Genomic DNA, 61,092 nt, shown 5'->3' on the forward strand with positions numbered 1-61,092 from the left:
TTTAACTGTAACTTGTACCTGCAAATAGGCAGCCAACAGTGTGTGTGCGTGTGTGTGTGTGTGTGTGTGTGTGTGTGTGTGTGTGTGTGTGTGTGTGTGTGTGTGTGTGTGTGTATGTACAACATGTAGGCCACCTACCTCTGCTAGGGACCAAAAGGTCAGTGTTATAACCAGAACATCTGAAACCCAAACTTTGGCCTCTATTAGTCACCAGCACATGTGAGTGCACATTAATGAATATTCACATGAAGTTGTCTCTGCGGCAGCACATTCAATGTAACTAGTGTAACCTAGTATGCACCCAGAGCAAGGTGTATTACACAACCACCGTAACATACTTCTCCATTAGACTCCCAGTTGCACATATACATGCACATGAAGCGCCACACGTCCAGTGTTTTTATTGTTTATCGGTTAATAGTATCACCCATTGTTACCCAGCATTAAAAACTCACAGTGTTCCCTGTGATGTTTTGAGAACAGTGTGGTTTAGTCGGGCCCTGGGGAGCTCCTGCCTCTCTCCAGCCACGCTAGCTCTTAATGAGACATCCACATGCACAGGACACACTCTGCTCCTTCTAATCGAACGACTTGCATGGAGGGCCACAACTGCCCCCCCTTTTCCCCCACCCCTTTTCCTTCTTTCTTCTCCTGGCCTGTTGGTTTGCATCTCCCCATCCTTGTTTCTTTTCTTGCAGATGGAACAGCATGGGTGTCTGGGCCAGTCTGCACAGCCTGGACTGTCCACCTCCCTTCCTCTCCTCTCCTCTCTTCTTCTTCTTCACCCTAGGTTGACTCTGCAGAACACATAACTCAAATCACTCCTTGTTATGGTCCACTGTGTCATCATAAAAATGAGAAATTAATTTCTAACTGAAGACCTTGTCTGGTGAAGCTGACCAACAGAATTGCAAAATAGTCTTAATATCACTGAAAGGTCACCAGTCAGTTCATGTTGGACTCATGCATTAAAGGGATTGGGACTATCACAAAAGATCATAACTGAACTAGCAAAGTCACAACATGCAGAGTGCCTCTCTTGGCCTCTTATGTTTCGAGTATTGGGATTTTTCTTTCTGTAGACCTGAAACATTTTGTTGATTAAAGTTAGTTGACTGAGAGAAAATTAATTCACAGCAATTTAGATAATCAATGAATTATTTGGATACAATAAAACATTTGAAGATCCCTATTAGGATGTGCTACTTTTCTGTGTTTTACGTCATTGTAAATGTGTTATCTTTGAAGAAATCATTGACCTATCTATCGACAGATTATATATGTAAAAGACTTGTCACGTAAGAGATTAGAAATCAGGTTTATGCTTTAAGTTTCAGGAGTGGTTCTGACAGTCAACCTGGCCTTTGACCCCTCACTCTGTGCTGTAGTGAATAACGCTGCGCCCCCGTTTACAACTCTGCTTTGTTGAGAGCAGAGAAAGATCTCGCCCCTCGTTCATGGTTCTGTTTGGACGTTGTTCTCTCCTTGACAGGATGTCTAGTTATTTCTGCCAGAAGAATCACACGATCCCTCGTGTGTGCGTCAGTGAGTGAGTGTGCACATCTGTGTCTGTCCACGGCTAATCTCGCATTCTGCTGCAGAAAACGTCATAAATACTTTCGGGTGGCCAGTTATGGCTGCATGCTCAAGGACTTCTCAAGGTTACTCGCAACTTCTCAAAACACCTTTTATTGCCTAGGAGAGAGGTTGCTCTGTGTATTCAACCGTAGATCTAAATATGTCAGGTGCTTTTGAAAAAAAAAAATCTGCATAAACAGGAAGGCAATCCAAAAAAGACCAAAGAGGAAGGAAATATCAAAAAGCCTTTATTATGGTGGCCAAATCATTAAAAGCACCAACATGTTTCAACCAATGCTCTGTGTCGAGGGACACAATAACGGAACAGCTTAGTGAGTTCAATTTCTTTTTTGCAAAATCGTATGAAGTGTCTTAGCCGATACGACAACTTTGAGCCGCTTGCTTGCATGCATTGCTGCTTGTTTTTTGAGACACCTTACAGGCCATTGGTGTCTAGAAGGTGGGTTGGTCATTTGTGGGTTGTATTAATTCAATCACACATTACAGCAGTGGTCATTGCAGACACACCTGGCAGGGATCTGCACTCTATTGAGTGCACCTTCCTAGTTTAAATCTGTCCTGGCTGTGCTTCCTCTTTTCTTCAACAGTTCCCTGTGTGTTTCTTGTCTCTCAATGTCAGTGTGATTCCCAGTCCATTCATGACCTAGAAAGAACTTTGGATGAACAACTGAAAGTAGGTGTCAAAACCACCCGGGGTCATATGTCTCGCTTACAGTAAGCATTCACAATCTGTGTCTAAGCATCGCCAGCCGCCTGTCTTGATGTGGACTCGGTAAATCAAGACCTCTCATGACCAAAATCTATTTAATTGTGATAAATATCATGGACTCCATATCTGAGGAGGAGAGTTTTATTCATTATCGTGAATTCCATAGTTGAGGAGATAACAATCAAGTAGCATAACCTTGGATTCTATAGCCTAATCGTGATTACATGCTCTTGTTTGAGGAAAAAATGACCTCCCTGTTCTTTGCTCACAACCTTATTTGACTCCTAAAGGGGCCCTCAGAAAGGGACTTAACTTTTGAAACTCAAAGCTATAAAGGGCTTTGCACTAACGTTGGTGGTTGAAGGCTATAGCAGAACATAAATGACTATCTATAGGTCCTTCCAGTGAAGGCCTACGGAGACACGTTTTGACAGATTCCTCAGCAGAGAGATTCAACAGGGAAAGGGGCGTTCACAGGCAAGTGTCAAACTAGCAGCTGCGTCAAGCTACCACACATATACACAAGGTGGCAGAAAGTAGAGCTATTTCTGCTTTACAATAAAAGCAAAACAATGTTCGTCTTAAAAAACAGAACTGAATAAAAAAAAACTAAATCATGCCGTGCATTATGCCCAAACTGGCCTTTATGGTAAAAAAAAAATCGACTTTAAAATGGCTTCGGACGTAATTTTTTTTCATATATTCTAACCATGTAACTTTAATCGAAGATGGCAACAACAAAGGCTTTTATTCTGAAAGGACAAGGCAGAAGCGATCAACTTTGTTTCATTGAGCTTGACGCCGTTTCACTAACTGTCCGCCCTGCCCTGCCTGAGTTTTCAGTTGAGTACGCCAGGGCAGCACGGCTGTATTATATAACTTTCATGTACTCACGGGTTTAATGGCGCAAGAGCAGAATATCGCGGCGCCTATCTGTGGAATCACTGCGGAATTACCCTGAAATCGCGAGCGAGTAGGCGATCAATCACTTTTCTTTTTTTTTTCCTCATACTGGCGACGTACGTCAAAAGTTATCGACAGATCGGGCAAGCAGGCGCGCACACACGGTGGATCTCGACTGCGCCAACCAGGTCAGCGACGCTGTTGACTTTAGTTCTGAAATAGTTGATATTGCGGACGATGTTTTCCTGCCGCACGGGGAGAGAGGCGGCGACAAACCCAGCTGACATTTCACCGCGCAACATTGCTGCAAGGACCGGGTTTTAATCGAGACCTTTGACTGTGTGTGTGTGTGTGGACGTCGCGTTATTTCGCATATGTTTTCCAACTTGGACTGACGGGAGATGACCTAACTGGAAGAGCGCATCATCTCACTACAGGTACGATCTGCTTATACTGCAACAACCACTTGTTTGTATCGCTGGAGAATTATCGAGGGAGGCAAACGCTTGGTTGTCTCTCCCCCCCCCCTCACCGGAGGTAGGCCGACGAGGAGCGTCCCCGGCGCTGCGTGGTGTGCGCACTGACAACCCTGCGCCGTGCGCCCCGCTGACGGATCCCCTAACCCGCGCTCGGCGCAACAGTCTTATTTCTGTATAAGAAAAGGAAGAAAAAGAAAACCGGTTGCACAAACCTCAGCTTATCTCCGGCCGTGGGCATGTGATCGGTGCAATTTCCCATCGCAGCCAACAGGTTGCACTAATGCTGTAATGATGTGTTGTGCTGTTTGGTGGGAAAAGTACCTATGACTGACTTGCCTATGGCAAGTCAGGAAACTCCAAACTTCAGGGGACTTTGATACACCAACGATCTTCATTAACTTCTCTACAAAAAAGAAAAGAAAAGCATCACACCAGCAATCTCAATTAGGAAGACTGTGTCCCAGCCTGACAACAGTCCTGACATTAAAATACAAGTTCAGAATGATCTGACCGATGCGGGCCCTGTTTTGGCCCTGACACTGACATTGAAACAGAGGATTTGACGCAGGTGACAGCTTCTGTTACTATTGGGATTCAAATTAGTGAGCCGCAGTTTAAACAGCATAGAGCTTCTTCTTTGCACAGGTTGTTGCCACATGGTTTTGCTTGCATTCATTTGATTGTCTTATAGTTTTATTTAAATTTCTTATTTTGTAAATGGAGTTTTGACTTGAGTTGTTAATTTGCGCTCTGTTGCAAATGGAGATGGACAGTTATTGGTGACTGCTGCAAATGCCCAGAGACCCTTAGTGCGTTAATCTCCTTCGACAGATGTGTGTGCTCGGCTGTATCTGGGATCGTCAGTGGCACTGGCTGTTACACAATTTATGCATTGCTTGCGCTTCTTGACGCTCGAGTTGAGTGGAGGGCACAGTTCAAAGAAATAACATGAGCATTATGGTCAGTCATGTTATGTAATGGCTGTGGTCTCCTTTTTTTTTTTTTTTTCCTGGACGGATTTTTCTTAGCCTAGTTTGTGCCTCTGCCATATTTCTCCAGTGTGGGTGTGAGAGGAGGATATGGCCGGTTAAATACGACTTCCGTCATTTCTTGAAAATAATAAATGAATAATAGAATAGTGTAGGCAGAGGCATACTATTATATATATGGACCTTGCACCATTAGTGCTTTTAAACTGCACCATAACACAATTTTATTGCAGATGTTTCAAGACAGCCATCACTGTGAATGATCTATGAGAGATTTATTTATGTATGTGTGTGTATATATCTATCTATATCTATCCACTGTGTATGTATCATCTTATTCAGCATCAACTCATTTTTTTATAACTTAACCTTGTCTATTTTCTCTCTCTCTCTCTCTCTGTGTGTGTGTGCACTCTTTGACTCGCCCTCACTGTCCTGTCGGGATAAAGAAATGGATCAGGGTGGACTGAAGCGCAACGGTAATCGAGACGACAGCCTGACATTTGGAGAGACGGGAGACGGAGAATGCAGAGATACAGGTGACACAGCTGGTTCACTGCTCCAGTCTGCAAAGCACCCGCCTGGCCAGGGGTCTCTGCCCCAGCCCACAGTGGCCCGAAATGGAGGGTGTGGAACCAAAGACCAGGGGGAGCTAGGAGGCCTCTTTGACTCCCCTCAGCATCATGTCCTGTTTGAGGGGTCAGACATGAAGGAGGGTAAAATCATTAGAATGCCGAAACAACACCAGGATATTGGCAGATTCAACATGGAGGGCGACTTGCCGTTGCTGAAACACGGTATTTCCGATCTGGACCGGAGGGCCACCTCTGTCATAAGCGCCTCAGTCTCCTCCATCCTGGGCAACCTCCCTCTGCCAGACCTTTTCCCCCAGCACATCAAGCTGGAGGCCAATTTGTCTCCGGATAAAGACCCGGAAACTTACAGCGGACACACAGGCGCGGGTCCCTGTGATTTGGATGGCAACAGCAGTCGCCAAATCGAGGATATCGAAATTTGGCAAGACCTGGACCTTCCTAATTCCCTGCCAGAAATCAGCGATTTTGATTTTGATTCGGAAGTGGCACACTTGGATAACATCCTACATGACAGCAGGGGTGGAGGTGGCGGGGGTGCTGTCAGCGGCTTGCTAAAGGAAACAAAGCCCGTCATGGGTAACGGAGTGAACTGTACCAGTGTGAATGGCTCGGATCAGCAGCACCAGCCCATACACCAGCAGCACCACCTTCTCCAGCAGCAGCAGCTTCACCATCAACAGCAGCCCACATCAATTCTCTCCAGCGTTATGATCAAGGAAGAGAAGGATCCGGACGACTCTTTCATCCACATCCGTACTCCTGGTGTTGTCAAACAGGAGAAGCAGGAGAGCGCTGGTTTCTGCCAGGCGCAGTGTCTCCAGAGCAGCAGGAGCTCTCTCCATGGAGGTGGTGGCACCATGCCCTCATCTATGAGCGTAGGAGCAGGATCTAGCTACCACTACAGAGCCAACCCGTCCTCCACAGTGGGCCTACAAGACCAGGATCTTTTTGGCTTGTACCCAAACCTGCCTCTGGTGGGGGAGAGCTGGGCCAGGGGGAACCGTTTTGGAGAGTCAGCCGGGCTACAGAGGGGCGACGATGGGCTCCCCTCTGCTGCAGCCCTGTCAGCGTTTTCTGTCGGCTTCTCCAGGTAGGTCTCATGGAATTACTTTGCTTTCTTTCACGCTATGCTTGACTTTGTATTTGTGTGGTCGGAGGGTATTTGCTGTGCTTTTGTAAATGTTAAAATATGTGTAAATTTTAGTTGACGGTTATTCTACGGCAGTCTTAGCTGTGATACTTTTCTCAGAATAGAAACTGTGATCTAGGACTCGGTGACCCTTTTCTTTTTTTTTTTGACATTGTTGACAACTTTTCTAATCTCAAACACTGTGTCAGGAAAAATAAACATTGTCCTTAAGCTGTTAGCAGTCTGACCCCAGAGGCCAAACACACTGGATTGGACATTTAATGACATTCTTTGGTTTGACTTGTTTGTTGATCACTGCAACCTTTGGAGTAAATTTCAGCAGGAAATCAATTCGATGAACAGGCATTCAATTTACAAATATGGGTTATTCCCAATTTTTGCTTTCTTTCTTGCAAACTACTCGTGAAATACAACAAATCAATATAAAGTGTTTGTAATTGCTTTTCATTTCATCAGTCCTTACTGAACCAGTGATTTATATGGGGTTTTACCATTGTGGCTATTTATGTTTACAATCCACTGCAGACAGAATTCCCTGGGCACAACAGGGCTGTGCTTTGGTCTCCCGCAGCCACAGAAAACATCTGGTCTCTGTTGACGCTCCTGAAATCAAATAAAGCTCAGAGTGATGTATCGGGGCACTTCAGTTCCCTGTGGGACACCTTGCATTTGGTAAATGAAAGCAGTCGGTGTGTTTCACAGCGGTCATGCCCAAGTCTGTGTGATTCAAGCACAAAAGAAACATCCCCTCAATAAGACCCCCAAAAAGAGTACTTCCGTGGCATTTTTTCTTTTGTGAGGGAAGTGCTAGCACCCCTGGGTTGGAAAGCATCTGGCGCTTATCGCCTCCAATAGGCAGACACAGCAGGACACACATTTCCCCAATTTATCCACATCACATTTTAGGAATGCCATGACAAACGTAATATAGGAATAAATTCTCCTGTATTTACACAAATATTGTCAGAGAAGGCAGATGAGGTGATACATTAGTTGCTAGGTTGGAAAGAGACAGCGGTGGAAAGAAATACAGGTAAATAATGAAGGGAATATAACTAGTTGAGTTGGTGATAGTCACCCTGATGACAGTGTATACATATTTCTAATCTTGTGTCTTTGGTTATTGAAGTAACCTAGAGCACTTTGTCTTTTGTGGTTGCTCGCAATCAGATGTTGAAAATCAATATTATTTCAGGCACAGTTGTGAAGTTGTTCTCATACACGGTATCTAGTCATAATTTGTCCAAGCTCCGCCCTCTGGTATTTTTTCCAAAAATTGTGTTGTAACACGGTGCTCGCTATAAAGATATCACAGTTACGTAACACTGTGTTATTCCTACAGGAAATGATTCATTGAGAAAGCATGATGTGTGCATTTCTGAGGCTGCAGGAGTATGGGTCATGTTTTAATGTGTGAGAAAGTCATGGACATGCGGCACAGTGAGAATGACAAGTGTCATGGTGGGCACGCCTCGCTTCAGCTCTGATCTGATAACTGAAATGGCTGTGTGAGTAGAACTCTGAACGAGAGATATGTGTTTTCTGTGTTATGAGCGTCTTTGTGACCATGGCTTGAATGGGCAGATCACAAGATGTGTTTTGATTAATGAAGACAAAGCTTTGTAGAAACACAAAGATGGCATCCTAATGAGCTGCTGTTTTAATCACTTTATGGAGTGTTCTTTTCTGGGTGTTTTTTGTAACTTCATAATTCATTCAAACAACAAAGTGTTGTTTTTAAAAACAAACTTCGGTTGCACCAGGAATCTATGCCACAGTGCTGCCTTTTCAGGGGAACTGCTTGCTGGTATGTTCATGCTTGTTGCGCCAGCATGGTGTGTGTTTCCATGCTGTGCCTGTATATTACGGTATAAATAAATGGCAAAAACAAACTACCAAACAACTTACCAATGCGACAAGCATAGTTTGGCAATAATTAATTATTCTCTTTTGTCAAATTATCATGTTCTCTGAAATTATCATGCTGCACAAATTATCACAATGATCCAACATACCCCACAAAATAACACGTTGAGTAATTTAGATTGTATTTAATTTGTAAGTGAAATAAGACTAGTGAATTTGATTGGGGGGCGACTGTGGCTAAGTGGCGACTGTGGCTAAGTGGATAGCAGGGCCGTCCTTCAATCAGAGGGACGGCGGTTCGATCCCCGGCTCCTGCTCTGCTAGTCGCATGTCGATGTGTCCTTGAGCAAGACACTTAACCCCAAAATTGCTCCCGTAGCTGTGCCTACAGTGTAGAAATGTGATAGACTCTGAATTGTAAGTCGCTTTGGATAAAAAGCGTCTGCTAAATGACTGTAATGTAATGTAATGTAATGATTGATCTTCTTACTTTGAATAATTAACTGAAAGACTAATTGTTTCAGCTCTGCATGAAAGCGAGTGTGTTGGTATATTAAATGCAGACTCTGAGGTTTACTGTAGACACAGCACTGTTGAGTGACGGTGCCTCGAAGCACATTGTGTGATATTGTTCTGCATATGTGACGCACAGGAGCTGTTGATAACATAACGCGACTCAACACAACATAACTGTTGCACTATTTGATGTATACTGTATCTCACAGTAGGAATGAAAACAGGACAATGAACAACTCCCTGGTATCCACATGTGTTGGCATAGCAGCTGACTCCATGTACTGTATATCATGGAGCCCACCTTGCTGCTCTGTGGGAATTTTCAGCCCAGTTGGAACACAATTTGGCTCATTCTTGTTGCTTGGCTCAAGCCTCTCGTTATGTAACCAATAATCGGATGATAAACAAATGTTTTTGCTTCATGCCCAGGGTGAAATACGGCCTTGAAACATTGTTTGAGACCAATTGTTTAAGATGCATTTAAGGAGCATGATACTTCTTCCATTAAGTATATTATATATGTTTTACTTGTGCTTAATTTACTTTCTTTACATGCAGCAGCTAACGTTTACCTGTACAGTACATAGATTTCTGTACTTCACGCCTATTCATCTTTTTCATCTTAAAATATGTGAGTCATACTGACGCATACTAAGGGTTAAAAAGTGAATTCAAACTCCTCCATGTTGCTGTGCTGCATGCGTCAGTGTGTGTGTGTGTGTGTGTGTGTGTGTGTGTGTGTACACACAGGGATGCTGGAAGGCCACGTGTACATATCTGCTCTGGTGTGCTGCTCCCTCTCTCTGCTTGAACGGTCACTCGGTCGTGTTTTTATTCTCACCTACTCACCCCTGATGGCCCCTCAGACCTCTTCCTATTTCACACAGGCATAAAAAACCTGTAATCAAGAAGATGTCATGCAAACACACACACACACACACACACACACACACACACACACACTTGTATGTTAGAAGTGTGATGCAGATTCTGGATGTCAAAGGAGGCACTCACCCACACATGTAAGCATCTTTTTAAAACTGTGCTTTCGTTTGAAGTTTTGAGTGTTAAAATTAGTATTGAATGCCAAATGAATAATTTTTGCTAATCCATCATTGCTTCGGCTCGTTCAGATGCTCCCCACATTGCTTTTATGTTCACACGGAGCAAAAACATTTAGGCGGTGTGCCTTACCCGTATAGTGGCAGGGAAATCCCTGAAACCGACATAAATATCTGCAGCCAAGAGCTCGCACAGACGGATCACAGCCTGAGACATATGTGGCCTTCGTGGATAGAAGCCTCAGAACAAAGCGGACGGTCTATTCACAGTTTTGGGGACAGATCCAAGTGGCCAATAGACGGGAGACATCATGCAACAAAAACATAAACACGAGTTGTAGTGAGGGATTTCAGTAGTAGTTGGGCGAGTACCATGAATATGAATAAACGAGATAATGATGCTGGTGATTGTGATGATTCATTGGGTGACGATTACTATTATAATTGCCCCTTAGCCACACTCAAAGTTTGGTTTCAGTGTTTGAGGTTGTATGCCCGGCTTCAATCATTACAGTTGTCTTTTCTTTTACATGTTGCTGCTTGTTGAAACTGTTGGTAACAGAGATATTGTTTAACTTTTTACTGGCGGCGGGCCTTTCGACTACATTGTAGGGTTTTTGTAGCCGTGGGTGCTAATTTACTATAGTGCAAGATTAGGTAACGGAATCGAATGGAATCAACATCTGTCACTTACTGGGCGTCAACGTTTGTGAACACGTTTCTAGAAACCACATGTGAGGTCTGGCAGGTAATTCGATATCATCATTAATTGCATCGTCGTCATTTCACAAAGCTCTGTTGTCCAAACGAATAATTCCAAACTAAATTGCAATTTAAAAACTTTTAAATGGATTTTTTGCATTTTGTGAAGACTTTTGTCTGATGTGATTATTAACAGAGGAACATAGTTTATTCCTCTGAACATCAATTTGATTATTTACATGTGATATTGCATGTATGTAATATGTTGTGATACAAAGTCGGTCCTTTTTATGTTCATTGTTTTACATAAAATTCCACAATTATTTTTTAACAAGCCATATGCTCGATTAAAAACTGCAAACAGGGAATTTCAAATCTTACCTTTAAGTGTCCTCGATAGCCATTTCATAACCGCCAGATAAAACAACCTACAGCCAAACTAGGTCAGACTCATGTCTGTTGACTCAGTTTCCTGGATTTGTAATCTCTTAAGATTATGCCAACCTCAATTCACATTGTTTGTTTGAGTTCCTGTTGCTTAATAGACTTACTGATAACCTTTGCTGTATGCAAAACATGTCACTCTTCTTTGCCTTTCACTCAATCTTACTGTTTAATTACCACTTCCTATTTCCCCCCCACCGGACTTCATCACATCCAAACACTTTTTGCTCCAAGCATTAGCTAGACGGGCCTAACATGTTTATGTGGGGAAACATGTTTCATCCATGCTACATGTTGTTGAGTGAGTGGAAATGTGCTGTGATGCCTTGCAATACTGTGTGGAGTGGTACCTCCCTCCGAAGCCTGCTTTTGGACTCGTATGATGGCCCCCAGAGGCTTGTGTAAAGTCAGATTTTCAAAAGCAGGTCCAACTTTTCGTTATTGTGGAGCTGAAAGATCAAGCGGATTCCATATCGCTACTTTAAAGAGGCTTAATACATGCGGCCTGAACTTACAGCGGACATGTCAGATCTGATCAACGGCCAAGACGCATTTCCCAACAATATCTCTTTCATTCACTCTATCTCTTTCATTCCTCTTCCCTCTGTCTGCCTTGCTCGCTCTCGCCTCTTCAGAGCTCTATTGTACTGAGTCTTTGATGTAGGCTTCGGTTGGGGGGGTCACTGTAGTTCAGAGAGCCAAAGGAGGTCTAGGCCTCTTAGCAGCCAAGCTGGTTCTTTTTTTAAGGCTGTTTTGGTGTCTGCTGGCATGTTTACGCTGGTGTTGGGTGTCGTGAGCACATCTAAGGCCTATGTATCAGGTCACATGATGGATTTTAACCTCTTTTTGCAGGACAAAGCTCGTCTTTTTATTCACTGTAAAATGTGGAAAGAAGTACAAAATTAAACAAAGTAAAAGAGACACTTGCCATAATGCATGTGTGTGTTATGAAGAAACAGTCCTACTGCGTACAGGACATCAGTCATGTAGTAGTTAAATTGTGATGTATGTTTAATGCAAAAAATAATGAGTGAACTTAGAGAGTAGTTTCTTTTTTTTCTGGAGCTTTCAACACTCTTCTTTATCCTTTTAATGTTTCTTTTGTTGTTGTCTAGGGATGTGTGTCCCTTGCGGTGGGCAGAGAGTGCCCAAGATCCTAAGCAGATGGAATTTGCTCAGTTGTCATAATGATCGTTCATCAAGTATGACACTTTCCCATCACATAACAGGTTGTCATATATGTCATATATATGCACAGTTCTACTTATTACAGAGCTAACGTTAACAGAGGTTGCATTGACTTGCATTATGGTGCGTTCAAGCTCTACTCAGTAAAAATGATATTGGGAGAAGGTAAATATAATACATAATTAAAACTACTAAAGCCACGTTTTTTTTAATTAAAGCAAATATACAATCGTTTATCGTTTAAATTCGTGAAAGTGTTTCTATGCAAATAACCACAATAGATTACAATAACGTGAAATCATTTTTGACAGTTTACACTGACTTAGGAATGATTGAAATTATTTTTTGGGACAGTGGTGAAAAAAAGTTAGTCTAGGACCTCGCTGTCAATTATAGTTCTTAAAAAATAAATCGGAATCGGCAGGTCGGACTTTGAAAAAAATCGAATATCGCAATTGGCCAAGAAAACTGCAGCCGATGCATCTCTACACATTACACCCAGATACTGTGCACTATGAGCAGACAAACATATGCACTCACTAATGCCTCATTGCACATCATGTGACGGCTGTGGATGCTTGGCAAAGCTAGCTGAGATGCATTTCTTGGTGTAGATTACTAATACTCAGAATAGAATACAAGGTCTTTGGTGGAGGTTTTTTTTTTTTTCTAAACCCATCCTAATAAGCATGTGATGGCCGCCGGCACTATGCTTTAATGTTCCTGTCCCTGCATATCTCTCCCTATGTCATACGTTTAATGGCTTGTGTACCAGTGTAACCTAGCTCAGCTTGAGACGTTTAGACCATAAATAGATCGCGTTAATTCAATAATCCTATCTGTTTATTGACATTTAATCGGTAGTGTTAATAGTAAATGCAGGTATCAACAATTGCTTTTTTACTTAGCTTGGAATTCTAACAAATCCATAATGTCATTTTGACGAGGAGCAATTCTAATTAAAGATATCCACAGTTAATTTCTCATTAGTCAAAATGTTAATTCTTTATATCAAATATTAATTTCTTACCAGTGGAAATGTTAATTGTAGATATCTATGACTAGTCAACTTTACCATTGACAGATATTTATAATACAATTTTGATCTGTTTTAATTCCAAGTTGACATACTTATTGTCATTTTGATTCATTGCAATTAGAAAATGTTAATTATTGATATCTTCAATTCATACGTATGGTCATTATAGATATTTACACTTGTTCTTAAATTATATATCTTAAATGACATTTTAGATATTGATAATTTAACTCTGAATAGTCAAATTTAAATGATCGATAAGTCGGCTCGGAATTGTAAATCTAAATTTGCATTTCAGATATCTGAAATACATTTGTAATCAGTGGTAATTATATTTGAGATATCTAAAGTGACATTCTGACATGTTAAAATATAATTCCCACCACTAAGTAGTTACTAGTTAGCCCTGCTGATTAAATGTTAGTATGGCTTGCCATAGTCTGTTTGTGAGGGCAGCAGTCTGTTTCTTTGCCACAAATGCTTCCTCTGCTCCAGTCACATGAAAGCCGTTGCTCTGATAGGTCAGGAGTGAGCATAAATATAGCCCCGACTGATCTGACTAACTGTACTTCATAAACAAAGGATTGTGCTTGTTATGTTTAGCAACAACTCCAACAGGAAGTGAGGTGTCTAGCAGCTAGAATGGCTCAGGCCGCTGCCCTTTTTCCCTCTTGGGGCAAAGTGGCATTCCGGGTAAAAAAAAAGAAAGTAAAACTTATTTTTTCAGATATTGTTGTTGTTATTATTTAGGTATTTGTTCTGAGAAATTGTGTCTGATTTGTGTGTTTCTCAGAAGTTCTCAGAATTTCTAATGTAACACCTAATTAGCATACAGCGAACCATGTTTGTCTTTTGCATTGTGGTGAGTGTGTTTGAAAATGAGCACTAACTGGCTTTTTTTGTTTTTGGAAATGTGGTAATTGGCAGATATAAAACAAAAAAACAAATAATATTTGCATAAACTAGAAACTGCTAACCATCTCGGGGTTTCCCCAGGAAACTGGTTGGTGGAAGTGGTTAGGTAGTCCGCCCACCAAAAAAAGAAAGCAAACAAAATGCATGCACGTTGGACACACGTTTGGCCAATAAATGTAATTATTGCTGGTGATGATGATGATTCAACTTGTCACCAATCTGTTCACCCTTGAGTATAATCAATAGAGACCAACTACAAAATAATAATATCATGAGATCTAATTTCCTTTTTTTTTTTTATTCATAAGCTGAATCAGGCAGATCCCAACGTATCTCTGTAGATGAATTCAGTAATTGATCGCAGCATAAACGATTACCTCGCTCACTCATGAACATATGGCTTGGCTATGTGAGGGTTTGAGTCATCTTTTATGGAAGCTTATCTGGAGTCGTGTGTTGTAAGCCTACTCAGTAATACCCTGCAAGTATCTCTACATCTGTCAATGGTTTATTCAGTTTTTAGTTGAATCTGGTCCTATCAGTGTAATATACCAGGAATGAATATATCAATGCTAGTTCTGTGATTTTGCAATCGTAATATGCATATATATATATATATATATATATATATATATATACACATTGTTTCTTGACAATCAAAATTCAGGAAGACTTTATATGTTTTTTTTGTCAAAATAATTATATTGAATATCATCCCACCCTCCTCCTGCTCGTAGTCCAACTAGCTTCACCGCTTCACCATCTTTCTACATTCCTCGTTTTGCATGATGAATGTGTTTCATCATCTGTGGCCTTTGAGTGCATTTAGAAACGAGTGCAAATCTTTGAGGAGACAAATGGAATATACCAGGACTTTCTTAGTGCCGAGTTTCACTGCAAGTTCTGTAAAGTCTGATGTGTCACGACTTGTTTTCTGATCAATGAATCAAGTTGGAGGAATTTGCTGCCTCTGCGGCTTTCCCGTGATAGCCTGTTACTGTAAAAACCCTCAGAGCAGTTGGGCACTGAACCATCCTGTGGTTTTCTGTACTCTTTCTTGTCAGTCAGATTTCTTTCTTTTTTTGAGTGCTTGCTAGAATGTGATCTATATATATATATATATATATTGTTGCTCCGTTTGTGTTGAGCAGCCTGTCTGCCTTAAAGTGGGTTTGCCAAGTCGTCTTCTCTCGCCTAACATAGATGCGATCATCTTTAATCCCTCCTTTCCTAGTCAGCAAGGAGAGGAATGCCCTTCATCTGTCGAAGGAGTACACTCGTCTTTCTGTCCACGCGTCCCTTGCTTGTGGGAGATTGCTGATTGGACTCAAGGAAAAGTTGTCCCGATGTGCGTGGGTTTGATTGCCAAGGTTCAGTGATCACTGTTAGCTCATCTCTTTATCTTCCCCACAAACAGAAGTAAGATACTCTTAAAGGGATTGTGGAATCTCAGTTCGTGAACATGTTGTTTTTGTCTGCTGTTTACAATTTTGCATAAAATCCAGTCCAAATTCCAAACCATATTTTAGGATCTCTGATAAAGGCTGTCAATCTCATGACATTTTATTGACTGCGTGAAGTATAAAATGGAGTCTGTAAATACGGCTTTGAAGTGCCGTGAATATGCACAGTTTGCTCTTCTAATGGGTTATTTTTCAAGAGACAAGGGTTCGGAGTTTTCCCTCCACCTGATCGGTGTCAGCAGGGTGGCAGAGTAACCAGGGTTACTCAGCAGGAGACCGCCGGTTCAGACCCCTCTGGCAGCGAGCCTCCAACCTGATGAAGTGTGAGCAACTTGATGAATCCCTACAGTACCAGAGCTGCAGTTCTTTTGATTTGCTGAGGGTCATGGCTAATGTGCAATATCAATGCCAGCTTTTGAAGCTTGGGGATCAGTGTGAAATGCAAGAAATAATCGTCAGTGCAATTAGTTTCAACGTTGGGCTGGTAAAAGCTAATGTTTTGTCTCTACAGAGTGACATTGAAAGTGATCTTCAGTGCTTCTAAGGAGGAAGAGTTGAAGACACTTTGAATCCATGTCAACTTTGAGTTTAGACACATCAGTAACATAAGTCTTTACTACTCTAGAGCACCCGATAAAGCCCAAACACTCATTTCATATGGCAAAGCCTCAACAAGTTCTCACCTGATGATTACCAGGAGTTATTTATTTATTCATTTAATATCTTTTATTGAGCTTGAACATTTTTGTCAGCCTCTGTAAGATGGCACTTGTCCTTGAAGACTCATGGTGTGGAGGCAAAAAATTGCTTGTGTATTTAATGTATTGTATATATTTGCATAATGTTACATGGAAGTGCATGTTATTTCATTAAATCAGATTTGCATCAGATTTTATATATATATATTTTTTTTGCTTAAGCATGTGTAGATATGCACCCACGTCCACGCACATAAATAAAACCCTCTGTATGCATTTGCAGCCCTGATTGCTGCATGTGTACAGCTGGCAATGTCATAGGTTGTCACCAGACAACGCAGGGAACCTTGTGCCATAGACCGGTCAATGATTAACCTGACCAAGGTTACTGTATATGTGGAGGCAAACATCCAACCCCCCAAAGCTGTCATTCAGACTTACACCTCACGTAATCTTATAATCTCTGCCTGCTGGTTTGAGGGAAAACTTGATATTGGCCTCATTTGGCCTTGATCAAAACACCATTAATGATATTCAGTGCTGGCCCAGCCTGTATAGTCCCTGGTGACCCACTTCTTTTTGTATGCTTGGCAAGCTACTGCTGCACACTTAAATCAAGCTCAGAAAATGAAATACACTTCAATTTCAAGCTGATGGCAGGGTCTGTTCAGCTTTGTGGATCGCAAACTGTCAGAGTTGTCAACAATGTTGCAAGTAGTTACATAATACACAATGACTTTACCAGGCATTTCAGTTAAACTCAGTCTACCAATTGTTTAAAGAAACATTCAGCATGTTAGGGCGACCTCCTCTTAGTCAACCGGCAGGGAAAAAATGTACAATAATGTTTTTGCCAATTGTTTAGTTCAAAAGGAAAATTACAATCATGTCTCTGGCGTAAGGACAGCTTGAATTAGTCATCGCTGAGGACGTGATTCATTCAACAAAGTGGGCTTGACCAGCCCTTTGCTGCACACCCAGAGAGTTTGCTCAGAGTCTAACACTGGCTGTGATGGACATTTTGGTTTTCCAAAGTCAACATTGGGAAGCCCTTGAGATGTTGTGTCCACTTGATTCCGCAGCTACTGTATATAAATAGCAACAAATGAAAGAACTGTCTGGATTGGTGACGTTGTGCTGGTCCAGCATGCATTAGTATCAATACTGCCTTAGGTAGAATAGGCGTAGACTGTGTTTATCATCCTGACTAAGCAAGCAGCTGGCTGACAATCTGATTGGTGGCTGTGTTTATCACAGACTGGTGTCTGTGCAGGACACATGGGGTGTGCTGCAGGGGCAATCCGGTGGTAGATCTGTCTTTCTTCAACCTTTTCTCCGTCTGTCTGTTTTCTCTCATTCTCTTTATCTTGCAACCCCAGTTTGGATCAGTTCAATTTCATCTGTATCCTATAAAAAATGCGTTCCTTTTATGACATAGAGCTCCTTCAATCAGAAGATCGGCGTTTGGATCCCCGGCTCCTTCAGTCCATGTTGATGTCGATGTGTTCTTGGGCAAGACACTTAACCCCAATTTGCTTCTGTAAGCTGCGCCTACGGTGTGTGAATGTTAGTTAGTAATAGCACCTTGCATGGTAGCCCCTGCTATCAGTATATGAATAGGTGCAAATGGGTGAATGACATGTAGTGTTAAAGCGCTTTGACTGGTGGCAAGACTAGAAAGGTGCTATGCAAGTACACTCCATTTATCATCTCTTATTCTGGGTAATCTGATTTATTTCTATAATAATTGCAGAAAGATTTTTTTCAGTCCCTACTTGCTACTTAGTCATTGTCTGGGAATATTGACCCACCTCTCAGCCACCGTGTGGTTATTCTCTAAAATAGAAGCCCCTGTGTGTCTGGAGCGTGTCTATTTTCAGTGCAGCTAGCGCAAAGGCCAAACTACTATTTTTGAAGCTGCTTTAGCTTGTGATGATTATGCGTTGCTGTGAGTTACAGTGTGCCAATTTTTGCCTTGCCAAAGCAATGTTAGAAATAGACCTGAGTGGTGGAAGAAGCAACGGGTCAGCCAGATTATATTTATTGCTTTTTTATTGACACGAGTTGGCCATTATTCAAATATGAGGATAACGGTTGTGGCATTTAAAGTGTGTGCCGCTTTTAAGTTGTTGTTGGGGTTAGGGCTGCCCCTGATACGGCAGTGTAGCTGAGGTCAGAGCTGGTCTTTCTAAGTAATAAGCTGCCATTGTGAAGCTTTGAAATGTTACTATTAAAGCTTCTGGTTTTTTTCCCTCAATTTTGCTCCAGCTTTGTTGAATTTAAATCACTCAGGACCTCCGTGGCCTACGCAGATCCATGTTGTCTTATAGCATTGTTGTGGCTGGAAGATAGGGCTGGGCGGTATGACCAAAAATACATATCACGGTATTTTGTACGATTCTGGCGGTTTCACGGTATATCGCGGTATTTTTTTTTTCTGCGTTAAAGCATTAATTAATTAACGCCGAAAAGAACCTGCCGGTCAACCGGCCAGCGAGCGGTGAACAGCGGTTTGTGTTGGTGTCTTCCGTTCCGTCACTTCCTGTTTCCTTCACCTACATTCCCCTGGGTCCTAAGTCCCTCCATGTACCTCCTATCACCCTGTATGTACCAACGCACATTTATAACAAATGCCACACATATTACACGGTAACCAGTGTTGCATATGTGTCTGACCTAAATACCTTTTGTTGTTCAGTCTTTGTTCATCCTGCATCGCTCTTTTCTGTTCTTTAATGTAATTTTACTGCCAGCTGTTAGCAGACTGTTGTTAGCGAGCTGTACCCAGCATGCAGTTCGGCGGGGACATTTTATAAATGTACAATTATTAGTGTTACAAATTGTTTGTGTCACAAACTGTTGTGTCGTGGTGTTTTGCCCTGTTAAAGAGCGTTAGTTGTGGTTTGTTAATTGTTATTATGAAGTTATGACCATGACTAGGGTTCCCTCTCAATACAGTTAAGACAACTAGCTCCGACCGCAGCGAACAATATATTTTGCTGCCTGTTGAAGAGCGACAGAAGTTGCCTCGGCTGTGTATGAAGGTATATGAAAAATTCATATCGTACGGGAAATTAACCGGTATACCGCTCAGCCCTACTGGAAGAGCAGTATATTGCCAGCTGCGGAAGTGATGCTGGTGTTGATTTGACTTTGTAAGTCTGTGTGTGTCGTCATAGCAGAATGTGGTCCCGGAGACACCTACTGTAGCAGAAACTACCACAGAAGCGGTTTTGAGTACTTAACCGGTTCATATTTTGTCTGTCTGTTGACAGATTTTATAAGCAGGACATGCATTTCCCCTTAAAGCTGCAGTGCAATAACCAATAGTTTGGTTTATGACCAAATATCTGACTTTCCCATTAGCTTCATCTCTACTTCTTGCTTAGTGCTAATTAGGAAAAGTAAGAATGCCAACTCACTAAACTAAGATATAGCTGCTAAACATCAGGACTGTGGACATGTTGACTTTCACGTTTGGCTTTAAGCACCACTGTTCCTATAACTGTCACTGAGACGCTAGCATTGCTGTAGACTCCTAGTCTTGTTTAATGGTTGTCTCAAACTGACTGCTCTAAATGTCACCAACATTCTGCTCCAAGTTGTAAGCAAATTATTTTACGATTAGGGCCCTTAATCGTAAAATAACTGAAGAATGTTATAGTTCTGCGCTCGTAAGAAACCGATAGTGATAAGCAAGAGTGTAGGGCTGTGTAGCCGACACCCACCCACACACCTTACCCTCTTCCTTTTCCTCCAGACTATCTCTTCTGTCTTTGATGTCTGCTTTCTACATGTCACTTTCTCTTCAAGTATCTCTGCTTCATTGCCTTCATTCCCTCTGTCTCTCGCTGCTCAGTCCAGATGTTGCACCATAAATCCTCCATTGCTCTCAACAGAAAAGAAGAGTACTCATTAATTTCGCCTATAGCAGTCTACTTGAGTTCAGTGATGCAGTGGTAAAATGAATGGTGGGCCACATGTGGTCAAAACAGATTTGGAAACGAGTTTGATGCTCTGCAGGAGGCAGTGAGAACAGTAGGGACTACTTCATTCACCACTCATACTTCATTACTGTCAAACATGCTCAACGGGTTTACTGATTGCCGGCAATAAATCAGCCTCTGCAACAGTAAGGTGCGGACAATTTACCCTCACCGCCCTCTTTGTTTTCTTCCCTTAATTTCCTGTGACAGAGAGGTCAGGCCTATGTGAGAGAAAGTCGTACTGGAGAGGACTTTTAAGTAGGACACAACTGAAAATGGGAATTGTGGGTCAGATACCGACAGTGAATCGGCCTAATTTCCTTGTCAATGTGTTTTTATATGTTATTCAATAGAATCACATCATAGCTTCCTAAGCACAGTGATTCAACTTGTTCAATTACAACACAGCAGCAGTGCATCAACTCTTTTTCTATCGCTCTCTTCTTTGCTCTCTTACTTCCTCTCTTTTGAGAAGGGTATCCTGGTTTGGACCGCAGCCCAGCACTGACTTGTGTTGTGAAACCCTGGCAAATTTCAGGCACCCAGCAGCTAAGCTTGCTCTGGCTACCTGGATAGCCCATAGCTGGTGACTCCAAAGGACCTCATTCTTCCCAAGCTAAACAATAGGAATCATGTGAACATGAAACTGATCATGTGATATAGGCGAGACGAATCAGGGAAGAACACATCGTGACTGATAAGACCTAATCAAAAAGCGAACGTGGGTGTCTGCGTCATCGTTTTCAAAGGTCTTTGTCGGCCCGTACAGGTAAAAACGCAACCCCTGAGTTCTCAAACTATAACGGCTTCAGCAGCGTTTTCAGACATCTCCATCTTAGGGCTTTTAAAACGCCAGATTAATGTGGACCCGAAGCATATACATACCAAAAGTTATGCGTTTTAAAACTAAAAAGGTAGTTTTTACTCCAACTCAGCAGGCCTCTCGGTTGTCTCTTTTTACATGTGACCTTTGTTCCTGCCGTTGCAGATGTACAAAGCGAACCAGTTAGCCGAGACTTGAACAGAAGTCTCCCCATATAAACTCCTTTTAAATTCCTCCCCACATCAGTACGACAGACTAAATATACGTTCGTGTGACTACGTCCATATAGCTATGTGGCCCAGCAATGTCGCGCTTATAACCACTGAGCTGATGGTATGTAGGCTGTAATTCTACAGAGGCACAGTGAGGACAGAGCGGGACAGACGAATCTCCACACTCATTTGCAAATTGCCGCATGCATTTACAGATCTTTGCCAGGGCAGAAGTGTAGCAAAAGTCACGTATAGAAAGAGAGAAAAAGAGGAGTTGTAGCCAATAATATCTATATACACATTTACAGATTAGTCTACACATTTACAAATACACTTGCAAATATTTTTTTACATATAGAAATTTTATTATGCCCACAGGGATACTGAATACATGTTCACAAGAGGCCTGTACACATTCACATATGTCAGCATGCATTTAGAGATCTCTTTACATACCATTGTGATACACACGGATAGAGAAACAGTTACTCAACTCTCCACGCACATTTGCAAATACTTTTGCTACAATAATGGCCCCATACATGTCTGCTTACAGTGGGACCTTGGCTAACTGTTTCAGCAGCTTCCTGAACTTATAGGCTTAGGCCTGATCTCCTCTCGTCCTATACTGCCACCATTGTCCCTGTGGACCGTTGTAACAGAAAGACACAACTGGAGGAAATGCTTTTGGAAATGGGTACATGTTCAGATTTCAAAGTACCGGTATGCGAAATCTGTATTCATTCATCTGTCGGGACTGAAACACATTTACAGGAAGCCCCTGTCACTGTGGGCTCTTTGATTCGGGATACTGAGTAATGGCACCCTGCCTCACTTACACACTGGCTGGATCTGTTTGCTAAGATTTTGGTCACGGGCAATTTACTGCTCCCGCCCCATATCTGTTTTTTCATGTCCTTTTGCTCAGGCTTCGATGCTAGCCAGCAGAGGTATGTAACAGCTGTACTCGAGCAGACTGCGGCAGCAAAACCTTTGGAGGTGTGGTGTTGGCCTGTCAAGAATATGTTGAATGCACCACACGCTGCCGTTATGAAGCTGCTCGGGGTCATGGATCATAAATGAACTTTAGCAGTATTAGTTTGATTCTGTATCTTGACTCTGAGGCTTGCAGTGAGTTATAAGCTATAATCACAGTAACTGCAGTAGTCGGTGATTAGATGAGTTTGCCTCCTAATGCTGTGTGGCACTATGAGCGACACAGCAACATTCCTAAAGTCCTTTTCAAAGGAAGCCGGTGATGTGAAGCCACAATCGGACTCCTCCGACACTAGTCGCGGTGTGTCGGGTGTGGCACTGTACTAATTAAAGTTGAGCTGGCCTCAACTCTATCTCAGCGCTGCAATGACGTGGTGAAGCGTCAACCAATCCAATGTTATTGTTTCACCCTTGTTCCGTTGCGTCTAAAAAAATATAGCCAGTTTCCAGTGCTCGTTCACGACGTAATCACGTGAACGAGCTCGTGAGCAATACTTTTTTTAAGTTAAAGTCCAGCGCAGAGCCATCAGAGGTTTATCTGGCTGAGATTGTGCCGTCAGCAGCGGGACAAGTAATAACTCTGTTGCTGTGTCACTAAACGGTGCGACTGAAACATGTGCTGAACTTAACTTTTATAGTACTTCATTATACCCGAAATATCTATAATAAAAACACATTTTGTTCTATAAGATATAATAACATATTTTTGTTCATTTATGATTCTCTTTACTTTTCCATCAATTCTACGTTTGAATTATTGTAACCAAAGCATGCAGTTTTCATTTCCTCTCTGGGTCTCAAACAATGTTTAAGTACACTTAAGTCAGCTGTCTGAAGCTCTTCTATGGTAAACAAAACAATGTTGGGCTACTTAATTTGCTTCCTATCGCATGCATACTGAGACACCGCTTTAAGGCCGAGAATATATAATACCATAGTATGAATTATTGTAATTAGAAATATAGTTTGAGTGTGCGTGTACTTACCACTTAATAACGGTTCAGAAAAACGAATCAATAACACTCAAGAAAGCACATTTTCCCATTGTGTATATAGATCACGTGGATTCAGCTTTGTCTGAGAGGTGCATCATGGGACTCATGTGGGAAATCGCAGGTCTTGAGATTGACGGTCACAAACATCTTCACAGCGATGGTTATATCAAGTTGCGACGATGCGAAACAAAGACTATAAAGTATTTGTAGACAACCAAGCTGAGGAAAGTTAGCGGTGTGGTGGGGGCTTTATTTAGACCAACGGTCTTTAAAGTGCAGCAGATGGAAGTAGCGTCAGGAAACCAGTTACCTTAGACGGCGACTGTTATGTAGGTAGCTCTGTCTGAATACAAATACACTCATCTCAGGGCTGAGATCCACATGTAAGAGAAGAACTGAAAAGTGGCATGACTGTGACTATCATACAATCATATACATATACATATATCATTATCCTCTCTAGGGCTGGAACTAATAGTTGTTGTTGTTATTATTATTGCTGTTTTTATTATTATTAGATAAAATGGTGATCCTCAAGTTTTTCCCCAGTGGTGTTTCACGTTTACAAGTTGGACATTGCTGTTTTATGTCTTTACATGATTAAGACTGCACTTGCTCAGCTGCAGCATGCTCTGCTCGCCTCTGCCTCGGCACATTAGACGAGTTAAACTGCCTCTGTGGCCGTCAAAGGCCTGGATCTAATGCCTGCTGTTCCCTCTCCTCCACATTTCCCTCCCCACTGGTAGATCAGCCTTCTATCCAATAATTACAGCTGACACTCTTTCCCTTTTTCCTCAATCTACTCTCTGTTGTGTTCTCTCCTCCTTTTCTCTCTTCTTCTGTGGTCTTTCACCGCTTATTTGTCACTTTTTCCTCCCTCTTGCACCAAACTGGTAAATGGTGTTTGTCAGGATATATTATTAGCCTTCAGTCAGCTCTATTCTGTGTGGTTTTAGACAATTACTTGTCATTACTGAGTAAAAAGTGTTTATTTTACTATCTGAAAATCAGAAACATGTTGTTTTAAAAGCTCTTATAAGGTTTGCAGCTTTTATAGTGGTGGATGTTACAGTTGAACATACATTTTGACATTTCTGCTTTTATTGATTTTACATTTTGCATCACTTGTACATACATAAGTTAAACCTAACTCCTCAATATCTGTCGTCAATAGTCATTCATCGCGTTGCGTACAGACTGCTGCGTGTCTTCAGGCTGATGCTGGTGTAAAACATAACGGAGAGAGTGAGCAGCTTCACTGCACTTAGTCATGCTGTACTCTCAGGGTAGTTGCTATGGAGCTGAACTCCAGGGTCAAGCATAAATCCAATACATTTTGAGCTGAATAAAGCAGTAAACCGTCCAAAAATGGAAGATTGATTATTGAATATTTCTTATCTCGGAGGAGGAATTCAGGGTTACTGGCGCAGGCCAGAGAGCTACATGAATGTGGACCTGTTGAGGCCCACTCGTTAGCCTTCAGTATCCTTCAGTGCTCCGGTGTGGCTCGACTTTATCTGCACTGATGTAAGCTAACACGTGTTTGACAAAATGTTAAAGGTCACCAAGGGATTGCAATTTTTTTCTTTTATTGATATCCCAGTGTTCCTCAGCATGCTATAGGTTTATGTTATGGCCAACATGTTTAACTATTTCAGTGTGAATGGTGGATGACTCTAAATACCATAATACTCATTACGGCTTTCACTAAAAGAGAAAGATTGAATGAATAAAAACTAACTAACTAACTAACTAACTAGACCTTTGAGTTGTTAGAGTTGAAGTTCTTTCTTTAAAGCCCTAATACCCATGAGCCTCGGCTGCCATTGGCTCAAATTACAATAGCAGCAAAACATAACCCAGTATCCGATTCAATTTAAACTGCAAATTGTGTTTTCAGTCTTTTAAAATGCGTAATCTTTAGCTTCCATTCATCGTTGTAACACAACAGAAAGTTAGTTAGTTTCTCTACTCAGCTTTTCCTTCTACAAAACCCATATTTTCTTCACAGTCGCCCATCTTTTGTACAGATGATTCAGGAGAATTTTATATCCCTCCAAGCTTTAGAAGTCCTCCAAGATGGTTGTTTTAGAAGATGGTCTTTTTTTTTTTTTGAAAGGCAGTATGTTGTTTGTGTGTCTTGTAACAGTTTCACTAAACTGGAATTTGGAATTTGGAAAAGTACCCAGTTTTGGTTTCTCGGTCAGTGTTGGACCGGGCTCTGTGCTTGTGTTAAGCAAATCACCCAGCTTTCCGTAGCTGATACCTTTTTGAGTATTTGGCAGACGACTCTGCCAAGTAATGTAAGAAGAGAGGTCTCTTATCTGGATTTGGCCAGATGTGGTGGCAGATGTATTCGGGGAAACGTCTCAATACCATGAAAATTAACATTTGACATTAATGATAACGTTATCTGAACAGTCTAATGGCAGTAAAGTAAATATGCAGACTCAGCATTTTTACATCTACAAATTTTATTACCAGAAATAAAATCTTTATTAAAAAGTAAAATATACTTTTCACGTATCTTTGTGTAAAATATGTTGTAAAACCTTTTGAGCTGCACTCTGAGCTGTTTTAAACATGAACGATTGACTGTGAGATTGTTGATTTAGGATTAAAAGACAAGTCATCGTACATGGGCTCAAACCATTGCTTCTCGTTCTGTAGTTTAACATTTCAGCTCGTTGAGCTCTATCGCTGTGATGGACGGGGTTAATGGGGGTTAATGGCATGGAAAGCATGTTTTTGATGGAGGGGAGACGGGCATCATCCACTCTTGTCTCAATGTTGTGAACACTGTAAAAGATAACTCTGCATCAGTCAGTCACACTCCCTTTTGAGTTATTACAATCGGTAGATAAACTTGATTTGCAGGTTTGTATTTGTAAATGAAAGGTCACAGGTCTGTAATAGTTTGTGACGGATCATCTTGACGCTCTATATGAAGGAGGAGGACAAACACTGTCTCACTGCACTGTCATTTTCTCTAGTCCCTTTTGAGGCTTCAGCATATGGTTTTCATTAGGCCGTTGTCTTTTTAACAGCTAAGGGGCTGCTTTGTCATCTATTTTAATGGTACATTATTATCCCAAAAAACACTGCAAAGGCAACCCGACACAACACCGAGTGGCGCTCACCCAGGTGAACTGACATCAGAAAATAAAGTGCAGACAGAAGAAAAAAGATCTTAACTTCCACCCCACCTGTTATCCATTAAAGTACTGTCAAAAGGAAACGGAAATTATAAAACGGTAACCTAGAGCTTGTCAGTGCTAAAATATCTTTTAAGGAGGTCCGTCCTTAAAAGATCTTTGCTTGGCTGTTGACATGTGTTGACTGCGTGCACTGATTTTAAAAGATCACAGGACTGGCTGCCTGGAGCTCGGGCTGCACAATTAATTACATTTTTGCAACATGTCCTACTGCAGTCTTCAAAAACCCAGGAGACGCAATATTTGTATTTATATAATTATATAATTTTGGCCTACAGATTGTATTCTACAGACTTAAGAAAACATATTTATTTGGTACAGCGCATTGCAAAATTCTCATCATTCAAAATGATTTCCATTCGATTTCTTTTTAAAGCTCCTATAGGGGGTTCAACATGGAAAGCAATGAGGAATAGTGTGTGTGTGTGTGTGCATGTGTGTGTGTGGGGTGAAATAGTCCACACATGCTCTCTGGAGCTCACCCCTGATGCACTGCTTTGGGGAGTCGATGCTTTGTTGTGGTCGCTCCATTAATGTCGACCCATGGTGAAAGAAAGCTACTTTTACCACCAATGGTTTTGTTTACTTCCATTAAATCAATGCTGCGGACGACAGGAGGAAATGTGTCTGGATTCACGTGTAGCTACTTCCTTTTTACATTATTTTTTAAAGCCTACTGCATGTTTCTGAACAAACCATTTGCTTATTATGTTCTCAAAAACTCTTGTCAGTAGCGTCTTGAGCCAACACCAACAATCTGGACTCTAATGTCAGCAAACATGCACTATTGTTTGCGCTGTTGACAGAGGCAGATGTAATTTCCCCCTTACATGCTGCGAGCTTGTTCTAACAACCACAGCTATATCTGTGGTTGTTTGGACTACAATAATAGGAGCAGAGCCAACTCAATCACCTCTCCAGAGCTCTTATCTAGCTCTTATCTAGCTCTTATCTAGCTCTTTATCCCCCCCCCTGCTCTCTTTTTTCATCACTCAATGTGCTCACCTGAGTGAAAGCTAACGTCTGGAGGATCCCTCTCTCCCTCAGACGGGGCCAAAGATCGGTGCCGAAGCTCATGTTCCACTAGACACTGAAATGCTGGTGAGAGAGGGCCGGGCCCTCAGGTTAACAGGTTCTTAAATGATACGATCTGTTGAGATATGTATTTTGAATCATGTTGTCCTCACTCATTTCTTCATCTCCTCTTCCTTGTTTTCTCTGTTTCCCCTTCTTGTCATCACTCGCAGTCTGTGAATGAGGTCTTAGCAGGGAGGGTCTTTTATAAAAGCTTGAGTTGTGAAATCTGAGAAGAAACAAATTTTGCAATCTAGTTCTTTTCCCCCTAATTTATTTCTCTAATCTCTTCTTTGTATATGTGTTCTATCTTTTCTCTACCTCCCTCTTCCTCTCATCTCCCCCCCCCCCCCCCATGCTTTTCAATGATTGGCCTCTTTTCATCGTGTGTGTGTGTGTGTGTGTGTGTGTGTGTGTGTGTGTGTGTGTGTGTGTGTGTGTGTGTGTGTGTGTGTGTGTGTGTGTGTGTGTGTGTGTGTGTGTGTGTGTGTGTGTGTGTGTGTGTGTGTGTGTGTGTCAGGTGGGTGTGTTTGTGTGATAAAGGGAAAGAGGGCAACCTTATGTGCATTAAAAGCGGGATAGCCAAATAAAAGTAGTGTTGTGCCCTCATGGACTCAGGGTAAAAGTCTGCTTTGATATCACCCACAGAAATGTTGCATGCTGAAGTTGTACCAGCAGGCCCTGCAGGCAGCTGGGCTCAAACTCAAAACGCATACAAATGTGACGAGAGAATGAATGATTAACAAGGAATTGGATTTGTGTGTTCTTATCTGAAACTTTTTCTTTTTAGTTCTGCAGTAAAATACTATTATTTTTCAGTATTTCACTGTCTAACTGTTTCATTCTGGCAAAGAAAACCTCACATGGGCCTCGCTTCATCTTCACAGGCACTTTGACTGCCGTTATAAACAAACATTTCCTCCGTTTTTTTTAATAAATATATTTTAACTGAGCTTGGTTGTAATGCACAAGACTGTACTGTTTATCAGCGCGCCCTGCACAGGGTTGGAGGTAAATCAAATACACATGCATTCATTTGCATGCCGTGATACAGAATCATTGTCGGAGATGAGCAACCACAGGTGTATGTTTTTTTTCTTTTCTTTTTCCTTGTAGTCCCTGTTTTTTGACCACATTTCTCCGTTCCATCGGTGGTTTTGTTTCTACCACACAGCTTGGCCTGCAGGCTGGGTGAGCTGTGCAGTGCTGTTTTGTTTCGTCTCTATTATGGGTTTTACTGCTTAGCCAATCTGGCCTTTATTACTGTCGGCTATAAATAAGTCTGTTACAGATGAGACAACGGTAACAATTATTTTAATAATGAAAATAATAATAATAAACTATGATTTGTCATGAAGACACAGAGTTGCCTGAAGGAAGGTATGCTCCTTCACAATGATTGTATCAGTTCAGGATTTATTTATTTATTTCTTGGAAATTAAATTAGAATTTTATGGTGTTTTTTATTCTTCTTCATCATCAAAACACATTCAATATTAGTTTTTTTGATAACTGCTTACATGTATTGATTTTACATTTCTATTAGACAACAAAAATCTCCCAAAAGTTGCCACTTTTTGTTTTTTTTGGGACTCCATTCTGGGAATGGATTCCTGATATCCTATCATCTGTATCAATACAGCAACTCTGCTCCAATATTTGCATCTAAATAAAGACACGACGTGGACTTTGAGGTGTTGTCACCAAGTGTCTGGCCAAACTAGTTAACAAAACAATTACACTCAGTGTGAACAAAGCAGCATCAGCAGGCAGCAAGATAGATTCGGCCCAGCTGTGCTGCTGCAGTACTTCATTGCAGATTTGAAAAGTTAGCACACTGCACTAGTGCAGAGGCTGTTTTTCTTTGGAAAGCCCAAATGCTGCCAAAGTTGGGATTTTAGGGTTCATTGAAAAGCTGCCATTAGTCTCATGTCTGCCATGTGTGACTGCAACATAGATATTTAATGTTTTGAATATTTGGGAAATCTCTTCTTAATTTCTTAAATTCGATTGTGTCATCTCATGGTGCCGTTTGCTAAAGCCTGAACTAGAGTTTTATATTGCAACTTCTTTGGATAAAGAAATCCCTGAGGTGTGTGTGTGTGTGTGTGTGTGTGTGTGTGTGTGTGTGTGTGTGTGTGTGTGTGTGTGTGTGTGTGTGTGTGTGTGTGTGTGTGTGTGTGTGTGTGTGTGTGTGTGTGTGTGTGTGTGTGTGTGTGTGTGTGTGTGTGTGTGTGTGTGTGTGTGTGTGTGTGTGTGTGTGTGTGTGTGTGTGTGTGTGTGCGCGCGTGTGCAGAGACCTCTGTGTCTTGCCGGCCTAATTTCGTATTCTGCTGCAGCAAACTGCATAATATTTCTGACTGAATGCTCAAGGACCTCTTTTGGTTGCAGTGACTCACACTTTCTCAAAATGCCTTTTATTGCCTTTTTTATACCGTCATTGACTACCTGATGGCTCCTCACTCAATACCCTTGACCGGCCCCCGAAACAGTAGGGGCCGCTAATGAGTACATCGCCAACCCCCAGCTGCTACTGAGCACTGAGAGACACCGTGGGGTAAAACAGCCTATCGTGTAAGCCTACTGTGGGGTTGTGTTCATTCAATCACACAACACACAATTCCACCAGGTGCAGCCGTCCCGGGTTACGGCCGATGCGGCACTTCGGAGCTGATCGCGGCCGCTATAGACAGCTTGAGGTTGCACCAGATGAGCTTAGTGCCTTTCAGAACTAGTGTCCTAGACGCTCTGCTCCACTAAAAAGGCACGCGGTGCGTTGAACAGAGCAGCTCTAGCTGGGCAATATAATAAACAGGCAATGAATGTGAGGTGAGATACAAAATATTTATCAGGATGATGCTATGTTATACTTTATAACCATGCATATTATTATCTTTTAGCAGGGAAAATCAATTCATGTTGTCTTCTGCTTGAAAGAAATGATTCCATTCTACTCTCATAACTGTTTAGTGGATTTACAATGAAATAGTTCCGCAGTTTTGTTATTGTCTTGTGTGTGTGTGTGTGTGTGTGTGAGGCCTCCAACATAAAATCTTGCCACCGTTTTCTAGAGCCAGGCCTGCATGAATGCACAAAACTTGCACATGGACTTCAATATTTAATGCTCATAAATGAACACACACTTTTATGATGAAGCAAACTGTTAGAAAAGCACTAAAGCAGTGCCTTAATGTACAGTTTGTGATTTGGTAGCAGTGCAGCTGCTCGCATGAACTAACAAGCCCACAATGTGTTGTATAATGTATGTGAATATATATATATGTTTATACACACAGTAAGCCAGCGCTTGAGAGCTGACTGCAAAAGCAGAATTTCATTTCCATGCTAACCTCTGTTGACCAATAAAGAAGGAAGAATAGTTGCAAGGAAGTACCTTTCCCAATCTACTGTTGCACGCGAATGCATCGTTTAAGGACACCGGTCCTTAGGTCTGCAGTACATTTCTCTGCAGACTCGGGGCATGGAAAATAAATAAACGTTTGCATACGTTACCTTATTAAAATCCTGACATAGTGTTGTGCTTTTCACTGGCGATTTACGGGTTTGAAAGTTGTAAAGCTGATTTCTATCTGATCTGTTTTCCGGTTATTGGTTGTAGTTGAGTCCTGGTTCTTAATTTTCTACATTACTATATTACTAAAAGAAACCAAAACATGTTAAAGGAAAAAAGAGTTATACTGCAGTGAGGTAAAATAATGAAAATGTCATTCCATGCTCCAGTTCTCCAGCTGGACGTGCTGGCATTAATTACCTCTAAGCTTGTTGGACTGCATGTGACACCGCGTTGTCGTTCCACTCTGCAGTAAACGCTTTGTCATCTTAGACAGACTTCTCTGTGACAGGAAACTAGTTTGGCAAAGTGATTACATTGCACAGTAGCACTGTTCTCGGCTTAGATCCGCTTACAAGCGATACCGCTGGTCTGCTATACTACGTGCGCAATGATGCATGTATCACCAGCGATAAAATAAACAAAATTTAAAAAGCACGTTTCTCATCTCTGGTTCTCATACATTTGGAATCCGTATCAATTCAGATGTGGTTCTCGATAGCCGACCCTGTAGAGCACCCTGCACAACCACACTTCCACTGCCTGTCTCCTGTCTGTCAGCAGTATTCGGGTTTGCATCTTGTACTTCATTAATCTGTTTTTTGCAGACAGAGATGGTGGGCGTATGTAGATGTCACCCTCCATTAGTCAGCATAAAACGTCACCTCTCTCCTCTGCTAATGTTTCTCTGCATTCCTGCCTCCTCGCTCTGCCTGGACGCCTTCCTGTCCGTACTGTATGCGTGACCTGTTTTCCATCGTCACTCAGCCTTTTGGCAGCAACAGACCAAAAACACTGACTATACAGTAGGGTTGGGCTCAGCGGACTCATCTCTATAAGACAATTGTAAAGATAATCACCAGAATGCTGAAGGCCATAAGGGCCCGTCCACACACTGACACCAATGGAAATACATAAAGTACATCATCTCAGCAGAGATACAGTACAGGGGGGAAAAGATCAATTGTAAAGCTGCCACGCTTTGGTTGAAGTTAGTGCCAATTCTACTCATTGGTTGCTAGCGGGCAGTATAATGTCAATTGAATGAAAGAAGTAAATTGCGTCCGTTCACCCGATGCAAGCAGCCGGTATTGTTAGCTAGCTTTCGGCTCCATTTCCTCAGACACAATCACTTATTTTCACAAGCTGTGTCAAGCCAGACCTCCGGGGGCGATACTGGGTTCGCCTATTGAGTTTCAGCTTCTACTGTATTTTGTGTATAGAGGACTGACATTCAACACCTGCTCGGACCCTGCCCTCATTCTCTGCTGTGTATGTTTAAACATGTATGTGTTTTAGTCCAGCAAATGTAGGGGTTTCGTGGATTGTGGAAGTTTTTTTGTTTTCTTCCTTATGATCACACCACAGCGAAACCACTGCCACTCCCTTTTCTCTTTATTTGGCCTCGTTGCCTGTGAACCAAGTATTTTTAAATTGCTGTCTTTTTCCTTCATGTATTTCCTTGTTTCATGCGAGGATATGACTTTTTGCCCAGACTCGGATTTGAATTTTTGGGTAGAAATCTTCCAACAGTAGGATGTTGATACCAATATTATGTACATGTTTATGGCCTTGATAAATATGTACATAGCTGTGGTTAAGCTTTCTGTTATGTAATCGCTGTTGGCTTACATGCTGCATGTCACTGCTGCTTGTTCACAGCAACAGAAAAGAAAGTGACAATACAAGCAGACTGTTACATCGTCACAGTTGCCCTTTGAATACCATCGGGATGTTAGTAGTAAATACATTTGTGGTAATCAATTATGAATTGGTGAGGGTAGATACTGGTCTTTTCAGCCAACATGCTGTTGTGAGGGAGAAAGATGAAGAAAGGGGAAGAGTGGGTGAAAGGGGGAGGGAAGACTTTGGGGGTTGCAAAGCATTAAGGTGCTAAGTGAAAGCTAATTACATAAGAGCACCAGGGGAAATGGGTGCTTTGTGCCCTCAGGCCCTGGCCATCTATCTGATTTAAGACACACAATGTGTCAGCAGCAAATCGAATCTGCAGCGAGCAATCGAAGGTTTTCTCTCTCTCTCTCTGTGTCTGTCTCTCTCTGTGTCTGTCTCTCTATCTGTCTCTCTCTCTCTGTGTCTCTATCTGTCTCTCTCTCTCTCTGTCTGTCTCTCTATCTGTCTCTCTCTCTCTGTGTCTGTCTCTCTCTCTGTGTCTGTCTCTCTCTCTGTCTCTCTCTCTGTGTCTCTCTCTCTCTCTCTCTGTGTGTCTGTCTCTCTCTCTGTCTCTCTCTCTCTCTCTGTGTCTGTCTCTCTATCTGTCTCTCTGTCTGTCTCTCTCTCTCTCTGTCTCTCTTTCTCTCTCTGTGTCTGTCTCTCTCTCTGTCTCTCTCTCTCTCTGTGTCTGTCTCTCTATCTGTCTCTCTCTCTGTCTCTGTCTGTCTGTCTCTCTCTTAGTCTCTCTCTCTCGCTCGCTCTCTCTCTCTCTTAGTCTCTTAGTCTCGCTCTCTCTCTCTCTCTCTCTCAATGAAAAGGACAATTCTGAATTATTGATAAAAGGATTGGTCAGTTATTGATTATCTCGTTCTGTCCTACAGTCCCTAACAATGGTAATAGTATATATATATATATATATATATATATATATATATATATAGAATAATATTTTAAATCTAGTGTACTCTTGCTAGCTTCTCCAGATTATCAACCCTATCTTAAATCAGTAATAGAAATAATAGTTAAAAAATGGCTGTCACAAAGTTTTGTTGTGTCTGATTGTCCACCAATCTTAAATGTGTTATTATTATGATTAATCTAAAACCCCTAAACATTAATATCAAGTTTGATATAAAAGAAGACTTAAAAAAAAAACATGCAAATATTCACAATTTAGAGGATAAAACCAGCTTTTTTTTTAATGTAAAATCCACCTGCTAAGAACATTCCTCTTTCAGTCCATAACCACATGTGTCTGCTGTTTTGGTGAAACAACTTGGAATAGCCACAGGACATGTGTAAACTTCAGAAAATGCACTGAATAGTGATAAGACTGAGTGCATCATCCATGTCTTGCAAAACGTAATGATAAGCATGCTGTCAGTGTTTTAGAACAGAACTCATTTTGATATATCAGGAAGACTTTAAATATTGTGCCATTGCCCTTCATTGAGCTCCCTGTGGTCGACACCATGTTGGCCCAGTTTCCTGTAAAGCTCCACATTCCAGTACAGCATAGCTACGCTCCAGGGATTGTGACCTCATCTCGCCTAAACCGTACCCTTCTCAGACAAGAACAGCAGAAGTTGTGTCCTCCGTTTAGCAGCGTTCAACCGCTCTCTTTCTGTTCTGGACATTGTCATGTGAATCAAAGTTAAAGGCCTGACTGTGTATCCTGTTAACACACTTTTCAGTTGTCTCTGTTATTTTCCGGGCTGCTCTGCTCTGCCCACACACACACTCTTGTCTTGGGCTCTCTATATATAGCTGAAGCTTGTGTGAAGAGGCGAGCCTCCTGCTGGACCCTGCTGGGTGATGCTGCATGTCTGAAATCAATATCCCAGTAAGGATATTCCTATCATAGACATGAGAAAAACTCACTTGTTAAATAATCACATTCATATCCGTCATATTAAACTGGAAGATAACATCACGCGTGCTGTCGAACAACCCTGAAATATTCCCCGTCATGTTTCATAACCTTGTTTGATCGGTTTTTAAATACCCTTGTTATCGTCTGTTTTGACAACATAATCATTTTATCTCATAATATCCCCTGATCAACGCAACATGACCCCGCGGATAGAAAATAAACAGTGGTATCGAGCTATTGCTCAGCCTTGAGGGCCAGGTCACTCACAGTTATGAAGCTTCATTTTGTCTCATTCTTGTCTGCTTCCAGAATGATGTGGAGCGGTGTCTATATCTCTGTCAGTTAATCATATCTTGAGTGGCAATTCTACTCTGCATTAAAGCCAATGTAAATATAAATGTAAGTCAATTTAGCAGGCGATCAAACTGAAACACAACACGAATCAGCTTGACATTTTCTACTTGATTTGTGTTTTTCTTCGTACTGTATTTGTCACCTTACTTTCCAGGGTGTTGCATTTTGTTTCAGCGAGCTTTGTGAGCAGTCCTTTGTGAACACACACTGCATCTACACATGAGTTTGATTCAAAAGAGGGAACTTGTGTTCAGGCCTGATGTAAAGAAGGTGGCAGAGCAGACGGCAGTAACTTGTTTATTTTAGAATCTGAATTAAGAGTTCTCTGGTTCGCTGCCAGTCACAGTGGAAACTATTGTTAATGAGACGTCACCGTGGCTCCTTCGCTAATGATTCTTTACGAGCATCTGTGGCGCTTTATTCTAGACCACAAGTAAGACGGACGGACAGAGAGAGGCACACTGTTAAAATGTGAACGTAACAATAGTGGGAGAAGCTGGGATGGCACAAGCATCAACTGTCACTCCGTGCATGAGAGGAAGTCGAAGTGTTGGCTGAATTGTACACTTCTTTTGAACTTTCACTTTTCACCTCCCTCACTCTGGCCTTCACTCTTCACACAGCTTGGTGAGAAAGAGCCGGCGCACAGTTCGCTGCTCAGGATGAAAAGGTTCCTTTTCATGTCAGAAATCATTTGGATTATAAGTTTAAATCTGTTTTCATATATGTTAAACATCTTTGATCCCTTGATAGGAACTATATAAATGCAAGCTATTATTATCATAATCATTGTTATTAATGATAATAACAATATTGTCAAATTTTACTGCCTCAATCAACAAGTGCTCCAAACTAAATGAACTCTAGGTGGTTTGTCATTGCTTTTGAAATATTCCCATATGAGTGTATTCTGACTTGGTCGGTCGCATTACATCACATCGGTTACATTTCTTCGGATGTTTCGGCACAATAACTACTTGGTTAAAGAGAGGTTATAAAAATACAACGCTGACTCATAGGTAGGAAATGGATGTGAACAGTGGTCTCCACTGCCCAAGTCACACAATTTGTCTACTCATCTATCCTCCCCGACCTTCGCGCTAACGGGTAGTTGTAGCACCTTGTCCGCCTTTTGTTTCTGACAGGCAACAATCATAATTGCATGGCCACAAGGTCCCAGTCTGGTGAAAGGAGTATTTGAAAAAACAAACAGCCCTTGCCTCACAACTGAAACTGTTGAAGGTAAACAGGGGGGGGGGGGGGGGGGGGGGGGGGGGGGGAAAGAACAGGCTGGCGTGATGATTGAAGTGACTGCACTTTGAAGGAGATGTGGGCTCTCAGATGTGATGGAGGGGTGGGTGGGAGAGAAAAAGAGAGAAGAAAAGAGGAAGCCATCACACAATCACATGATGAGTTCTGAAACAAGGGTAGCTTTATAACTGTGCTCCTCTCTAGCAAAGAAAGGCTCCACTCAGTAATTCAGAGACCAAATTAACACACACACACACACACACGCTTTCTACTAGTGATACACACAGATAACATACACACACGCTGTGTACGCTTGTCTCTGGGTAGGTGAGTTGGATAATCCCATGACTCGCCTGACTTCCTCCATACTTCCTGCCAGTCGTGACACTCGATTGGCTGACAGTGCGGGCGGGGGGGGGGGGGGCTGCAGCAGCAGCAGCAACAATACGAATATGATATAACAACCTTGGCAGATGAGGCGGGGTGAGAGGAAGAGGGGGAATGAGCCATGAGAGCGGACGAGGGAGAGAGCGTCGGTGAGAGAGACGGATGTGTTGGAGAGGGAAGAAGTGAGAGCAGGGAAAGGCAGGAAGGGGAAAGTACAGTAAAATTGCACAATAAAGATTCAAAACACTGAACAGCTTTTCTTGATGCAATAGGGCTACACAGTATTACCAAATAATTGTATTGCATTTATTTTGTCCCATTTTAAATTAAAAAAAAAGCTTGTTTTTGATTTTCCATATTTGAGTTCAGACCTGGATCACACGTGGTTTATATGACAGCATATTATATCACAGCATGTAAACTGATTGTGCTTTGTAATACAAAAAACAAATGCGTATGAAGGACTTATTTACTTACTGCTATAACGTCTAGTTAGTTTATCAATGTGCACCTTAAGATGGGTGTAAAATCATGTTTTCCTTCTGAATGTAGATTTGTAGCCCGTTCTTTATGGGTCCCGAGTAATGGACGGCCTTTCAGGGAACCCACTCATTACGGGAGAAGAGGAAGAGCATGGAGGTTGTTCGTGTGCCGTGGTTGCCATAAAAAGATGGAGCTAAATATTTTGCAGATACTAACATGAAATCAAAACTATTCTGCTGAGCTAAATGTGCATGGAATATAAAATGTTATTGTTTTTCTCACTTTCTACTGACTCAGGTTTTCTCAATGCTGTCTGGACTGCAAGTTACAACCACAAACGATAGATTGCCATAACAATAACAAACAAACAAACAGCTGTGTTAGTCATCCAATGTGTTGCAAAACTAGATTAGGAAAGACGAGATATATATTCTAACTTCATCCATTTGTTTTAAATTACATTTTTGACTCGATAATGATATGTGATGCATCAATAAAAGCGAGTTTAAAAACCACACTGCTAACATTAGTTTCCCCAAATGTCTACTACTGTATAATGTATTTGGCTAAGTTAGTCAGTTTCCTATTTGGGTCAAGCCTCAGCTCTGTGACTGTTCTCATATTCAACATCACTTGGCCCGTCTCATACTTTCTGCTCCCACACATCGGCCCGAAAAAAAGCTTTGATCTTAATGGAAAAAAACAAATCCTCTCATCGGTTCCCACTGTAGTCGCTATTCTGTGATTCCCCAGTGACCACAGCAAGTCAACCCAGTTCAGACTGTCTCCGTCTTTAGCTGCTACAGGCACTTCGTTTGTTGTGGACTTTCATTAACGCGTTTCCACTTCCTCATCATGTAACATTATGTTATTAAGAAAATGTGTAATACATTTATAACTTGTCTAGATGCCCTGGTTTGATTTTATTCTGACCTAAGTTAAATTAACAGATGGCAAGCTCATGTGATTCATTTAAAATAAAGTGGAATAAAATGTACAATGGAGGCACTGTCTGATTTCAAACGGACTCGTTTGGGAGAAATGTCAAAATTAGATTTGTAGTTGTGCATTGTACAGTTTTTAAATATGCTTTTTTGCATAGAGATGGAGAGGATTAGGTCTGTTACAGCACGATATACTTTCTTGTTTTTGTTCTGAAGTCTTGTTGGCCTCTTGATATTTCTGCACAACCTCTCAGCATTGACACATAGTGTGTGTTCCTGTGTTCACACACAGGAAGAGGTGTTTGTAGGCAGAAGTAAAATAGCCAGCGAAATGATTGGTGTTATGCCTCAGAGTGTAAATACGGTTCACCGTGTTCAGATTTGTGTTACATTTGTCATTTTTAAGACCCGGTGCTTAACTGGTACAACCAATTCTGTACAGTGACACACACAGTCGTGTTTTCATCACCTTTGGGGACATTACATTGACTTATTCATACCCTAACCCTCACCCTAACCTAAACTGTGGGACTGTGTAGTCAGATATATGTACCCACAAGATGGGTAAAACATGGCCACAGACACACACATTTAGAGTGTGTGTGTGTTTACACTGTACTCTGGTACTTATTGAGGCTTGAATCTCTGCTGCATGGCTCTGAGCCGCTGGCGCTGGAGGGTTATAAGTGTTTAATTCAACCACCACGCTGTGCTTCTTTACATTACCAGCGTTTTCAATCATGATTGAATAGAACAGAATTGTATATCATGCAACATTTAGCTCTCCAATCACTTCAAAGTTTCAAAAATGGAACCCCCCCCCCCAAAAAATAAAAATAAAGGCAAATTATAACAAATTTTATACATAAAAAAATGTAGATTAAGTATTGCAGTGTAGATGTTACTAATAAAAACTCAATGATCTGAAAACTTAAAAGCAAATACTGTTTAAACGCCTCAACACGCTTCACTTAGTTGGTTGGTTGCATGTGGTCTCCCGCTTCACTGGCAGTCTTTCTTTTTTCCCGGTGGCTGAGCAATCCCATAAGAGCCATCACAGGACAAGCACTGCCCCATAATTGGTGTGCACGGCATCTTCACTCGAACCCAGTCATAGCGGCTTTAAGTTCACAAGTAATGTGAGCGCCAGAAAGATGATGAGCACATAGCAGTCCACCATACCCCTCATAAAGGAGGTTCAAACAGGGCCGTTTCTATTAATACCGTGCTACTGTCAGACTGTTGATCCAATTGTAAGACCAGTACATATTAGTAAGCATCTGCCAAAATGTTGCAGAGGGCCAGCGGTGCAGATACAGTGTAGTAATATATAGTCATTTCTGTGTCAAGCAATGTAATTACTGTGGGAAATCCTGTGATTAATATTGAAAACCTTATTAACAACAGTCTGTCTTGCATGACGTGGGCTGTGATGTGTCATACAGTTACAGGTTTGATTTGAGTGTCAAATGTAGGTCAGACTTTCGTACAATAATGTAGGTCAGAGGTTGATCACAGTACCGCTACTTATGACTAAAAAAACAGTTGAAAGTAGTGGGTTTGATAAGTTTCACAATGAGCCATACATAGTCATTTAGCTGTTAATCATGCCGCCTGCGAGCTCTGTGCTGGAGTTATGCGTTTTATGTCTGAATAGATCTTTGGTTTTTTGAAGTTCACAAGGCTAACTCTTTTAATTTGTTAGTTTGAGTTGATCTTAATGCGTTTTCGCATCAATGCAAATCCACATACAGATAATCATCATTGTGAGGCTCCCTCTTACAGACTGTGAACAAGCTCCCTCCTCTATCTTCACTATTTCTAAATCTGAACTCTCTTTTCCCATTTTCTTTGTGACTAATGGGGGCCACAATTTATTTTAAAATGTGTCCAGTATTAAGTGAGAACGCTGCGGCCGCTTAAGGGGCTGCAATGTAATTGCTCCAGGCAATTCTGCACCATCAATTTATGTCCACTTTAAGTGCTTGTTTTTGCCACTGACTGGCACAGATATTGTTATTACAAGTGTCTAACAACATTATGGAAAGGACACTACAGAGAAATATGTTTTTCTGTACCGTCCGTTTGATCTGGTCTGATTGTTATTGCGTCTTATGACTTGTTGCTGGAAGACAACGGTGGAAACGTGAGACGGTTGGAGAGAGGAGGGCCGATGCTGTCAGAGTACAGAAAGCGTAGCTTAGTGTTGTCTAAAATATGTTCTATGTCATGGCTTAGCTGATTCGCTAAACTGGCTTTAGCTGATTTTAACAATGTGGATGTGACGCGAGATTTAAGAACGAGACTTCTCGGACTGAACAGACCGACTAGATCAAGGGACAAGAACATGGGGAAATAGGGTCAAGGTTAAAAATACCAAAGTTCCCCTTAAAGCCATCTGCAAAACAGTGTGATTGATTGTGTTGATGTTTTTCAGATGACTGCCAAAAGTTAATCTGGCATCACTTTCTGAATTCCGCCACTATTTCAAACGATCTGACTGTGTTGGGAATGATGTGAATGAATGAGCTACGGCTAAACTTCTTCGCTGGAAGTCTTCCAAGATACCCCACCTCTACTCATACTTGGTCGCGGTCAAAATTACACAAGCGAGTGTCGTCTTTCCGCTGACCATGAAGCTCTGGCCGCTGTGAATTTGGGTCGTGCTTGTTTGGGGAGATAGGCCGGGGATGGCTCCTGGTCTTTGAGACTGACGCTCACAAGTTCTATTTATTTACTCTTTTATTTATACCACTCTTCACTCCCGTCTGGCAGACATGGCTCTGTAACTTTAATGCCATGGACAGAACACGGGTGGGAACAACACTTGGAGCGCCATGATACAGAATCGGCACCAAGATATCTATAGGCCTGAATGCAGAGTCATTATCAAACTTAGCGAGCCAACTCTGGTACGTGATCCTAATGTACATTCCAATGAGTGTGCAGCCAAAACAAACAAGGGAGAAAAGACTTAAGCCCTTCTAATGCTGATAAATTCCTGTCATGGATTACACAGCAGTGGCGGTCTAACACTAGTTTGAAGCCTCTTTGGCCACAACCCCGCCCCTCAAACCGTACATACTCCCAGCGCACATGCTGGCGCTTTGCCTGCAAAACACCTGGCTAGTCGAGCAGTTCATGCAGTTCATGTGTCTCGGTTACTTTAAGTCTAATTATAGACTGTCGAGAATAATAGCAACTATGTCTGAGTGTAGACAAGTTTCTCAAGAGATTCAAACGAGGCTTTAACGTGTCTCGTGGGTGAGATTCAGAGCTCGGTTGCATAAGAGAGCGCTCGATAGGCTTCATTGGGTTTGACTTATTTGCTTACACATTGAGCAATAATGAGAAAACGATCAGTTCGCACATCAAAATTAACAAACCATCACAGAGAGCTTCAACCAAAGACAACCTCCCAGTCATATATACTAAAATGAATGCTTCTCAAAGCCGCTCTTAGGTTTGCATCATTTTGCTGTACTACAGAAAATAAAAAGTTCCAGTTATTTGCCTGTTTGGTGTGTTTTTTCGGAACCAATGTACAGTACAGTACAGTACAGTACTCTATATTATAGTTTAATACTTTAAGCAATACCACCATCGTTTTGTCCCTTGTCCAGATCGCCATAGGAAAAAACATTGTTTAGAGAAAACAGCAGCACAATCGAAACGTTAATCTGTTTTTAGTTCACATATTTTCCTTTCAGTCTACTGGATTTGTCCACAGGGTTTTCATATTACCTAGCAACAGTAGAACATACCATTGAGGCTGCTCATAAACCAGCCCTCAGCAGCCTGCTTTGGATTTTTATCAAAACATCTTTGCTGCTCACTCGTCTTTACATATTTCTCTCTCTCTCTCTCTCTCTCTCTCTCTCTCTCTCTCTCTCTCTCTCTCTCTCTCTCTCTCTGTATGCATTTCAGCTCATCACCGAGAGCGGGAGAGACCGTCGGTTCCGCGGTGCCGGGCCAATCCAAGCCCAGCGGACAGACGCACAAGATCTGTCTGGTGTGTTCGGACGAGGCCTCAGGATGCCACTATGGGGTTGTAACCTGCGGCAGCTGCAAGGTGTTCTTCAAGAGGGCCGTCGAAGGTTGGTCTCACTCACTCAGTCGGACGTATCGCATGGTTTTATATTTCAATGATCAGATTTACGTAGAGTGTATATTTAATTTTTAGAAAGCGTTCTCATTTAAACCTTTTTTGTGTTGAACCAATGACTTTTGAACACGTTTGAACCAATGAGTTGTGGACACATCTACAGCAGGCTGTAATATCATTTGCATATTCATGTTTGTGTATTCTATATTATGCAGCCACAACCTCGTACAAGTGCACCTAATAGCAATGGTTAGCATCCATTACCTTTGTACATTTTGTCCCAAAGACTCGTTTATTTGAGTTACATATAATCAGCTGTTGCACAACAACAGAACACCTCTTCTGTTTCTCTATCCTAGGCACCAGAAAATGAAATTATTTCCCAAATACCAAGAGTGGAATAGTAGGGTGTTAGCTGTTGGCCTTTACATGACCACGTGATGTTCATGCATTTTTTGGGGTTTGAGTCTTAGTCCGTACCTTGTACCGCCTCCTCTTCTCTTGCCTTTCCTGTTTGTCATGTAGCAAAGTAGGGATGATTTACAAGTAATTATAACTAATAAACAAAAAAAAGAGGAAAAGGCCGACTCCAAAAATATTCCGATCATGATACCCTTACGATTAACATAGTGTAGTGTTGCCTTACAGCGGACTAGTATTGTAATGAGCTTGTAAAACAGACATTCTTCTGCTTGGCTTCATAAGCATTTCATATCTTTTAATACAGTATTCGGTTCTGGTCTCAGGCAATTTGTGCATCGGGGAACTTGTCTCGGGTCTAATTGCCTTGACAAAATCTTAAAAAGGGAGGGGCGGGAATGCATCTGACAAACAGAGTCATTTATGTTATTGTGTTTCTGCAATGCATTCCGTTTCCCACTGCTTCTCTCTGCTTCTGGTTCTCCACAAGCTGTCTCTACAGATGTGTAGTTCGTTTGAAAAGGCTTTCTGAGGAGTGTCTTTCTGTCAATTGATTATTGCATTTATCAACAAGGCCTAGGAGAACAATACATAGACCACTCCCTATTCATTACTGACCCAACACCGGTACTAAATGCACAGAAATGAGCCACACTAATCTCTTGTTGTCAAGTCCCAATTATCAGTGTCCGTTTCCTCGATTTCTGTGACTAAAGCTGCCACTTGATACTAGCTAGTGAGCTCAGTCTGAATATGAGGTGAACATACTGTAGATTGTTTTCTGCAACAGTTGAACACCGCTGGTGTTGGATGGTAAGTTTTATTTTCAAAAGAGCTGCCTCCAGTAGTACTGAGAAAGTTACATCTGTTGTTTTTGTTTCTTCTCCCCCCTCTCCATTCTCCGGTCGTTGTCTCTGTGGTGAAGGATGGAGAGCACGACAAAACACAGATGGTAAATAAATGCACTTTTAATAATATCTAAATTAATAATTATAAAAATGATGATGATGATGATACTGATGGTAATACTTTCACCCTTGATTGCTCATGTCCCTGTATTCCTTCAGCAATGAAATATGGCCAATCTGCTCAGACACATGCACAGCCTCTTCTGCCAACTATCTGTTAATGCATGCACATGTTCTGATTTGGTTCAAGTCAGTGAGTGATTTTGTGCTCTTCAATGTCTGCTTGGAATGTTCCTCATGATCCTCACAGGTGGTAGGTCCAATAATTGCAATCACAATCTGTTTCTAATTAGGCCTTTTATTTTCTCTTGACCCGCATAAACCTCGTGAGATCTGATGTCAAAAATCAACTTGGACATATTGTATTTATTTTTGTGTTATTTATAGGTTAATGAGGATACAAATCAGGGATTTTGACATCAGAATGTTATTTAATGGTTTTGGTTAATTATCAAGGACATTTGCTTTCTTACTTCCTTTAAACCGTCAGATTAATTAACCACTAATAGTTGCTTAGTTAAAAGACTGGTCAGGTTCAAATTGCACCTACTTGCTGTGCTAACCACTACATGCTACATGTTGCTAGTGTTGGCTACAAACCAGCGTGAGGCTTCACCGACCCGTTCTGAAAGGTGCTGCCAGGCCCTTGTTAACAGATCAGGGCAGGATAAGGGAGCAATGATGTCAGTGTGATTCAGCTGGCACTTTTGACACCACAGATGGCCTTTTTACGCCATTGTTTGCAATGGTAGCGGGGAAAGGCTGCAACTGGCAGCCCGCAGGCCGCTGTCATGTCTTCACACCACCAGCCCTGCAGAATCATTTCCACTCTATGTGAAATATGATCATTTGTCGGTTTCAAAGGTGTTTATTACTGCGATTTTGATAAATGTCCAGAGACATTTGCAGAATGCATTTTGCTCCAGCCACCAACAACACAGGGCGCTTCTGTTCTGAAGTGTCATTAAGCTGAGCTAATCATTTGCTCGATGTCCCAGATTCTGTGTTTGCTGGTGCTCATAGTACATGCATTTGGTCTGCTGTGTTAGGCTCAGTATTCACTCACTTGTGAGCAAACGGGAGGAGGGAAAAAATAATGTAAAGCACTGCATGATAACGGAGATTCATTATGAGTTCACTGTTACAAAGGTAACTTCAGACGGCTGTTCAGACGGCCAGCATTAAATGTCTGAACAGTGATTGCTCTTACTTTGCTCTTAATTGCACAATTAACACCAATGATTGCCAGTGGTTAAGAACCGTGGTGAATCTAGAATGCATGGCCAAAATAATCTTGTGGTTATTTTGATTATTGCCTTCACAAGACAGTTTTATGGAACATATTTGTAGACGGTGTTCAAAACTGGTTTGAAATTATTAAAAGGAGCATTAAGGATTTTCTGAATACAAAGGCTGTTCTTAATTCTGTATTAATAATATAATTTGAATGTGTAGCACAATGTTTTGCTATCATGTCCATGCACCCCTAGGAAGTAGTGACGCAGGAATACCAACACACACACTGTGTAGTATTATTTTGACATTCTATTATATAGTGCCAGCAGCGATATTGAATGCCCTTTAGTTCAAAAAGCTGCATCAAACACATATTTCAAAGACCAGTAACAATGTGTATGGTCCCAAAGGGCATTTCGTCAAGGCACTGTTGACTTTGTGTAAGGTCTTGTTTCAGCCAACGATGGTTTTTTTTGAGGTCATGCAGAAACTTCTCGGTGTGTGTGTGTGTACATTAAATGAAGGGTTGCTGGAAAGTGGCCGAGGCAGAGCAAGCACATATGCATTGTATTACCCACTATGATGATCTCTGCATCAATTTACAATATAGTGCCAAGTTTCACAGATATAAAAGTCTGCACATTGCAAGGTTTCCATGCCATTATGTATTGTATCCTCTGCTTCTAGCACTGATGGCTATGTAGACCTGCTCTATAATGAGTAATGCTATTATACCAGAAGCAACTAATGAGCAGGCCTTTCACCTTTACTTCTCCATATCTACAGTAATTGGCGATGGGGGAGTATACTATAATTTAGTCATCCAGTCATGCATAAGGGGCATACGCTCTTTGGTAAGAGGTGCCCTTGAACTCACCATTTTTCAGTGATCACATTTTTCAAGATCTCACTTTTTTTAGAATCCAATAGTTGAAAAAAATATAATACCATTTTTAAATCGCTGCCTACGCTTTGTTTTCCACTGCAAAGTCAGCCGCACATGTGAACTTTGTTGGGTTAGTGACTCATCTACCACATCAGCGGTGATTCTAGTTTATTTTGGCAGTTGGATTTCATAGAATGACTTTCATATTGAAACGTAGAAAGATGACCATGGCATGCTGGGCATGACGTTCATGGGACTTCCCCTGATTCATTTGATCTATTTGAGATTTAGCATGTATTAGTATGAACTGAAAAGAATGAACTGTTGCTGGAACGGTAACATTCATGTGACGTTCCTCAGGCTCCGCTACACAAGTACTGTATGTGATAAAAGCAAGACACTGTGGCACTGAAGCACAGGCTACTGCTATTGAACTGCAGTCGACAGTATTTCTTGGGGACTCTGTCTGGTTGTTGGGAAAGAGCTCTGAGCTCATTCTCATGGCTTGTGCCATGTTTCTCAAGTGCAGACTTGAGAAAGTGAAGCTGCCGACACCAGAGGAATGCCACAGGCTTGTCAGGCTTACTGTAGAATCAGCATGCGGTTAGTGTGGTAATAATACATACAGGCCAGGCTAATCCTTCTCAAACCTTCTTAGCTTGCTAATATGTCTCCCTTTTTCACCTTCTCTTCTCGTCCCTCTCCTCTTTACAGGTCAGCACAACTACCTGTGTGCAGGGAGAAATGACTGCATCATTGACAAGATCCGCAGGAAGAACTGTCCAGCCTGCCGCTTCAGGAAATGTCTTAAAGCCGGCATGAACTTGGAAGGTAAACAGTCTGACCCTTCTTTTGCAACCTATGAACAGAAGTGACCATATGGACTGCGGAGGAGTGGCCTAGAGACAACACATATACGACTCGGGTAGCAAAATGTCAATCACAAGGTAGCCGCGCCCTGAAGCATACCCTGCTTTATTGTCTATTTAACTCTAAGCGGGACCATAATTTACAAAATGGACATCATGCTGTGTTGAAGAAGACTTGAGACTAGTGATTGAAACCATAAACTCATGTTTTCTCATAGATGGCCAGTAGAGAGAGTGCAAGTTTAAGGAACAGGATTAGAACTTTTTTTTTCTTTAACTAGTAGCTTGTTGAATTTCCCCATTAATTGAGTGTTATGTTACTGCCACCCACTCTTTCCACGAGGGCCTCCAGTATGTCTGGTTTCTACTTAAACCACCATCGCCCAAGTTAATGGAAAATGTCCAAGTCGCATTAGTTTGAATGTGTCATGTCACCACACCTCCTGCTAAAATGATTGTCTGAGAAAATTGCTTAGAATCATGCTTGTAGCTCAACATGTGTAAAGTGCACTGACTTGCATGATGAAACTAAAGTATAGAACAGTCTATAACAGGCATTAATCAAGCAATAGCTGTCTATTATATCGTTACTGGCACAGAATTGACTTTAAATACGCTGTCTGTTCTTAGACTTCTCAGTGAGTCTAATCCTGTTAACGATGGTTAGTTCATTTGGTTTCATGATTTTTTTTTTTCTGAAAGCTGTATTTCTTTTTTTCCAAAGTGCCCTAAGGGTTTTTGTTGGGGAAGAAATTGTTAGAAACTGTAGTTTTTCATTCTTTATTGATTATTCTAAAAGTAGTTTTGAGTCGTATGCCGGTATAGTAACATGGCAGCCTCAACATGAAATAAACAAACCAGTCAAGTGCATCAGATTACAGACATTGAATAATATATTTATGTGTGGAGGGGAAACATTAAATATGGACGAGCCTTTTGCCATTGCTTTGACCACATCCTTAAATCAACATGGATGATAACACTGCATACATGTCTGAAAGACACTTTCTCTGATATTTTCCTCTTTTGGGGATTTTAGAAAGTCAAAATAACAGATATTGAAAGTGAAGAAATTGCCTCTAGTACAACGCCAATACTGTTTCACCTCTGTGGAAATGGTCTTCTCAAGGAAAGCCTTGAAAGTGAGCACAGATATTCCAAGATGCGACAGCAACAATTCTGAAATTGACAATTTTCTTCAGAGGACCTTGAAAATCTCTGAAAAGTCTTGACTTTTATCTTCATTTTATAGACATTTTGCTCCAAATAAAAGTTGGAAAGGCTGCAGTGCGGACCGACCGGTGTTAGTCACTCACCGGGGGGAACATGTGTGCACCATTGTCTGTGAATGTGCTGTCCTGTACACGTGTGCTGGCATGCAGGCGAGGCAGTATGAGAGCGCCACCTCCTCGCACACACATTGATCAATGCATAAACCACATCCACAGGCCACAGCCTGCTTAAGTGCTTGGAACTTGGCTGTTGCGTTATTTCAGCTGATGCTTCCTTTGGGGCATGAATTTGCCGTCGGTGTTGTGAGACTGCCTGTAGACTCCCACCAGAGAGGCTCTTAGTTGCCATAGAAACGCCAGGGGAGGAAATTAAACAGAGGTGGAGAGAGTAGGAAAAAAACATGTTTTTTCATGGCACCCTCTCCACCCCTGCCATGTTTTGCACATTTAGTGGGAGAAAATGTCAAAACGATGCACAGGTAGTCACAATGTAGACTTACTGTTATAACAATATAAAACATGAGTAGCTGTGCTCCACTTTCATTTTGTCAATTTAGCTAAATAACAAAAGGTATTATAATGACTCACTTCTCACTAATTCCCTTTATCATCTTTCCTTCCCTTCTTTTTCTCCTCCTCTCTCCCGCCGCGTCCTCCAGCGAGGAAAAACAAGAAGCTGACCAAGCTGAAAGTTCCCACCATGCCTGTCCCAGTCATCCCCAGGCCCATGCCCCAACTCGTGCCCACGATGCTGTCTGTGCTCAAGGCCATCGAGCCGGAGGTCATCTACTCGGGCTATGACAGCACTCTGCCCGACACCTCCTCGCGGCTCATGACCACTCTCAACAGGCTCGGGGGACAGCAGGTCATCTCTGCAGTCAAGTGGGCAAAGTCACTGCCAGGTAACGAAACGCTCCTTACCGTGTGTTACTTTAGATAGATGAATATCACTGCTCAAGTGTGTCACTGGGAGTATTTCCAGCTTGTTATTGAGACTAATGTGGAGTGAAGTGGGCCAAGTCACTGATGGAAAATGAAGTCATTTGTTACTTTTAATACACGCAGCTGGAAGAGGGAATTACATCATTTTTATATCAAATGGAAAGTTTGCCGTTTGTTTACTAGACGCTTAGTACACAATTGCATAGCTTCCACTCTTGCCCTACAGGTAATTGAGCGTGTGCTCGTCAGCATTCCTCAATGAAACTCAAGAACACGAGTAGCTGCAAGTTAACTTGCGAAATACTGTAAATATTATAATTTCCTATCCGGAAATAACCTCCGCTGTGTGTATTTCACGGATGTTTGGGAAGCCAAACGACCTCTTTCTTTACTTTTCACCCTGTAACTCACCCACCACTCTTTTCACCTTCTCTGGGAACGTTGGCATTGGCAGTGGGAATACCATGATGCTGAATAGTTTAATCAATAATAATGTGTCATATTTTAATTGTTCTAATGTGTGAGTCAAATCTAAATGAACGTAACGGTAACATTTCTCTATGAGGTAAATGTGGTACTGCCTAACAGTACATTTTGCCCCGCTTGTATTTCACCGCTGTTTCTGACCGTGAGTAGCCAGTTACTTATTTTAATTGGTGCAGTGGTGGCAATAGTGGATGTATTTAACTTAAAGTCAATTTAATGAAACTGTAACGTGGTTGAGGAACAGTCTCCATTTAATACTGATGCCTCTATATGACTTGCATAAGTAAACAAGACCATTACTTCTACATTAGTCACTCTCAAGGCTTGTTATTGGTGCCACTGGGCCGGATTACGCACAATTCAGATGAAATCATGCAGGTTCACCAGAAATGCCTTCAGCTCACGCTCCAGGACTGCGCAGAGCAGACTGTCGGACCCTGCTGCAGTAAAGAGGTTTTCTAAAGGGACTCTGCTGCTCGGAAACACTACCGCCTTTTTTCCACAGGGACCACCAAAATCAACACAAAATGAAAGTTCCTTGTAGTAGTTTTAAGACTGTACACAATGTTTTTTTCTGCATGATTCCTCTTGGCAGTGGAGCCAAAGAACAACAGATTATCAGCAACCATCTAAGAAACATCTGTAATGGCTGAATCCGTAATTACAGTTAGAACAGGCTTATGAAAGAAAAATGCAGTTTAGAAACCCAACCTCTCCAGAGTACTTTGATCAAGTCTTGACCAAAGATATCTTTTTGAATGTACATAAATATGATGTTAAAGGAGATGTTTCTACAGCATCAGTTTCTCTTTTTCATCTCAAAGCAAGTCCGATTACTACATTAATTGTGTCATCTTGACTTATTTGAGGTTAGTAGTTTTGCAAAACTTTATGTGGCAGACTATTTTACAGTTTCATCACACAGTCGCACTGTGTATTTTTCTTTTTTTTTTACTGTTGTCCCACCCAGATAACTTGCATTCATGTTATACACGTCAAGTGCTGAGTTATCCTCTCTCTCTCTCTCTCTCTCTCTCTCTCTCTCTCTCTCTCTCTCTCTCTCTCTCTCTCTCTCTCTCTCTCTCTCTCTCTCTCTCTCTCTCTCTCTCTCTCTCTCTCTCTCTCTTTCTCTTTCTTTTTGCTGTGATCTCTCTCTCTTTTTGCTGTGATCTCTCTCTCTCTTTGCTGTGATCTCTCTCTCTCTTTGCTGTGATCTCTCTCTCTCTTTGCTGTGATCTCTCTGTGACAGTATGGTGAGGGACAAATCTGGCTCCAATCTTTCAGTGTGTGCCTTGGGATGTCAGTTTAACTAGATCACCCCATTTTGCATTGCGAGAGCTGGCTTTTCTCTTCTTCAATGTTTCTATATGTATTTAAAAAAACACTATATTTATGCTCTGCTTTTTAATAATAGAGACAGAATAGGTGAATAGTATCACTGGCAGCAACATACGCCATCACCCAAATACAGTGAATCGTTATTTTCAAGCTGCAAAAACAAATGAATCTTGCACGTTTAATAATTACTGTTGAGCAACAATGTTTAAAGACCAACTAAATGAATGAATGCTCAAATGTAATAGTCTTTTTTTAGTGTTGTATCATTAGCTGCTTATTATGACCTCTGTCTGGCTGGATTTCTCTCTGTGTATGTATTTCTGACCCACTTCATCTGACCTTCCTAGGTTTCCGCAACCTGCACCTGGATGACCAGATGACATTGCTGCAGTGCTCCTGGCTGTTCCTCATGTCCTTCAGTCTTGGTTGGAGGTCTTATGAGCAGTGCAACGGTAGCATGCTCTGCTTCGCCCCTGATCTCGTCATCAACAAGTGCGTACTGCGGCCGGCTGTTGTGCAGTCCTTTCTTCAGCATGACCTTCTGTTAGACAGTTTTGCATTTGCTCATTTCAGGAGGTCAATCTGACCTCATTACGTGGCTTACTCACTCGCTCATCTATCGGTTCATGATTCAGCTTGTCAAGAATAGAAGTCCGGTCATTGGCTCTAGGAGCAGTACCTACAGTATATTAGTCATTTGGTAGTTTCTGTGTGTTAAATTGTTAAATTGGATGAAAAGAAGCAGCCGGCGACATTATGGATGAGGAAGCACATGGCTGCCTCCAATAGTGGAGCTATGACACAGACTGTGGCACAGGGGATCTAAAGGCTTATTTGCCAGCTTAACATAAAAACTGGAAGCAGAGGGAAAAATGTAGCCTGGCTCTGACTATAGTTTATAAATATACCTACAAGCACCTTCAAAGGTCACGGATTAACATGTTGTATCTCGTTTGTTTATTTTTTTCGTAATTATAAGAAGATTAGTAGTGATTTATATATGTAAATGTTTTGTAATACACACTAAAAAGCACAACCAGGAAAGCACATTCCTCAAACAGGAAGAAGAGAATACATCAGTGACACGCTGAACCATTGAGTAAATAACCTTTTGTGCTACCTTGAAGCCACAGAGAGACAGCTCAGGTATAATTGCAGTGTGACAATTACAAAGCCACATTACTTAAAGAATCACCGGCGGCAGAAATTGATTGTGCTTTGAAGATATCTGTGCTTACCGCAGTCTTTGTGGTCCCTGGAGGAAACGGGATAAAGCAGAGGCTCATCTCCCGGTAGCTTGTCTGTTCCTGTCGCACTCGTTCTAGCTTATGAAGGTCAGACTTTAAATACTTGAGACATTATCCCACTTTGTCCATTATCTTTGATATTAATTAAACCCCTTCACATCTTAGTGGGCTTTTGCTGATTGTCACATATTAAGAGATAAATGAGTATCTACAACGTGTGGGATAGTTAAATTCATTAGATGATCTAATGTAACCGAGATAGAATGATCATTTTGATTTAATCGACAACTACAGCTTCCATCTAGCGGTGGGTGTGATACAGATGTGATACAGTACCAGCATCATTTATTTTTTATTTTTTTACAAAAGCATAAATAAAACGCAGCATAAAATTTGGAGTCACCCATTTCCATTTAAATTTTCATATATAACTTTATGCACATTCTCTGACACTTTGAAAATGAAAATACAAAAGCCATTTGACATTTCCTTTTCAAAGACAAACTCTGCTCTATGGTTGACAATATTCATGTTAATTTAAATGGGAAAATGGAAAAGCATTGCGCTCGATTGCAGTTACATTTCAATGCTTTAACGCAGCGCATTTGCATTGTCAAGTTCGAGCAACCTGTCGGTCATTTTCAGAAGGCGGCACTTAGTGCGCTGGATCTATTCACCGACTGGAAGCAGCATTGTTTATCTGCCTGGGCAAAATGGCAGCTGCTAGGCTGGCGCAAGTGATTGCAGTTTAGCTAATCAGCTAGATAATGATTAACCCAGTAAACGCTCATGACAGAGCAGAGTATTTGCTCTGCTCTGTCACTGACATCGATCGAGATGAGGTTCTGTGTTGTGTTAGATAAAGTTCCGGTGGTTAGCCTTTCCAAGAATGACTGACGGGTTGCTGGGACTTGTATATTCTTGAATATTGTAAAGCAGGGTTAGTCTTTGAAAATGAAATTTTCAAAATGTCAGAGAATAATGCATGAAGCTATCTTAGAATGAAAATGGATATTTCCATTTAAATTTAAATTGTGATTTAAATGATACTTCTAAAAATGCTATGTTCATTTATAATATTTATATTGCATTTTAGTTTTCAACTTTTAATTTACATTTCAATATGTCAATCGGCTTTTCCATTTCCATTTTAATATTGTCAGATAATTCCCATGATATAAGTGAAAATGCAAATAGCGTTTTTATTTAAATGTTGACCCAATTAATGCATAATGTTTTTAGGAAATGGAAATTCTTTTATGGGGTTACATTTTCACAGTAATGTAGTCTGCGGAATGCTTTCATAGACTCTCTCTCAAGGGTCCCATCAAACCAGAGAGGGGTAAAAACAGATAAGGAAGGTGAAGAGGTCCTTACCGGTTACACTGCAGTTGGTCACGATGACTAGAGGGCTCTAAACCACAGGCTATGTATCAGGTGAATGCGCTGTATTGATTTTAAAAGGTAGAAAGTAATGTGCACTGTGTGTAAATGGAAGGGAGGTGTGAAAATCCATGGGGACGGATTTCACAACATTTCACAGTCTGGTTTTCTCCTTCACGGTTGAAGTGCTTTACCTGCTGGGGTAGTTTATTTAGAATGTATTAACAGGATGAGTGAAAGAGCTGTAAGTCTAATCTATATGTCTTTGCTTTCTTTCTGTTTATTCCCCCTCTGACTACATGTCCGTTCTACACTTCTCCCTCACCTCTACTCTCTCCCTATGCTCTCAGAGAGCGTATGAAGCTGCCCTTCATGACCGACCAGTGTGAGCAGATGCTTACAATCTGTAATGAGTTCGTCAGACTGCAGGTGTCCTATGACGAGTACCTGTGCATGAAGGTCCTGTTACTGCTCAGCACAGGTAACGAAACACGCTTCTGTTTTCAAACTTCACGAACTTGCCAATTTTTCTGGGATTTAAAACACGCCTCATATGTAACACTGCTGCGGCCTTTTCATTGCAATGTCAGAGGATATTGATCTACACATGCAAAACCTGCAAGTCTATTAATACAAAGGTGGATAATAACTCTTCATTACACTACAAACGAATGATCTGTATCTGTTTCTGTCAAAAGATCCTTTTTATTCTTTTCTTCGGGGGCTTTTTGTAACAACCTTATCGCTCCGCCCAGTTTTCAGCTTTCCTGAAAACAGTTTTTCTGTGAAAGTACAGTCTGTTCATCTTCTGTAGTCACTGTTTCAGTTGAAAAGATCTTCAAGTGTCCAACAGGTACTTCATCTCTGCAGACATTTGTTATCCCCATTAACAGCGAGCTGCCTTGTCTTGTAACCGCATTTTTTGAAAAGTTATAAAATGCTCTGTCTAAGAGACTAAGAGTTGAATTAGTTCATCTTTCTGCCTCTAATGCCAGTGGATAAAATACAACTTGCTGTCTGGCTTGCTATGTAAAGGAGGTAAAATGTTCAGCAGCTCTCCCTTCTCTTACTTTCTGAAGAGGTGAAATAATAGTTATAAAATCAGTGGGCTACCAGTTCAGCTTTGTAATTACCAACCCTTAAAAAAGCTGTACACAGCATGATAAACTTATTACTAAATCTGGCTTTTTTTTTTTTTCCCAATTATGTAAACTAGGAGAGCGTTCTTCCTTCTGCCTCACTCTCAGTGAGTGGCAGGGGAAAGGATGCACTTTAGAGGCGACGTGCACGTTACGCAGAGGAGATGACATTTCCATGCAGAGCTTGCATTTTCGTACCTGAGAGCTATTTCCATTTGTTCCCCTAAGGAACGGAAATACTAACTTGTCAGGACAACTGGTTTGAGCTGTTTTAATAATCCCTTTGTGGCATTACATAATCTTTAGGCCAGTCACTGTGGCTGAGCCTGGGATATGCCAGGCACCAGACTGACAAGGAGTCTGCGATGTGTTGACATGGTCGTTATGACATCTCCATATTGATATTTTTCAGCTGTTTTCGCATTCAAAATAAGCAGAGTTTGTGATTGTTATGAGGTGTTTGTCCAAACATTTACAGCTACTCGTAGATTCCCATCCAGCCCACACCAGTTAGGGAACACACGACACAGTAGCTATTGATGTAGCCTTTTAGTTCTGCATATTTTCCACTGCCCACAGCGTTCTGGTTAGGAGGGTATGTGCTTACATGTGTGTGTGTTTAACCCGTGTCTCTTGAGGGTCCTTGTTGGGGTCCCACACAGGAAGTTTTAATGAATTATTAATCTAGTCTTTGTGTGTTGCAGGATACAACTAAATAAAGAACAGACTAAGACATATAGGAACATTACTGATGGATTTTCAGTTTGAGACGGATGTTTGAATTTTCCAGCTGTGCAGATGGCAGAGCAGATATACTGTATATAATGTGTCTACGGGGTATCAAAGTAACCAGCTAACTTTTATATTGATGTGTCTCTTGGTGTGTTTGTTTGTGTGTGTGTGTGCGCGCGTGTGTTTGTGCGTGTGCATACACAGTACCAAAAGATGGACTGAAAAGCCAGGCGGTGTTTGACGAGATCAGGATGACGTACATCAAGGAACTGGGAAAAGCCATTGTCAAGAGAGAGGAGAACGCTAGTCAGAACTGGCAGCGTTTCTACCAGCTAACGAAGCTACTGGACTCCATGCAGGAGGTTAGAGAAACACAGGCACTCACACTGATATGTACTGCATGCAAAGTGTTTTTCCTCTTCTTGTTTCTATATAGGATTTGCTACATGTAAAAAGCTATATACACATTTGCTTTCAGATCTATAACGAGTACAAAGGCTTCCTTTTATGTCTTTTTTTTCATACCAGCCTTTGTTTTGCTTTCATATCTTGCGGTTGAAGTGCATCAATAACTTGGAGTTCCACTGAGTTCCCTGCACCATGCTAATTAGTGTAAAAGCCTGAAGAGTACACTCATAGATCCCACTAAGTGCGTCACTGTATGGTCCGGTTGAATCTGTTGCAAGCGTTCTCTGCCAGTCGTCTGTACAGCCTTATATAGCAGAAGTTAAGACCTACTGTAGACCCCAGGTTGAATTAAGGTGTATCCAGCAAATCAAAAAGTTGTTGTTTTGTAATATCTAATATTCTAATATCTGTCTGTCTCTGCCTCCCTGGATGTCTCCTCCAGATGGTCGAGGGTCTTCTCCAGATCTGTTTCTACACGTTTGTGAATAAAACCCTCAGTGTGGAATTCCCCGAGATGCTGGCAGAGATCATCACCAACCAGTTACCAAAATTCAAAGACGGGAGCGTCAAGCCTCTGCTGTTTCATCAGAAATGACTGCCTTAAACTGTGAAGCAATGCCTTAAATCCTGCCCTGCCCTTGTACCTTTCCGGGGCCCCAAGCTTTTGCCCCAAGCCCTAAGCCCTAAGCCTTTGCCTGTTCGCCTCCTCATCACTAGGATGCAATTGCTTCGTTTTCCCGGGCCCCCTTTAGGAATTGGCCACACCCCCCTCCAGGCCTCAGCCATTCAGCCTAATTTTGGAGCACAATACCTCTTCATGCCTCCCAATCTGGCACCAGGTTGGGCCAAACTAGGGTAGGACATCCAACCACCGACCTGTTGCCCTTTTTCTTGGCTAACCAAGAAGAAGTTGTCCTCCAGGGGAAACATGTAGGCTCTGAATGTCTTGTGGACAGGATGCATTTTTGCGGGATCTATTTTTTAAATGTATTTTTCCAACCCCCCCGTCACCCTTTCCTCCGTCCAGGCTCTCTGTCCTCAGGTTTCTGATGCTGTATATTTTGTTGGCCGCCTGCCTCCAGTGTTTTATTGCTGTTTTACTGACGAGCTTACATCTAGAAACACCTTTTCCACCCCTAATATACTGTCCAACTCGCCGGTTTAGTAGCTTATTGAAGCTCCTGCCAAGCTCGAGCCTACTGTTCCTCTGCTCACCTGCCCAGCTCGTCTCCGTTTGCCCTTCCCATCTCTACTGCGCAGAGAATGTAGTGAGTGTTCGCTTTATTGTGGTTTCCAGAGGACGGTTAGCAATGAAGAGGGGATAAACGACAACACAGGAAAATTTGAAACATGACATGAGAGAATCATTTTTTTTCTTTTTCTTCTGGACCCAAGGACAATGTGGGCTGTTTTCAGCTGAAATGATGTGAATCAGATTTATATACATGACCAATGTAAGAAAAACAACAGCGAGGGGAATATCCATGTATTTTATGCAGACGCGCTTTTCTGACCACACATGCAAAAGTCACGCTTACACACAAACATTCAAAGTATTCACGGACACATTCACTCAATGAAATGTTTACACAGGGATTCTGACAAGGGAAAAACAGTGCCTTTTAGCTTTTAAAGCTCTTCATAGCCATCCTCTCTAAACCGTGGTTTTTTTTATTTTTTTTTTTTTATATGAATCTTAACCTTGACAAACACATTTTTTCTGTTTTTGTTTTTCCATGCTGGCAATTTCTGTTTTTAATCTGAGCAGCGCTCTCTGTTCTGTTTCCTAGACATGTATGCAATCATACTTCGGTTCTAGTTTAGTTAATGGTTTCATACAACTTTACTTTAAAATGTAGTTTTATGAATTTACCTTGCCAGACTGCCCGTTCCCGCCCTAGAAACAGTAAAGTCAAATAGAATTAAAAATGATTTCATGGTGTATTGTTGTCAAATAAGGACATTTTCTAGACAATTCTCAACTCTCTAAAAATTGTATTAACTGACGAACTTCTTTTTTTCCCTAGACATAATTAACTTCAGCAAAAAAAATATATATATATATTATTTGTGACAAAAGCATTGTTTCACTCAAAATACCATTTTAAATTAAATATACCTTTTATCTCAAATTGTTTGCACAAACAGGAAGTGGTTTATTCTTAAGATGTTGAGCTAAACATGGCTGCAAAGGTAATTATATTATATATATATATATTTGTTTTGTATATGAGAGATAAAAATAGAGACACCCATAATGTATGGAACCTCTGTTCTTTGCGCAAGATGTCACCTCTAAAGTTGAAATATTTTTGAAAGAAGATGCAGTTTGGTCCAAATAATTTGTGAATCAAAGCTCAGGCTATGAATGACTACATCACTTTGATGTGTTCCACTAGTGCCAAATGTTAAATCAAGTTTTTGTATGTCTTTTTCCTGGAGATGTGAAAGAGTGATTATTCAGTTCTGATGTGGTTTTTGAAATGTTGCTTGAGGGTGCTCATGTATGAGGAAGATATTGGTTTCAGTGTCACACCTACACCAGCTTAAAAGTACGGATTGTTATCGTCCAAGTTAAGTGTATAAGAGGCTTTGTTCTTTTTCGAGATGCACAAAATATTGTATTTTTGAAATTGCAAAGTAAGCAGTAATATCCACTGCTGTCAAACAGGTGGTGGTCAGCATTTGGTCCATTTCTAATGTAAAACATGTTTGTGCCTGCTTATGTTGTGACAAAAGCAAAACCCATTGACAGTGCAGTTGTACATTAGCTTCAGCTCTGGAAGCGCAAACATAATGCTCCTCCCCCCCCCCCCCCTTGTAGTTCTATTTTCCTTAGTGTAACTGCTTCAAAATATTGACCGTACAGATTTTCAGCTGTTGACTCTGAATGGTACTCCTCCACTGCAGTTGAGAGACCAGGTGGTAAGTTGAACATGGAGACCGTCTCTGGACGCATACAAGCCGCTATTCAGTAAGATTAATAATGTTTTATCAACCATTCTGTCAAAGGATGGTTGCTCACCGTAGTGTGGTTTGCTGTACAGTGCAGGCTTTAAGCTTCACAGGCTAACTCGGTCTCGTGGCCTTGCGCTGTAAAGAACATCGGCTTGATGCCCCTCATGTCAATGTTGATTATTTTGGGAAAGATTTGACCGTCTCATTTGTTTGGGTGACTTTTGCATACAGTATTATAGTTGTTTCCAGGTGGTGGTGCCTCAGAAAACCAGCTTTAACGTTTAGATGTAACCATATCCATGCTCATTCTAAAGGGCCATAGGTGTATATAGCAGCGCCGACATATCCAGTGCAATGTAAACAGTGTCTATTATTACAAAATATTTTTACATGGACGTAACCGCTACGCTTTGTTCTCTTTTACCTTTCAATGACATGTAAAGGCCTTTCGAAAGGGAGACAGAGAGCCATAGAAATGCACGTCGAATCAGGAAATAGATGAAACCTTAACAAATATCGATGCTTTTGGAGATTGATCTATTGTGAAAAAAATATATATATATTTAATGTAAAAAAATTAAAAAAGACAATTTTTTTTCTGCGATTTTGAATAAATCAGCTTGATCCACTTTGATATTAATAATTTGACCCAATCCTTTTTGTACATTGAGAGAGTCAAGAAAGTAAATATTTTTGGTCCTGTTGGTTTGTGTTTGATAAAGGTAGACGTGTTGAATACATTAGGAAGTGTTAAACATGTTTGTCTTGTGAAGTAAATGTAAATTCTACGAGTCAATGGGAATGTCAATATGAATCCTCACTGTGTTTTAAAGTTATAAGGAAACGAAGGAGAGGAGAGGGGTGGAAGGGTCAGACGGACTGGAGGAGCTTTTTGAGTTCTATAAGAGTGACCAAAGCAGCGGAGAAGAAAAAAGATTTAACAAACGAAAAGAAGTATTCAAGCAGTTACATTTTAAGTAGCAATTATTATCCAACTTCTAGTACTTCATCTTTTTTTTGAAAGGTATCTTTTGTAAATGTCCAGGCTTTGGATCCCGTGTATATTGCTGTGAGGATTTACTGGTCACTTTAAAATAGAAAACGTAACAAAAAAAAAAAAGTTGAGCCTCCACGTGAAAGTAAATCTACCAGAGCGTGATGGAATTGCACTACCCTCATACTGGTTGATAAAGTCTATTTTGTATAAAATACATGCAAATATTATCTTTAAAGATTAAGGGCAGATCATGTTTCACTGGTACATATGGCTATGGCTTTCATTGGTCCGTTATGTTCGTATTTCAGTTATGTAATTGTAATCCAATGTAAAAACAAACAAAAGATATAAAATGTTTGTTTAAAAAAAACAAGTTTGTTTTACTTCTGTATTACACCTCTTCTGTAGTCAGTGTCGATATTTTCACCTATTTGATTAAATGTTGAATTAAGTTATCTGTGTGGTTCTTTGACATTGGATTTGACTTTGTGTTGAAAGTGGAGATTCGGAGGAACTGATTTCTCTTTAGTTCAAACATCTTACACAATAAAGTTTCCTATTTTTCAATGCTCACCTCCAGTGGTTTTATTTTTTCTCTAGATTTAAGTTGTTAAAAGTAGCATGGAAATGTTGAGGATTATACCAAAGTGTAAAAATGGAAAATCTAAAGCAATAGTTTGTTATTTCGGGAACGTTCTGATACTTATAGTATGTTATAAAATACAAAAATGTCATTGTATGGCATGTCATAGTATAGTCAGAAAAATGTCAATGGTATGATGTCATCCTACATTTAACGTATAGTGTGTGATAACAATCGGTGTATTTTTGTAAAGAAAACATTTAAAAAGTCAGAGTATAGTTAAATTAAAAGTATAGAATGTCAAATTAAGTCGAACCAAATTAAAAATATAGTATGTAAAAAAAGTCAAAGCATAGCATATCAAAAAAAAGTCATAGTACAGCATGTAAAAGAAAGTGTATGTCAAAAAATGTCATAGAATACAATGTCAAAATACGTATTAAGTCATATATAGCATGTCCAAAAATAGTCATAGTATGTCGATAAAGTCATGAAAAGTCATCACAATACTTCTGAGTATATAGTATCTCAAGTCATAGAATAGTAAGTTGAAAAAAGTTAAGGTATAGTATGTCAAAAAAGTATTAAAACAATTAATTAAAATGTCATGGTATAGCATGTCGAAACAAGTACAAAAAAAGTCATAGTATATCAAAAAATCATAGTATGGCATGTCAAAATAAATAATGATAAATAATTTTAAAAAGTCACTGAATGTTTTGTTGAAATAAGTCAAAAAAGTCATAATATAGCATGTTGAAATAATTCATATTATAGAATGTTCAAATAAGTCAAAACAGTTTTTAAAAAGTCATAGTATAGCATGTAAAAAAACAAACGCATTTTAGTAATTAAAAACAATAAAAAAGTCACAGTACAGTATTGTGACGACCCTCTCTGCCTGTTACTCCGTTTGTGTGGCTGACTTCCCTGCAGGTGTTGGAGGTGGGCGTAGCAGAGGGTCATCAGCAGAGTGGAAACACCTGAACTCATCAGCAACACAAGTGGCGT

At 41.1% G+C, this 61,092-nt stretch overlaps 1 protein-coding gene across 1 annotated transcript; it reads left to right on the forward strand.

Moving 5' to 3' along the window:
- Positions 1–3,139: 3,139 nt before the first annotated feature.
- Positions 3,140–60,065, forward strand: LOC142959990 (glucocorticoid receptor-like). The gene is made up of 10 exons (XM_076101523.1): positions 3,140–3,648; positions 5,129–6,365; positions 42,080–42,249; positions 43,603–43,629; positions 46,482–46,598; positions 48,528–48,770; positions 50,982–51,126; positions 53,615–53,745; positions 55,340–55,497; positions 55,986–60,065. Exons 2-10 carry the CDS (start codon positions 5,131–5,133, stop codon positions 56,136–56,138), a joined length of 2,379 nt encoding a protein of 792 aa, XP_075957638.1. The 5' UTR covers positions 3,140–3,648; positions 5,129–5,130; the 3' UTR covers positions 56,139–60,065.
- Positions 60,066–61,092: the final 1,027 nt, after the last annotated feature.

The sequence above is a fragment of the Anarhichas minor genome, unplaced genomic scaffold, assembly GCF_050575085.1.
Source record: "Anarhichas minor isolate MPS153535 unplaced genomic scaffold, ASM5057508v1 ptg000027l, whole genome shotgun sequence".
Taxonomy (NCBI): Eukaryota; Metazoa; Chordata; class Actinopteri; order Perciformes; family Anarhichadidae; genus Anarhichas; species Anarhichas minor.

Bases quoted from the DNA above. Each gene is read 5' to 3' on its own strand.
- LOC142959990 (XM_076101523.1), top strand. From the start codon at position 5,131: ATGGATCAGGGTGGACTGAAGCGCAACGGTAATCGAGACGACAGCCTG. The intron at 48,771-50,981 runs GTAACGAAACGC...TGACCTTCCTAG, and splicing joins GTGGGCAAAGTCACTGCCAG to GTTTCCGCAACCTGCACCTG. The intron at 51,127-53,614 runs GTGCGTACTGCG...CTATGCTCTCAG, and splicing joins CCTGATCTCGTCATCAACAA to AGAGCGTATGAAGCTGCCCT.